Raw genomic sequence first — 72,089 nt, 5'->3', positions numbered from 1 at the left:
CGGACGAGTACACTCTAATTCCATCCAAAGATACATGACCTTGGGTAATTCACTTGGGGATTAGGACTCACTCTCCGAGAAGGTTCCAGTAGGGTCCTCGGTAATTCAAGTGGAAGCTGGTCAGCTTTGCTCTTGGAAAAAGTAGGCTTCTTGCAGCTTTTGTGGCCCTGTAGCTTAACAGGATGTCAGCCAACTGACCCTTAGTTCCACTTCTTGGTCATGGGTACACGTGGGAGCAGGTCCAGCCCTTGGGATTACTCTCCACAGGTTCAACAGAAAGTGCTGTTCTTCTTCTGTCTTCCACAGGTCCACAGGTGTTCTGAAGAAGGTATCTGGGGTGCCACATTTATGCCTGCCACTATCTTGGTGGGAGAGACTCCCTGACCAATAGAGAAAAAGTTTTCAAGGCCAACCCTACCCACTTTCACATAATTTCTTGGGGATTTGGCTCTAATAAATCACACAGTGCACTGTTCTGCCATGATCCAACAAGGCAGAGCTCTGGGCACACCGCTGAGGTGTCTATGTGTGTCTTGGCTAATGAGAACCTCCCCTTGCAAACCAGATCAGATATAGTAGTGGATGCTCACAACCCTAATTGATTGAAGGAAGGCATCCCAGTGAATAATTGAATACTGTGGAAACATGGGTGCATATAGGAATGTTGGACAGTAGACATAAATCTGTCTGATCCCTTACGAAGAAAAATATATTTTAAACAAACTGAAAAGCACAGATGATAGGTACACTTACCAGTATTTAACATCTGTCTGTTGTGGAGAGCCAATCTTGGTTTGGGTGCAAAACTAGGGGGCCTATTACGATGGCGGATTTCCCGCATCCACCGGGCCGGCGGAAACCACCGCCGGCCCGGTGGATGCGGGAAATCCGCTGCGGAGGCTTGAAAGACCCACCGCCAAATTAGGATGGCTGGTGGGTCTTACAATCTGTCCTCCGCTTTTCCGCCGCAGTCGCCTTCCGACCGCGGCGGAAAAGCATTAACATGGCTGGCGGTGTCTATCAGACACCGCCATCCATATTAGGATGGAGTACAAAGTATGCTTTTCCACGGCGGCTTTTCCGCCGTGGAAAAGCATACGGAGCTTCACTTCGGGGGCCCGTTGCGGGCCCCCTGGGTGAAGGGGGGTGCACATGGGGGATACCTATGGTACCCCCCTGCATTTGCGTGGACAAAGCGGCAGGCACCGCGCGGTGCCTGCTGCTTTGTGCACACATATGCCGTGCATGTATTTTTAACATTGCGGCGGGTGCAGCTTGAAGCTGCACCCGCCGCAATGTTAAAGATTGAGGATGTGACCGCCAGGGTGGCGGTCACATCCTAATTGCACAGGAGGGAACTCCGCAGGCAATGCGGAGGTTCCCTCCTACTCTATGGTGGCAGACGGACTCAGGTCCGTCCGCCATCATAATCGGCCCCTAAGAAGAGAAGTAGAGAGCGTGGTAGGTGATGAATGGGAAATATAGGCCCTTAAAAGTGGGTTAAAATGAAACATGGATGAGCATATTTGTGTTAGGAGACATAATAAGTGAGATAAAGACAGGATCCAGGTGCTCCTCCAGGAACAGCTGTTACCACCTGAATCCTGGAGAACTTCTCTTTCGCCTGCCTCCTTTCATCATACCATTCCTTCACAATGTCTCCCATAGTGTATGCCTCTTCCCCCAAAGCACTGACAGCATCTTTGACTTCCTGCACAAAGGCTGTCTTCTATGCTACACAGATGTTGTCTGGAGGCAGACCATGTAGTTGCTTGCAGTGTTCGACCTCAAGCTTAACGAAAAGGTGTCTCCTCATTGAAGCTCATTATCTTCTTGGGGGCTGTGGTCTGCATCCTGGATGCTGCATGTGAATCCTATTGACTGCAGTTCTACATTGTCCAAGGGGAAGGTGGCAGCGCCTCGGGTATTGGCTGCATTCATGTGATTTTATGGGTGCCATGGGTGTGTGATTTAGGTCATGTATATACTATTTGCCTATTCCATTTTATTTGGGGGTCTAGGGGATGGAGGTCTCCACTTATGTTGCAGAGGTCTCAACCGCCATGGCGGATGTGTCTGCCATGGTGGCCGACATATCGGTCAACCAGGCGGAATTTAAAATACAATTGTAAGGTTGTAGGAGTCTCTTTGGAAGGGGTGAAACTATGTACATCTGTAGCTTGAGTAAATCTCCACTTAGAAATGGTAAATAGCAAAAAACTACTGGATAGTTAAATCAAGATATAAGATTAGATCTGTATGTGAGTAGTTCTACGAAAGTAAATTTGAGTTTGTGATTTGGGCCTATTATATTCAACCCTTGAGTCGAACTTAGCTGTTGGAACAGCAAATGCCTCATGTAGAAACCTACTGAAAGAAGTTCATAATCAGACCTGAAAGGTAAATGCACCTCAACAAAAAGCTTGTTGAGATGCAAAACCTACTATGTTTACTTTACCCAATATTTTCAGTAAGACTTTTAGACATTTTGGAAGATGATTAAGAGTGGCTAGGACTGCAATGACCTATTATCAATGATGGAGAAATAGACACCCTGCCTGTCAATTGTCTTTTTTGACACGTTGCGATTGGTTGTGTTATCCACAGCAGAGGGTGGAAGAAGTTAATGGTCTGCTTCCTGAAGATTCCCAACTCTAGTAGAGTTAGCCAAACACCTAGGCCATTGGTAGACTGTCAGTCAAGGTCTTCATACAGGGGGAAATTCATAGCTTGCGGTGCTTTTTTTTTTTTAGACATCACTCATGTGACAGTTCCAGTCCTAAAGTCTCCTTAAGCTTCCTCACCATCTTTTTCAGTTTTCAGTTGTGCCTCTGCCCTGCCAGTGACCTCCAAGATTGAAATGTGAAACTAATAATTCAAGCCATTCAGAGAAGATTGTTCTGAAATAAATGTTCAGCAAATGGTATACAAGTGTAAGCTATTGAATACTCCTACTTGCCTAGGTTTTTGGAGAAGCAACATCTAAAGAATGTAAAATAAGCTTAGGCACTTGTCAAAATACTACACAAAGGAGTGCTTATTGCAGTACATTGAATAAATTGTGTGATTAGATTTTTTTCTATCCTCTTTAGTTGATGAAGGTCTGACTTTAGTGGCTCTGAATACTATTAACATATTTATAAGCTCTATCATGTTGAGGATGGAGTTGGTCTAGTCAATCATACCTCTGTGGTCATGTTAGATGTTCCTGCCTTCAAAAATAGGATACTTGCTTCCATGTCCCAGTCAGGGAATCACATCAATGCTTCCTTAATCCTCATGGCTGGAATAGCATTATACATTTTGTGTACTTCCATTTTATCTCAAGACATTTCCTTGTATGTTCACAAACGTTCAGGCTCTGAAAGTGGGACTTCCATATATGAAAGGTGCTCGATACTTAGGCTATTGATTGATACGTGCTCCATCATGCCTTATGGCTTTCAAACATACAAGGGTGGTACGTGAAGGTCTCTGGAGCTTTGAATGGGTGATTATCTTATAAAAGGCCCATATGGAGCATGCTCAATTACTCCATTCATAGAAGTAATCTTTGAGGAATTGTAATGCATTATTAGATAGGTTTTTGAGCTCCATTCTGAACTGAGTGCTCTTCTGTCTTCGGCACTCCCAATATGTCTGAGGCTACAGATGCAAGTGCCTCAATGACCCCCTCTTTTACAGTTTAATAGCAAACGTTTCACATGAGATGTCTGATTCTTCACTGATTTCTGGATTTTGGAATGTTCTAATTCTAAATTGAGTTGTCTACCTAAAGAACAGTCGCGGTCGGTAGTGAGAGTACCTGCTGTGAGGTGATGTGGGGAGGGGGAGGGGCAGGGTGGGAGGTAGTAATCTATGGATTACGGAGCTTTACAGGCAAGTAAACATTAGTACATAAAACAAATTTTGTTGCGCGCACTGCATCGCAATTGGGGATGCAGTGCACGCAACAATATTTGTTTTATTTATTTATATGTTTAATTACCTGTAAAGCTCTGTAATCCATAGATTACTACCCCCCACCCTGCCCCTCCCCTCCCCACATCACCGCCCGGCAGGCCCACTACCGACCGCGGCTGCTAAAGAAATAGATTGATGTCTGAAACTCTCATGTATGTTGAAGTCTAGAACCTTCCTGCTCTTCAGATTATGATTATTTCACGTACTAACAGGCCCAAAGCAGCACATTTCGCTCCAAATATGCTGTGTGATTAAGATCAGAGCAAAAGAGTCAGATCACCCTTCATGAAGTATGTATGTATGTAATGAAACTCGTAAACATAGCCATAAGGGAGTTGAGTGAGGTATAGGGTCAAAGATAAGCATAAAGTCAGTGATCAAGTGATAGGAGACGTAGCTGGTTTGTGGGCTGTTAATCCCTATGATGTAGTGTTTAACTTCAACTCTTTTAAGGTTGATTTGTAGAGCGCTGCTTGTCACCCTTGAGGGTATCCAGGCACTGAGTAGGTGAGAGTCGGAATGTGGCGGGACTGGACCTGTGTACATTCAGTCTTGATGGTCCCTCAAGAAGGCTAATTGAAAAGCCAGGCGTTCCGCTTCTTCAAAATTCAAGAAGTGAGGAGCAGGCCTTGATGTATTAGGGGAGGTCATTTCATGACTTGGCAGCTTGGTAGGAGAATGATCAACCTCCCATTCTGCTTTTATGGATGCTGTGTGTGTGTGTGTGCGAGTAAGAGTGATGCTGAATGAAGTTGACTGGTGGGTTGGTGAAATCAAAGCCAGTGATTGAGGCATGCAAGTCCCATGTTGTGTAGTGACCTGAATGCGTGTGTGAGAAGTTTGAACTAACAGCGCTTCTAGATGAGGACCCCGTGTTGCTCTCTAAGGAGTGGTGTGGTGTGAGTTCGGAGCAGGAGGTCGAGCAGGAGTCTTGGATCAGTGTTTGGATGGTTTGAAATCTGTGAAGAAGATATGTTGGTATGCCGGTGTAGAGTGTGTTGCCGTAGTCCAATCTGCTTGTGATTAGGACGTCTGGTGTCCAGTGGAAGCCACTTGACTATTTTATTTAACATGGAGGGTGTAAGAGCATGAGGAGGTGACACCATTGTCCTGGAACTTCATGGTGAGGATGGTATTCAGGATGAGGCCTAGGTTCCTAGCATGGTCAAGATTGGTTGTAATGGATCCAAGTTCTGTGGGCAACCAGGTAGAGTCCCAGGGTGAGCTCTTATCCCCAAAGATCACCACTTCAGTTTTGTTGCTGTTGAGCTTGAGGCAGTTTTGTTTCATCCAGTTGGCTACTCTGGTCATACAAAGTTTGATGTTTGTCTTGGGAGTGATGGTGTTGGCTGAGAGGGAAAGAATTATCTGGGTCTCATCAGCGTAGGAGATGATGTTGATTCTGTGGGATCTGATGATGTTATCTAGGGGAGTCATATACATGTTGAAAAGCGTGGAGCTGAGTGAATATCCCTGTGGGACTCCGCAGATGATGTCCTTGGGGGATCACTGAAAGAATATCGACTACCAAAATATCGACTACCCAAAATATCGAGGAAAAAATATCTACAGCAAAAATATCGAGTTTGTATGTACAAACAGGTAAGTACAAAAATATCGAGTACAAAATATCGTTTACAAAAATATAGTTGTAAAAAATATCGTATTTACTAAAAACAGTGTTAAATTAAATTAATATTAATAATTAATTACTAAAATATACTTAAAATTACTTAAATTAACTTATAATAATTAAATAATTAATGAAAGTTAAATAAATATTTTTTTATTTCATATTTATTAAACATATATATATAGTAATAAAATATAATAAAATAATACCCAATAACTGAAAACTGACCCTGAACCCTAAAAATACCCCTTTACCCAAAAACTGAAAACTGACCCTGAACCCTAAAAATACCCCTTTACCCAAAAACTGAAAACTGACCCTGAACCCTAAAAATACCCCTTTACCCAAAAACTGAAAACTGACCCTGAACCCTAAAACTACCCCTTTACCCAAAAACTGAAAACTGACCCTAAACCCTAAAAATACCCCTTTACCCAAAAACTGAAAACTGACCCTGAACCCTTAAAATACCCCTTTACCCAAAAACCCAAAACTGACCCTGAACCCTAAAAATACCCCTTTACCCAAAAACCCAAAACTGACCCTGAACCCTAAAAATAAAAACAATATTACTTCACTTACCTTAAAAACGATATTACTTCACTTACCTTAAAAACGATATTTTGGCTGTCGATATTCTGTCCTGTCGATATTTTCTCCAAACGATATTTTGGAGTCGATATTATGTCCAAACGATATTTTGGAGTCGATATTATGTCTGTGTACCGTCCTTGGGTTCTGAGGGGAAAGGCGTGAATTTTACTCGTTGTGTTCTTCCGAAGAGGAAGAAAGCTATCCATTTGAGTACTGGTCCCTGTATTCTTGCTATATGTAGTCTGGTGATGAGTGTGTGATGGTAGATAGTGCTGCAAGTGTCACAGAGGTCAAGGAGCATGAGGGCAGTGGTCTGTTTGAAGAAAATAAGTTTTTATTAGGTCCTATAAATTTCCTTACATTCCTCCATTTCTTGCCATGTCGTGACAAAACCCTGCCTATAGCCTCCATTTCGGCTGATGCTAAAAAAACTATCACATACCCAAGCACCCTATTCTTTGCAGTTAACCAATTCATCAACAGAAAGCCATGAGACACCTACGCCCTGTGTAAACAAGTTTGTTTTTCATCTTCTGCTCCCTGCTTTGTAAACATCCTTGACGCCGTGATCAGGTCATATGGACAATGGTCTGACTGACCGAGCCTTGATCAGGTCATCAACTACAAACACCGCCTTGATCAGGTCATCAACTACAAACATCGCCCTGATTGAACAATGGACTGAATGCCAAAAGAGTAGATAAAAAATGTATGTAAGGCTTGTTCGCTGTGGAGTAAAGCAGCAGCCTCCTGGGTTTTGTCTCTGACTAGCTTGGGACTCTGATCCATAGCCCAGGCTATTGTAATAAAGGTGGTTCTGTCTGCAGACTAAAGTTTCCGGGTCCCCTTTATTATATAAGGAGGGTAAGAGTAGATTCAGGTGATTCTCACACCGCCAAGCCCCCACTCCTCCTTGAGGTGGGCTTTTCTTGGTACAACATGTTCATGGTCGAGGATGGTACGATGTCATCTGTAGCAGCATCAATAGGGCTGTTTTGGTGCTGTGATTGTTTCAAAATAGTCGTCCAGGAGTTCGTGGCATCCCAGGTGGTCAGAGAGTTGTCTGTTGATGGCCTTCTCGATGACTTTGGCTGGGAAGGGAAGCCGTGAAATGGATCGTAGTTACTGAGTACTTTGGGTCGGCTGAAGAAAATTTGAAGAAGGCATGTTTACAGATATTTGGGAAGGAGGCTGTCCTGAAGGAGGTATTGATGATGGAAGTGAGTGCAGCGCTAATCGTGGCTCTTTCCAGGTTGTAGATATGGTGGGGGCAGGGGTCTGGGGGGCACCCCTGAGTGGACTGTCTTCATTATTGCTGCAGTATCCTCGATAAAAAGGGGGTTCCATGCTTTCAGTTGGTAGTCTTTGATGGATGCGATTGCGATTAGCAGGCTGGGAAGGTCGATGGGGTGGCTGAGGTTCGAAGTTGCTGTCAATAGTGTTGGTTGTGGCTGTTGGGTTGGTGAATTCCTTGACGATGGCAAAAAGTTCCTAGCAGTTCTTGGAGCTAGAATAGATTTTAAGGGTATTTTTTGGTCACTTTTACTTGATGGTGATTGTGTCTAAGTGGGTAAACATCGTTTACCACGAAGTTTTTACAACGCGGTACCTTTAGCACGCATCCCTTACAACGCAAGTCGTTACCACGACTTGCGCTGGAGGGCGCTAAAGGATTAAAAATAGTAAATTTACTATCCCAACACCTTCCCTAGGGTCCACGGGGACTGGTGTTAGAATAGTAAATTATACTATTCGAAATCTGCGCCCCCAACGCAAGTCGTGGTAACGACTTGCGTTGTAAGGGATGCGTGGTAAAGGTGTGCGTTGTGACGGTACGCGTTGTACCGTCATACATCCGTCTAAGTGTGGCCTTGTAGGTGTTTCTTGTGGTGGTTCCTCGGGAGGTTCTACGTTTCCTTTCAAGTTGTTTTTGAGGGGCACCAGTGTACTGGCAGAGAAGGTGATCCAGTTGAAGTTGTTTGTGCTGTTGATGAGGTCGTTGGTGGGGTCAGGGTTGCTGGAGATCATGGATGGCGTCCAGCGTGTATCTGGCGGTGTGGGTAGGGTCTTGTACGATTTAGGTGAGGCTAATGTTCTGGAGACTTTCGAGCAAGTCCATGGAGTTGGACTACGTGGTGTCGTCGAGCTGCAAGTTGAAATCATCTAGGAGTCTGAAGTCAGTATGAAGTCTTTGATGCCCACTGCAGGGGGTGCAGTGAGGTCAGTGAAGAGGATGCTGAAGTGGGAGTGAGGTCCTGGGGGTCTGGTAGGATTTTGTATCCAGCAGGAAGCTGCGGTGAAGTCTTGTGCTGATGTGGGGCTGAGCCAGGTTTAAGCGAGGAAGAGGAGACCCGTTGCGCTGAAGTTGATGAGGTCTCAAATCTCAATGGCTTGCTTGCTGAGTGAGGGTGTGTTGAGGAGCATGCATGCAAATGAGTGTTGTTGTGTGGGTTGGGTGTGTGATGCTGTGTGAGTTCAGGTCTTGAGTTCTGACTTGATGAGGGGTGTAGTGTGTGTGGGCAGTGGGAGTTGGTGTGTAGAGGCAGGTGGAGTTGCAATCATTTTAATCAATGCTTATGGAGGCACCTGCAAAAATCATCACTAAGGGGTCCAATAGGATGGCGGGCGGGATCGCCACTGCCCGTATGGTGGTGGTGATCCGCCCGCCATTTCCGTCCGCCCGCCTTAAATTCGCCCCACCATATTACGATGACGATGGGGACCCAGGCGGACGGAAAGACTGTCTGCCAGTTTTCCACCTGTAGGCAATCCGCTCGATTGCCTACCGGGTGGAGAAAGACCTGCAATATGGTGGCGGTGCACCGCCATCCATATTACGATGATGGCGGTCTCATGCCTTTCCATGGCGGAGACTGCGCCATGGAAAGGCAGGCAGTCTTTTCTTTAGGGGCCTGTTGCGGGCACCCAGGGTGTTGGAGGGTGGGTGGCTGCACTTGGGGGGTACCCATGGTACCCCAGACATTTGCATCCACAAGGTGGCAGGCACCATGTGATGCCTACCACGTTGTGCATGCAAATGCACAACATGCCCTTTTAACATTGTGGCGGGTGCTGAATACAGCTCCACCCACCACAATGTTAAATATACAGGATGCGGCCGCCATGGTGGCAGTCGCATCCTAATAGGCACAACGGGACCTCCACATCACTGGCGGCCGGTCCCAGCACCGCTAGGGTGGCGGGCGGACTAGAGTTCGCCCGCCATCCTAATAGACACCTAAGTGTAGAATATGCATCTAATACTTCTTTTGCATACCAAATTAAAAAAGTAATAGCACTAGCTTAAGTGCCAGTCACAGATGTTGCTGAACATTATAACATATTATTAGAAAGCCCCCTTTACCAGCAACATGAACAACAACTAAGTCCACTATTTGACTACTTTGAAGAAACCTTGGTTGGTAGATTACGTAGACCTGGCCACAGAAGACAGCCCAAATTTCAAATTCCCTGGTGGAGCGTATACACAAGCACATTAAATCAAGAAGCCAAAACTAATAACGCCGTGGAAGGATGCCATAACGCCTTCCAACAAACAACAGGTAGAGAAAGACCAACATTAGAAAAACTAATATCATCCCTTCAAAAAGAACAAAGTTATCAGGAATTCCGAATGGAACAATCTGTAACTCAACTAAAACCAAAAACATCCAAACAGACTAAACAAATTTACAAATACTTAGAACAGCAAGTAAAACTGTAACCTAGTACAAGAGGCCTGTAGTATCTAGGAATGATAGCAAAAACTCTACTTTATAAGATTCATACAAATGAAATCCAAAATACTCTCCTTTTAAACATAAAAACAACCAAAATGTATTTATTTTACCACAAATATAAATACTGTGTGTAACATATTTTTAACTTAAAAAAATATATGAACACACATTAATTATATATGTAAGAAAAAAAAGCACAACAACAATAATACAGAAAATTATTTCCCTCCCACAATTAAATTAAGTTAATAAACTTACCGAGTTTCTTCCCATAGCTGTAAAATCCATTTTCTTCTAATACAATCCGATTAAATAAGGATAAAATAATCAACAAAATTTCCCCCAAAAAATGGAAAAACACAACTGTAGCGAGAAATAAATCCTCCATCGAGAAAAGACCATCCGAAAACCATAAAACACTCGAAAATGTATTAAAAATAAGAAACGCTGCAGGAAACCCAAAAAATTAAAGAAATGTAAGAAATATGGGGGCACATTAGGATGGCGGGAGGATTGCCCTCGCCGGGGCTGCGGTGCTCACCGCCGGCCCGGCGGGGACAATCCGCCCGCCATCCCTGTTGGAAAGAACCCCGCCATATTATTATGGCTGGGGGGTCCGCGGCGGATGGAAAGACCGTCCGCCGCATTTCCACCCCGGTCGACTTGCGACCGGGTGGAAAAGGCTGCAATATGGTGGCGGTGTCTGTTTGACATCGTCAGCCATATTAAAATGTGGTTTGAGGAATGCCTTTCCGAGGCGGCATTGCCGCCATGGAAAGGCATACGGAGTCTGCTAGGGGGGCCCGTTGCGGGTCCACAGGGACTCCGGGGGTTGGGGGGTGCAGGTACCCCCCAGCAGTTCCATGCACAACATGGCAGGAACCGCGCGGTGCCTGCCATGTTGTGCATGGAAGTGCACAACATGCCTCCCTAACATTGTGGCGGGCGGTGCTGAGTGCACCGCCAGCCACAATGTTAGGGATGCAGGATGCCCCGCCACACTGGCGGGTGCATCCTAATAGCACCCACGGGACCCCCGCCCTTATGGCGGGCGGTCTATTTACCTGACTTTGTCTGCCGGCCATCCTAATGGGCCACATAGTAGTTAGTAAAATAAACATAGACTTCTTTAAAAAAAAACTGATTTATTCCGGCACTGGTAACTTCTGGAAATAAAAACCTACAAAATAAAAGCACATACACTCCCACCCACATAAAACAACCCATAAACACTTAGGGGCACATTAGGATGGAGGGCGGACAAACCGCCATCCCGTCATAAAAAGGGATCGCCCGCCATAAGGGTGGGGGTCCCGTGGGTGCCATTCTGCATTCCTAACATTGTGGCGGGCGGTGCATTCAGCAGCGTCCGCCACAATGCCAGTAAGGCATGTCATGCACTTCCATGCACAACATGGCAGGCACCGCGCAATGCCTGCTATGTTGTGCATGGAACTACAGGGGGTACAATAGGTACCCCCATGTTCACCCCCCAGACTCCCTGGGGGCCCGCAACAGGCCCCAAAAAGCAATTCCCGCACGCCTTTCTGTGGCGGCAATGCCGCCACAGAAAGGCATGCTTCAGCCCACATAGTAATATGGCTGGCAGTGTCTAACAGACACCATCACCATATAAACTGCTTTTCTGCCTGCTAGGCAATCGAGCGGATTGCCTACTGGCGGAAAACCGGTGGACGGTCTTCCCGCCCACCGGGGTCCCACTGCCATGGTAATGTGGAGGAGGGAAATAGGTAGCGGGCGGAGGTTTTTGGCAGGCGGATCGCCACCGCCATACAGGCGGTGGCGATCCACCCGTTATCCTAATGTGCCCCTATATAACATTACTAATAACTTTAAATTTAAAAAAACAACACATTAAACACCATGGGGGTCATTATGATGTCGGGCGGATTTCCTCCGCCAGGCTGGCGGTGTCTACCGCCAGCCTGGCGGAGGAAATCCGCCCGACATCACCAGCCCAATTCCCCCCCCCCCGCCAGATTTGGATGGCGGAAGGGAACGGCGGTGTGAAACACCGCACGCCTGTTTTCCACTCGGTCGCCTAGCAGCCGGGGCGGAAAACGTGTAACATGGTGCGGTGTCTTTTAGACACCGCCCGCCATATTACAATGGGCTTTGCACAATGCATTTTCGTGGCGGCACTGCCGCCACGGAAAGGCATGCAGAGACTCCCTGCGGGGGCCCGTTGCGGGCCCCCTGGGAGTCCGTGGCTTGAGGGGTGCACATGGGGGGTACCTATGGTAGCGCCCCGCATTTCAAGGTGCAACATGGCAGGCACCGCGCGCTGCCTGTCATGTTGCGCTTTGAAATGTAAAAGGTGCATTTTTACCATTGCGGTGGGCGGAGATTTCAGCTCCGCCCGCCGCAATGGTAAATATACAGAATGCGCCCGCCTGTGTGGCGGGTGCATCCTAATCGTCAATTCGGGACCCCCGCCCTTTAGGCGGCCGTTCCCGTTTACCACTAGGGTGGAGGGCGGGCAAAGCCCGCCCGCCATCCTAATGTGCCCCCATATTTCTAACTCTCTAAACAGGCCTCAATGACGTAAAAACTACCTAAAGAAACAATACGTAACTATAACATATAACAGTTCCTAATATCACTAACAAATGTCTAAACACACTAAACACTATCTAACTATGTTCAAAATACATTTAAAACTTATTTAAAAGGACAAAAACAAACCTTACCTTTAGCAATGTGAACCAGCTTCCAACCGCGAGCTTCTCTTCAACCAAATGACCCAAAACAACAGCGAGAGGTTACAAAATACAAGGCCCAACAAACAAAAAATAGCAAGTTTAAACATAGAGAATTTAGAACATTTAATTTAGTAAAATGTTATTTTAGATATTAAAATTGTACAAGTATTTAACTAAAATACTACAAATATCATGCAATTTATGAAAAATGATTACATTATTTTCAACCATTGTAAAATTACAATAATAAATATTATAACATATATATTATTTATTATGATAATTCCATTAAATAATAACTATGAAAAACAATGTACACAAAATAGTTATTATTTTTGGGTATTATAAAAATAAGCATTGGGCAAAAAATTGTATTAATTGAAATATATATATATATATATATATATATATATATATATATATATATATATATATATATATATATATATATATATATATATATATATATTTATATATATATATATAATATTAATATTAATATTTTTTATATTAATATCATTAATTACAACATATTATATGTTTGTTACAAAATATTAAAATGATTACGTTTATATTATATAAAAACTGTTTACACTTTTTTTGTATAAATATATCCAGCACATATTATTGTATAACATATGATTTGTAGCAAACAATTATAATATTTTGTAAATAATTATTCTGTATTAAAATATATACAAACTATTGTAAATGTACATGACCTGATTTCAAAAATGTATACACAAATATGTTTCTAATTATTTGTGATGTATCAATTATTTTACTGCATTGTGTTACCCAAATTATCCAATAAAAAATGAGCTATTACTTCCACAATAAAAAAACAACTGTGATACTGTTCTAATTATTTTTCTATTTCTTATGTTGTTTATTTTTTATATATACAAACTACACTTTATTCATAATAAATATGATAATAAATAAATATTTACAATTTATTGTCTACCATTTCCCATTTCTCAAATAGAAAACTATTTTATATTTTATTTTGTGTTAATAAATTAAACGGTATTAATAAACATTTCATAATTTATACTTAAACGTTATTTATGTCCTACACTACACCTAATTAATACATTATTACCACTCCAAACTAAAATAAATAGAGATAGGTGCTGGACACTAAACCTAATTAAATTACTATTCCAACTCTTGTTGAAAATAAATTGGGGAAGGTGCTGGACACTAAACCTAATTCATTTACTATTCCAACTCCAGTCTAAAATAAAGTGGAGTAGATGCTGGATACTAAACCTAATTAAATTACTACTCCCACTCAAGTCTAATATAATTTGGGGTAGTTGCTGGACACGAAACCTAAGTAAATTACTATTCCCAGTCCAGTCTTCAATAAATTGGAGTAGGTGCTGGACACTAAACATAATACATGTACTATTCCAACTCCAGTCTAAAATAATTTGGGGTAGGTACTGGATACTAAACCTAATTAATTTACTATTCCAACTCCAGTCTAAAATGAATTGGGATAGGTGCTGGACACTAAACATAATTAAATTACTATTCCAACTCCAGTCTAAAATAATTTGGGGTAGGTGCTGGACACTAAACCTAATTAAATTACTATTCCCACTCCAGTCTATAATATTTTGGAGTAGGTGCTGGGCACTAAACCTAATTAAATTACTATTCTCACTCCAGTCTAAAATAAATTATAGTAGGTGCTGGACACTAAACCTAATTAAATTACTATTCCAACTCCAGTCTTCAATAAATTGAGGTAGGTGCTGGACACTAAACCTAATCAATTTACTACTCCAAATCCAAATTTCAAATTCCAAATTTACATTTCTAAATTAAATATCTAAAATTTGAAATACATTTAAAATTTCTAGATTATTTTGTAAAACACTACCACCCTTATCCACTATAAACTTGACATTACACTCATAAAAATTAATTTCTAATTTCTAATTTAAATTTCAAGACTTAATATGTAAAATTTAAAATAAAATAATTCTAGATTTTTTTAAAACACTATTCGACATTATCCCCTATAAACCCAACATCACACTCATAAAAATACATTTCTAAATTCAAATGTAAAGTTCAAAATTAAATATGTTAAATTATGACAAAATTGCACTTTTGTACAGTATTTATTTAAACACTCCCCACCTTTATCCCCTTTTACACCTTTGTACAGTATTTATTTAAACACTCCCCACCCTTATCCCCCTATAAACACATCATCCCGCTCCTAAAAATAATATTCTAAAATAACATTTCCCTAAATAATTTTCAATTTACAATTTTGAATACATTTTAATTGTTTTTATATTTTTAAAACACTCCACACTCTTATCCCCTATCAACCCAACATCCTGCTCCTAAAAATCTATTTCTAAAATGAAATTTCTAAATAAAAAATTCTATGTACAATTTTAAATACATTTAAATTTTTTTGAATTTTTTTAAACACTCCCCACCCTTATCCCATATAATCCCAACCTCCCACATAAAACATTCTAAATTGAAATTCGAAATTTAACAAAAAATTCATATTTTTTTAATTTAAAACATAGATTTTAATACACTCCCCATTCTTATCCCCGATAAACCCATCATCCTGCTCCTAAAAATCTATTTCTAAAAAAAAAATTCTAAATAAAAATTTCTATGTACAATTCTAAATAAAATATACTTTTTTAGAATTTGTTTTTAAACACTCCCCACCCTTATCTCATATAATCCCAACCTCCGACATCTAAAATTACTAAATGGAAATCCGAAATGAAATTTTTTTAAACATTTTTTTAATTTAAAACTTATACACTTAACACTCCCCACCCTTATCCCCTATAAACCCAACATCCCGCTCCTAAAATTAAATATCAAAATAGAAAATATTTATTCATAATTAAATATATAAATAATAAAATGTAAGTAAATTCCACAACACATTTTTAAACACTAATATACTATAAAAACTACTAAACACTAATAAAAATGACAAAATACAATACATTTAGTCATAGCAAAACCAATATTAAAAATACAATATTATAACAATATTTTTACATAACGATATTTTGACATTCAATATTATTGACTTCGCTATTTTTGTACACACTTAAAATTCGATAGTTTAAACATCTATATACCAAACATCGATATTTTTTATCATCGATATATAAACTCGATGTTTTTGTATATCGAAATATAAAAATCAATATTTTGACTGCTCACCACTTCTACCCTAACACTTTTCCAAGGCCCTGATTTAACCTTGACCGTAGTGTGTGGCAGCTAGGATGAGGCGGAACCAATTGACTCAACTGCAAGACATGGTCATGAAGGGACACAGAGCAGTGAGCGCTTCAGGTGCAGACAGGGGATTTCAAATAGTTGTTTCTGTGCTTCCTTTCGCATAATAGCCTTGTACCATCTTTTCAATTACCATTTTTCCTCACTCAAGATTTGCAGCTCCAGTGCTTAGTTTGTAAAGAAAAAAATTCAAGGGTACATTTTTTTGCTTGGGAGCCACCAGCTACTGATGCCAAAAGCCACGGTTGCTGAATACCAAGGCTGCTTATTTTCGATTTCACCTCATGCCATTTTCTTCCACAGACCAACAGTTTCTATTTATGTAACTCCTGCATCATTATGTTTCATGCCTGCTTTCATCCTTTGTCACTGTTTTCTATCTTTCTCTTCCTCCCCCTTTCTCACTTTTCTCCCTACCTCCCTCTTTCTGTGGATCAAAGTATAATGCTTCAAAATAAGTTCTAGTCCTCAAAAGTGAGTTTTGCTGCAAACCACTTGCACATATGAATCATTACATTTTCTTCGTTTTCTCATTGGGTTAGTATCGGCATGACATCAGCCCTGGACACTAGTGGGTCTTACATTTTGAAATTGTGCAGAGTACAGTGCAATATTAGTTTATGTGCCACCTCGTGAGCAATAATAAATGTCAAGGGTCACAAATAACGTAGGTCAGTGAGTATGACCATTTAAAATCATTACATTTTGAAATTAAAAGTTCTATTAGGTTGGCGGGCGCTAGCGGTGCTGGGACCGTCCACCAGTGGTGCGGCAGTCCCGCTGTCCTATTAGGATGCGACCGCCACCATCGCGGTCATATCCTGTATATTTAACATTGTGGCAGGCGGTGCTGTATTCAGCACCCGCCACAATGTTTAAATGGCATTTTGTGCATTTGCATGTACAACGTGACAGGCACTGCGTGCTGCCTGCCACCTTGTGCATGCAAATGTCTGGGGGTACCATGGGTACCCCCAAGTGCATCCACCCACCCTTCTGGGGGCCCATAACAGGCCCCCAAAGGCATTCTCTGCATGCCTTTCCATGGCGGAGTCTCCGCCATGGAAAGGCATGAGACTGCCATCATCGTAATATGGATGGCACCATATTGCAGTTCTTTTCCACCCGGTAGGCAATCGGGCAGATTGCCTACTGGTGGAAAACTGCCGGACGGTCTTTCCGTCCGCCTGGGTCCTCACCGCTATCGTAATATGGCAGATGGAAATGTTGGGCGGGCTGTCCTATTAGGATGCGACCGCCACCATCGCGGTCGCATCCTGTATATTTAACATTGTGGCGGGTGGTGCTGTATTCAGCACCCGCCACAATGTTAAAAGGGCATGTCGTGCATTTGCATGCACAATGTGACCAGGCACCGCATGGTGCCTGCCACCTTGTGCATGCAAATGTTGGGGATACCATGGGTACCTCCAAGTGCATCCACCCACCCCAATGGGGGCCCGTAACAGGCCCCCAAAGGCATTCTCTGCATGCCTTTCCATGGCGAAGTCCCCACCATGGAAAGGCATGAGACTGCCATCATCGTAATATGGATGGCGGTGCCTGGAAGGCACCGCCACCATATTGCAGGTCTTTTCCGCCCGGTAGGCAATCGGGCTGATTGCCTACTGGTGGAAAACTGCCGGACGGTCTTTCCGTCCGCCTGGGTCCTCACTGCTATCGTAATATGGCAGATGGAAATGTTGGGCGGGCGGGCGGAAATGGCGGGCGGATCGCCACCACCATACAGGCCGTGGCGATCCACCCGCCATCCTAATAGACCCCTAAGTGTTTTTACCTTTATCTGTTCCTTCCAATACTTGCATTTGGTTCTAAACCTACCAAATGGATGGAAACATTCAAAAGACAAAAAACTGAATACAAACTTAATAGAAATGGCCTTAATCTATTGCACTACAAACAAGAAGAAGACAAGAACTGCACCTCTGCATGCAATGTCATCCTTGGTTAGTAAGTCTGTTTAGGTTAAATATTGACTTATTGTATTTATTTTTTTGTAAAGCACAATTGCAACTAGAAGGTTGCTTCAAAGTGCTCCAAGAGGAAAACGGTGGGAAGGATGTGGGGTGGAGGAGAGGAAAATGTAATTGTGAAGATTAGCCACCATTCCTGATCATACACTAGAAAGAAGGGATAAATCTCCCGTAGTCTGCCAACATTCAATGGAACAGGGCTGCGAGGTACAGAGGTTGTGTCAATGGAAGTATAACGTCCTTCCCCCATATTACTTGTATATAGATTGGTGCAGCACATTGGGGTAACAAAAATCGAGGCCCCATCTGCAAAGTACGTGGCGGGCTTCCCTTCCCTCGGACCCAGTCAGGAGCTCTCGGGTCCAGGGACCCGCCACCCATGCATAATGCTGGACGGGAGCCCCCTGGAGCTCGAGAGCCCCCCTGCACCGCGGGTGCTGCAGGAGCTAATGTTTCGCCACTGTTGCAGCAGTAAATGGCTGTGAGCTGGTGACCCTAGACTTCTGGTCAGGTGGTAGAGGAGCACCTACTATGTTTGGTGGCTAGGCACAGTACTATGCTAGGCCTTAAGGACAAAAAGAAGGATTTAGACATCAACCGTATGTTTGACAAGCAACCAATTGAGAAACATTAACCCTGGCAAGATGTGGTCAGCATTTCTAAACCAAAAGGTATGCCCAAATTTAAGCCAGGCTTCCGAATTTTGCACTTTATGAAGCATGTTTCACATATAGTGGAAAGAACAGCATAAGTGCCATTGCTATACTCAATCAATTTTTATACAGAGAATGAGAAAAAGGAAGAATACTGTTGCCTAGGCCAGACTGGGAACGCAAACAGGCCCTAGCAATTGATATGGCTGGCCGGGAGTCGAGGGGGGGGGTTGCATTTGAAAACACTGCATCTGCTTTTGTTACAGGGGAGCCGACTACTGGCACCCCTGTCAACCAGGGGCCCAAACCCGGCCCCCACCCTGGAGGCCCACCGGGAAAATACCCAGTGCCCGCTACGGCCAGTCCGGCCCTGACTATTGGGCTTGGGGTGGATTTATATACCTAAACGATATCCCTTATTATCGATTATGTACCTCATTCAGGGATGGCGGGCTGCCTGTCAGCTTGCCTTATTTTTACTGCTGTCTGGTGGGAATCTCTATGCCTTCAGTAGATATGCTGATGTAGGGGCTCAATTGAAGGCACTGAAGCTTTGCTGAGCAGGTGCCCGCTCTGCAGAAAGTTTGGTATTTTGAAAACTACCTACCAAAGCATGAGTTTTTGTTAAAAATACACAAAACGTCAATGGCCTAGTTGGGTGTTTTTCCTACTTAGGACTGCCATACTTTGCTTTGCAGTACAAGGTTGGGAAAACAAGTGACAGTCACCCTGATCAAAAGCCTTTCTGTGAATGTACTGTCACGCCAAAGTTTTAAGGCGGTAGAGCTAGGGGAGGCCCACTAGTGTAAATCAGGTGCTTCCACCAACTATAAACAGAGTTGGGGAACCACAAGTTTGGTGGTGTAAGCTTCATAAAACTTTAAATGACCCCCCTATACAATGCTTCCCTAAAAGCATACAGAATTCCTCCAGCACCAAATGCCTCCACAAATATACAAACACGGACATCACACCTTCCCAGGAACTCTGCGACAAGCTCAGCTCCTACTTCCATCTGAAGATTAAGGCCCTCTACAACAACTTCAGTGAACAGACGCTGGACACCACCACCCCCACCTCTACGCTGCCGACAAGCCTACCATCAGGACGTGGGATCCCACCACCGCAGAACACATTTCTAAAATCATGAAGAAAACCCACTCAGGAGTCCCAACAGACCCCTGTCCACTGCACATATTCCACATGGCAGCCACCGGCATCGCACCCGAACTACAATGAACCATCAACTCTTCCTTCAGAACCCGCAGCCTCCCAGACGTCTGGAAGCCGGCAGAGGTTAAACCCCTCCTCAAGAAGCCCACGGCCAACCTGACAGACCTGAAAAACTACCGGCCCATCTCTCTCCTCCCCTTCGCGGCCAAAGTCACAGAGAGACTCGCAAACGCCTAACTTACTCCCTTCATAGAAGAGAACCCCATCCTGGATGCCTCCAGTCTGGATTCCACAGCAACGACAGCACCGAGACCACCCTCCTCACCACCACCAAAGACATCCGCATGCTACTCGACCTGGCTAAACAAAAACAGTGGTTCTGTCGGGAATCACAAATACTTGGTTTCACTGTACCTAATACATGTCATGAATCACGTTCCAAACATCCCATTAAGGGCACAAAGAGACACACACACTAAATTTAGTTTCAAAAGTAAGTCATTAGTATATTACTTATCCGAATAGATCAATAGGTACCTGGCTGTCCAAAACAGAGAAATACATAGACTGTGAAACACTTAGGGCCCCATTAGGATAACGGGCGGAAAAGTCCGCCCGCCACCCTAACGGTAAATGGGACAGCCCGCCATAAGGGCGGGGGTCCCGTGGGGGCAATTAGGATGCGTCCGCCACAGTGCATTCCTGTCATTGTGGCGGGCGGTGCACTCAGCACCGCCCAGAGTCCCTGGGGGCCCGCAACGGGCCACCAATGTCTATGACCACATGCCTTTCCGTTGCGGCGTTGCTGCCACTACTTGCGATTGAAAGCGCCACATTCCACTTTTTGTAACTTGACCTCTGGGCACAGCCTTACACCTTGAGCCACGTTTCCCAGATGGAAGCGTTAATTTAACTAATTCTCTGAATTACATAACCATAGGGAAATGCTGGCCTGGATTTAACAGGCTCCTCATACCGCACTCGTGCCAGTTCTTTAATTTAAGATAGCACGCCTCAGTGTTTTACTACGCAGCCCCAGATTTAATGTTTGGGAGAGCTTTGCACCTCCCTCACGTAGTGACCAGTAGATGACCCGGTTTCATAATTAATCACTACCTACCCTGCATGATATGGCAACACCACCATAAACGTGTAAATTTTCAGCAGGTAACTATTACATTAGGCTCATTAGTGGCACCCTTTACTTTTTACAGTCTCTGGTGATCGCTACAGCGGCCCCCATCCTAAATCATTCCACCGGCTGGTGAAGAAGATCCCCATTAATCAGGCAAGGTATGTGCAACAGTAGTACCTTCACATTTCTGTATTATAATACTCAATACAGGTGTCAGAGGCCTGAATTGTGCCCTGCTTATTTTACAGATTTGACCACGTCAAGAATACTTTACGAGGGTGTTGGCACCCTGCAAATAGGACCCACGGAAGTCATTTAACACACTTCCATTGTGTTTTCAGGTGAGCTATCCCTGGGCACTTTGGTTCTCCTTTAAGCAGATCATCCCTTACACTCACACACAGGTCTGATCCCTTTCTTACATTCACAAGCTGTCCAAAAACCCCCCAGTCCTGATGAAGACTCGACACAGATACATATGAGTCTGCACTATTACATAGGGTCGAAATGTCGACGTTGTTTATATCAACCCGTCCACGCAAGGTCTCAACACAAATAAGGAAATACTTCATCCTGTTGTGGCTATTGTTCTCAAGAGTAGACACTCAATAATTTTTTTTTGTCTAGATGTATGAATATATGTCACTTGATTTATTTTTGCACAGCACCATGTCACCAATCACAACCAGTCACTAAGGGGTCCATTAGGAAGGCGGGCGGACTTTGCCCGCCTGCCATCCCCGTGCAAAAGTGGACCGCCCGCCATAGGAGCGGCGATCCCGCCTTGGCCATTAGGATGCGTCTGCCACACTGGCGGGCGCATCCTGTATTTTTACCATTGGGGCGGGCGGTGCTGAAAGCGCCGCCCTGCGCAATGGTAAAAATTGACGTTGTGCATTTCAAAGCACATTATGACAGGCACCGCGCGGTGCCTGCCATGTTGCACTTTGAAATGCGGGGGGGGTACCATAGGTACCCCCCATGTGCAACCCCTAGAGTCCCAGGGGGCCCGCAACAGGCCCCTGCAGGGAGTCTCTGCATGCCTTTAATGCCGCCACGGAAAGGTATGTCTGCAAGCCCATCATGATATGGCTGGCGGTGTCTAATAGACACCACCACCATATTAAACATTTTCCGCCCGGCCGCAAGGCTACCGGGGCGGAAATGCGGCGGACGGTGTTTACGTCCGCCGCGGTCCCCCCCCGTCATAGTAATATGGCGGGGAAAATGGGTGGCGGGCTGGGCATGAATGTCGGGAGGATCGCCACTGCCACCATGGTATTGGCAATCTGCCCGACATCGTAATGGGCCCCTAAGTGTTTCACAGTCAATGTATTTCTCTGTTTCGGACAGCCAGGTATCTATTGATCTATTCGAAAAAGGTACATACTAAAGACTTACCTTTGGAACTAAATTTAGTGTTGTGTGTCTCTTTGTGTCCTTAATTGGATGTTTGAAAGGTGATTCATGATATGTATTAAGTACAGTGAGACCAAGTATTTGTGATTCCTGACAGAACAACTGTTTTTGTTTAGCTTCAATACTCAGGTTCTGAGGGTTACTGGGTTACCCCATTATAAATTATTGCTACTCGACCTGGGACACACCATGGCCCTCATCCTTCTTCACCTCTCCGCAGCCTTCGACACCATTTCACATTGCACACTCGCAGCCAGTCTCCACGACGCAGGAATACAAGGAGCCGCCCATGACTGGATCCAATCCTTTCTCTCCGGCTGAACCCAGAGGATCAGGGTCCATCCCTTCCTCTCCGAACCTGCCGACATCAACTGCGGAGTACCCCAAGGATCATCGCTCAGCCCCACGCTCTTCAACAACTACATAGCTCCCCTCGCTGCCATCGTCAGACAGCTCAGCATCGTATCCTGCGCCGACGACACCCAGCTCAGCCTCTCACTCATGAAAAATCCAGAAGACACCAGACTCAGCTTCCAGGAAGGAATGAAGAACGTGGCAGCCTGGATGAAAGACAGCTGCTTGAAGCTCAACTCAGAAAAGACCAAGGTCCTCATCCTAGGACCCTGCACCTCCGCCTGGGTCAACACCTGGTGGCCCACCGCCCTCGGGAATCCACCCACACCTACAGACCACTCACAAAACATTGGTATCATCATCGACTCCTCCCACTCAATGACCTGCCAGATCAATGCCGTCACCTCCACCAGTTTCAACTGCCTGCGCATCCTCCATAAGACCTTCAAATGGATCCTCCCCTGACTGCAGAAAGACACACTCATAACCAGAAGACTGGACTACGGCAATGCCCTATACACCGGAATCAACAGAACCCTTCTGCACAAACTCCAAACAATCCAGAATGCCGCAGCCAAACTCATCCTCGGGACACCGCGCCACAAACACATGACCCAACACCTACAAGACCTCAAATCTCCTCCCTCAAGAAGTTGAGGAAAGAGAAGGTGGCAAGCATGTGCATAGGAAAGAGTGTGATAAGAAATGGTAGCGGATCGCAAGTCCGTGATCTACTTGACTTGCAATAGGCCTCTGGTGTAAAAACTTACCAAAATAAGCAGAAGCAACAGCAAGTGCACGGACTACCAGAGCTGCAATGTGGACGTGGGAGGAGTGCATGAGAAGTGCATTGAGAGTGGATGTGCTAGAGATCTCAAGGAGAAGCAAGAAGAGCTGAGATCTGACTTGTCAGCAAGGCATGGCCATGCGGGTAGACAGGCTTTCATTTATGTCCTGATGATAAATTGTGTCGAAGATCGCAAAGCCTCCAAGGAGAATACAAGACTTCAGTCTTTTTATGTCATCAGTAGCATGGTAAACTATGTCCTTATCACCATTACTACAGCAGAATCCTTCCCCGCATCAATGCACGCCCATTGCCTTATCCATTGACATACTCATATTTACCTATGTGCTTTGTCCATGCCACCCGTGTGGTTTGGGGGAAATACGAGGCGTAAAGTTTTTGTTGGACAACAGTGGTCATGGCACGTGCAAGGACCATCGAATTTTGATGGGCTGCTGCACCTTGGAGAATTGGAGAAGTGTGGCTCAATGGTTAGAGCGGCAGACCCTGATGCAGAGGTCTGGCCCGGGACCAGGGTTCATTTCCCACCTCGGCGGGTCTTGGGCTCAATATCCTCGGACCTGATAATTCTCGCCTCGGTGCCTATTCCAATCATGGAGTCCCACTCGGCAACTCTGGGCAATAGCTTGCTTAATCTCCACAACGGCCCCCACAACGCTAAGGATGCCTGGCCTCCACCTTGGAGGTGCCCAGGAGTGGACACCTCACAGGGAAAGCCAGGATGGGTTCCACAGCGGTATTCGTACAAGCGCCTTGAGACCCTTGCGGGTGAGTAGTGCGCTATTCAAGTATCAATTTAAATGTTTACATTTACACCTGATAGTATTTTGAATGAAATGATGAAGGGGGACCATGCTTTCTCTTGAACTCCTTCTTGTCAAAATACGTGGGAGAATATTTACTATTGTTTTGTGTGGGTGCTCACATGGTGCAGAGTGACACAAAGCCAGTAGCGGCTGGCATAGGTAAACTGTGAGGCGAGACCAGGGTGGTGTGTGTCGTGGTTGGGGAGTATAAGTCAACAGACGATGGGATAAGTAATATCACATAATAAAATAAAATAAAACCGCTTACTTTGTTCTCGCCCCATCACTGCGTCGGCGAGCGCAAAGTACATTTTTTAAAATGTATTTAATATTACTTATCCCGTTGTCTGTCGACTTCCACCCCCCCACCCTGCCCTGCCCCACCCTGCCCCACCACCTCGCCCTGCCTCGCCACCCCACGGCTCTTACCTGTGCGAGCCACCACTGCACAGAGCATTGCTTCAGTTTACTCTTACTATTAAAAAGGCCTGCAGGGGCAGTGCATAATGTTGCTGCACCACATGAACGCTCGCCCAAGCCCTTGTACATCCATCCATGCTCTAGTTGCAAAGAGAATTATTGCTCCTAACGGGTTCACTGAGTAGAAAGGAGTGACCAGACACCGAAGACATCATTTAGAGGTCACTAGCAGGGAAAAAGTCACCATCCAATCCTATATTTTCTTTAGGCCACTTAAGAGGGCAATGTGCCTTTAAATACCCTAATTGCATCGGCGCTATTTCCTAACAGGCTTCCACCAAGCTGAGTGAGGGAATTGATGTCCTGCAACCGTTAATCACAGCTGTTTAATTTAGCTTTTCAGATGAAGTGAGGACTTAATTGATTATTTGATTTAAGGTTTTGAATGTCCGATGGTTTTCAAATTATGGTGGAATAATTTGTTTCTGTGGCTCAAGACAAATGAACTTTTTTCCAGACGATGAAATTAAATTTAGTTCACGGGCTCCTAATGGGTCGAGGCTAGCCTCTGCTCACTGCCCATCTCATGCACTGGCGCAAGAGCCTTATTGACAAAGCTGTCATTGCCAACAATTACATTATACAAATATTTTCTGTTTGTTCGAACGCCGTAACGGATAGCCGGAGCCGATCAATGCGGCAAGACCGTGCATTAATTCTTCATCCCCGCCTTTGTTCATCCTGTTTTAGTAAGAATTGAATAACGGATTTCTATCCGGGATTTCTCTGTTGTAGATGCCAGTTTTCAAATAGTTAAATCTTTTTTTTTCTTTCTAAAATTGATTTTTTTTTCTAAAATGGAAATAACCCCTTCTGATCTAAGCTCTATCAAACAGGCAAAAAAAATCCTGCTAATTGACATCTTCTAAACAAATTGTTTGCTTAAAGGAGACCTGATTCGCAAATATATTTTTGGATGCAAATGTAGGTTTGTAGGCAAAGATATCTCTATTTATGCCTCCAGGAATTCACAAAAGGATACACGGCAGACGTAAATGGTTTTCCTTCTGCGGATTTCTCAGAGTGTGGTGACCTTTGCAGTAGTAAATCCCATGCAAGGGGTGTGAAAAAGACCTTACAATGTGTGGGACTTGTAAGTTTGTGTACGGTCACAAACATGTAAATTTGTAACCTCCTGTAAGCAAAATAAATGAATGCCCCCATAAATAAATTGAAATCTCACACCAGGGTAATAGACAGCATTAAAAAGGTCACACGCCAGGAGTAATGGCATACCTGGAAAACTGCGCCTGGCACGACTTTCCAGGTATAATATTACAACTGTTGTATGACTCGTTAAAAAAGTGAATTTAGGCAGAGTCCTAGAACTCTGACGTATATTTACACTTTTCTTGTTGAGTTTGACCCCAAGACTTCGATCCACAGATCTATCTATAATGCATCAGGTATTGTTAAGTTTAGTGAACTATGCATAATTTTCAACCCCATCATGCATTGCTAATGACCATGTGAATTACATTTCTCATGACATGTTAAATGAAATAATTGATGAGACCACTGATGATATTTAAATATTATTTTTGAAACTACTACTAAAATATACACATGGTTTTGATGGTGTGCTGCAGGCTTTGTGAATAAGGAGTAATACAGCAACCTAAACCCAGCTTGGACTCTGATAAGCGTGTCCCTAAGCTTTTGAAACATGCCAAAGAATTTGGATATTTTGGAAGGGAAGCACTTTTGATGGATCTCACTGTCGATGAGTACAAAGGGGGTAGGCCACTTACGGAGAACTGACCACTGAACATCATTGAAGAAGGGAGCCTTTGGGCAACCCCGCCACGCCGGCAAAGCTGTCACAGCTGGGAAAAAATAAAATGATAATAACCTCGAGTTATCATCATTTAATTTTTCCTTTATTTCACTGCTACGAAGCAGTGGGGCGACGCTCCTCCACCTAAGTGGAGGAGCCACCACTGCTTATGGGCTTGGCCACCTACAGAGGGCTTGGTGCACTGGCCATAGGGTACGTTCATTGTCCAACATCTATTGTATGTTGGATGCATGGTCTGGTGTGACAACAGGCCATGCTGACAACCTCCACTGTTTATGCCCAATGTCTGTGGTGACGTTGACCACTTGCACAGTGGTGGGTGCAGACCCTGGCACCATGATAAGCACTATTTCAAACTTGTCCTACATATAGATGAAGATCATGTGCCTGTGAAGTTTGCTGCTTGTGGAGGGTTGGGTGAGAGTCTTGCCGAAATATATACAGAGAGTCCAAGTCCTGAATCAGTTTGGATGCAGAGTCTGGCCAACGGCTTTGACTGAAATGTCATGAGCAATACCTATTCTTTTTCCCTTTGTGTAGGCTGTGCCCTGCTCTGCTGTTGCTTATTTGCTGTTAGCGCTGGGACGCCTCTTGGCTGGGGCAGCTGTCGCGCTCTATAAATGTTTAAAATAGAAATAAAATAGAAATAGAAGCTATTTAACATTTCATGAGCTATGTAATATGTGAGATCATAAGTGTAGGAAGCTGGCTCTTTATATTGTATACCAAAAAGAGTTATACTGTGCAAAGAGTCCAGGTATGTCTTATAAGTGGACAGAGGCTTGCTCTGGCAATCCCAAGTGCTCCTCTAGGGGATAGTGCAGTAGAGCAATCTTAGGCTTATCAGAGAGGAATGTTAGACATCTGCAATACACACACAGTCAATAAATGATCCATACAACTGCATCAAGAGATCCACACCAATTTATAAAAAGAACACATATCTTCATGTAACTTTGGGCACCAAGATCATCAAAATCAGGTAAGGACGTTTTGAGTTATGAATTTTTACAGTTTTTAAAACTGGACACAATACAATTTTTGAAGCAGTACTGTTATCCAATGGAGGAAAGGCATACACTGCATACAGGTACTTCACAGTGAATTACGGGACCAATCTCCTTGACTTTAGGTAAATATCGGGCAAGGTCCAAGCCAGCACCAACAGGTCACTCCAGATGGCACTGGGGCAGCAGAGGTGATTTTCAGGTTTGAGTGTCCAATGTTATCCTATGGGGGAAAACAATGTACTCCAATCGGGCACTTCACAGCGACTTACGGGATCAATCTCCTGCACTTCGGGTGAGTATATGCAAAGTCCAAGGCCACACCAACAGGTCACCTCAAGAGGTTTTGGGGTGTTCGAGTCTCCAGGTGTGTCTCAGCATTGGGTGACCATTGTTATCCTATTGGGGAAAAACATGATATGCATTTCGGCATTTCACAGAGACTTATGGAACCAATCTCCTGGACCAAAGGCGAGTATGGGGCATGGCCCAAGGTCACCAACAGGTCTACTCAGGAGGCAATGGGGCATCTGGGTGCAGGAGGACACAACTGAACGTTGTCCATATTCTATGTGTGTTACGTAAAGCTATTCTTAAGTTATCTGGGGAAAATGTTATTGGGAAATTGTTTTATTTGTTCTACAGCGTCTTCGCACAATGTTTTGAACATTTTTAAACTGACCTGCACAACTTTCCAGACTGCTCCTTTTAATCACCACAACTTGCTAGCTCACCAAGCTGCTGTTTCCTTGCTGCTCTATCTAGTCTGCCGCAGCACTTGTGCTGATTGCGTGGAGGGAGAGCCTGGCCCTCTGGTACCCTCATTCCTGGTTGCCATTAGTGGGCGCCATTTTGGGGAGAAAGATGGTCTAGTCTATCGGCAGAGCACCTCCCTGCTGATATTTAAATCTGGGATGGTGCCTACGCGCAGTGGACGCACTCAGTGGGCGCACTACTGGTGTGCCAGAGGCACCCCAAATGCAAGCCCCTCTGCGCCTGTCCGAGCCTGGACGTCGCCAAATGCCAGGACCCCTGGTTCTGAGTGTCCCACAGGCAAAGGTACACAAGAGAAGTATTGTTTGCTTTACAATCTTCTACCACCTGTGGGGAACAATCCTGGAATCCTGATTCTCCCGCCCCCCCAGTGCAACATCTGCGTTTTTTTGGGCAGGTACCTGCTCCTGTTTGCCGTCTATGACCCCCTGGGTTGAAAGGCTTTGCCATCGGTAGCCTTAACTGTAGATCCCTTGTAAAACACCATGCAGAGGTATCAGATCTCATACAAGTAACAGCCCTGGACATCTTATTCCTTATGGAAACTTGGCTCACTACTGGCTCGGTGGCCATCCCGGCCCTGGCCGCACCTGCAGGCTATTCGATGTACACCCAGAATAGAGCAGTCAGAAGGGGAGGGGGCTTGCTATCATACTCAAGTCAGGCTACCCCTGTAGCCTCATTCCTCAAAATATCCCCGACTGTGAAAGCACTTTTTTTAAGATAGCACTGACACATCATTTCACACTATCTGTGTTGCTTATATATAGCCCACCGGGCACCTCCAAAGCATTCTAGGAAGCCTTAGCAAATACCGTTGCCACGCTAACATTAGAGACCACCAATTTTAGCATTTTCAGAGAACTTAATCTACATTTAGACTGCAAAGAGTCGCAGGAGATCATCAGCTTCTTGGGAAATATGGCGGCATGCCAGCTGAGGCAGCTAATCGATGGACCAACCCATGTAACTGGCCACCTTCTTGACCCCGTATTTATGAACCTAGAGTCTATGGAGGCCAATCCTCTCCTTCCGATGCTCTGGACGGATCATTCTTTCATCCCATTGTGTCTTCGTGTGGAAGGTTCCCCACTACAACTCTCCCGCCCGCCTTCTATGAAGCGCCCATGGCATGAACTAAACCCCAGGATTTTCACAGCCAGTCTAAATTCGCACCGTCGAGCCTGGCCTACAGATATAGAGACGTCATTAGAGGATGGGTCAATAATGCACTAGATTGATATATTCCGAAAAAAATGACTCAGGCAAAGTGCACTCAATCCCATGCATGGTACGACAAGTCTCTGACGCTAGAAAAGAAAAAATTTAAAATTCTAGAAAGAGCATGGATAAGTTCTTATGATCCCACAGCCAAAACTACATACAGGAATGCAGTTAAACTGTATCATAAATTAGTGTGGAATACCAAAGCTAAGTTCTATGCTAATGTAATCTCCACCAGCAGCAACCCAACCAAATCAATTTTCTTCATTATGAAGGAACTGGCATAACCCCAACATACTGCCGATAATGCTATATCTTCCAACCTACAATGTGAGACACTTTGGAATTTTTTTATCAGCAAGGTTGATCGCATTTATAGTACCTTTTGTGCAGGGAAGGCTTTTTCCACTAATCAGAGGAATACCCTCCCGGCAGCTATGCTCTACACCCTCCAGGACCTTCTGCCCATGTCCTTTAAAGATATGGAGACCTTATCAGTTAAGGTAAAATCAGGTTCCCCTGAGGATCCAATAAAACCTGACCTTTGTAGGAAGTTTCATGATTGCCTCCTCCCGGAAGGCCGAGAGCTGATCAGCAGGTCATTATTGGTCACAGGGATCCCTAAGTCTTGGAAGCATGCCAAAGTCATCCCCCTGCTACAAAAATCTACATTGGATGCGTCTCTGCCTGAAAATTACGGCCTGTTATCTCTGCTCCCACACCTTGCCAAAATCATGGAGTCTCATGTCAATCGCATCCTAATAAAATACTTAGAAGCGAATCAGATCCTTGAACAATCACAAAACATCTTTCACTCGAAACATAGCATGGAATCGGCGCTACTGGCAGTCACAGAGCAGCTAGGGTCTGCTATCGATGAGGTAGAACCTCTGCACTGATGCTGCTGGCCCTCAGTGCAGCCTTCGAAGCAGTCTCCCACAAGATCTTGCTATACCGGCTTCTGGAGATTGGGGTCACTTGGAAGGCCTCGGCCTGGTTTGCATCCTTCCTGACCGATCAGTGCTTCCAGGTCTCTGCTACCCCTTACACTTCCAACATCCATCCTCTAGGCTGTGGTGTCCCTCAGGGGTCTGCCTTAAGCCCCACTCTATTCAACATTTATGTCTGCCCTCTAGCCATGTTGGCCATAGCCTGGAAAATGGCTATGGTATCATTTGCAGATGATACCAAAATGGTATTTACCTTCTCTAGCAATACTAAACTAGACCAGGTGAAATTCCAAGGCGACCTTACAGCCATTTCTGAATTAATGACCAATAACTGCTTAAAATAGATCTCCACAAAATCAGAAGTGCTTTTGGTTGGTCGGGATACTCACCTAAGGGTCACTGAACGGTGGCCTAAAGCCCTAGGCACTCCTCCCCAGTCAAAAAGTACGGTTAAGAATCTGGGAGTGTTGATGGACAGCGCCCTCTCATTTGAACCACAAGCTAAGGCTTTGGCAGGTACTTCTTAAGGTCTCCTACGAGACCTAAAACCCATCCTGAGGCTATTTGATGCACCCAGGCGAAAGACAATCGTTCAATCCACCGTGCTGTCACGTTTGGACTATTGCAATAAACTACTACTGGGCGCTAACAAAGCCTTGACAAGAAGACTTCAAAGGGCACAGATTGCGGCTACCTGCACGCTCTTCACACTACCTAAACACAGGCATGCTGCTGACCTCCTCCGACAGCTCCACTGGTTACCTATAGAACAGAGAGTTCACTTCAAGTCTTTATGTACCACGCATAAGCTCCTGCATGGCCTGGGACTGCAAATTCTAACCGATCTTTGCTTGGTGTATATCCCAGCTCGGGCCCTGCGCTCATCTGACCTACACCTGGCCTATCTCCCATGGGTGCGCAGGTCCAGAGTCAGGGGCACTCATTCAGGGCACTGGCCCTCGCCCTCTGGAACACCATCCCTCTTGCTGCCTTTGGTATGCAGGACCACTGGGCGTTCGCGAAGCTGATCAAGTCATGACTTTTTGCCAATCTCCAGTCTACTCCCTCTCTGCCCTCCTCTACTCAGGCACAGTGCTGGGACGCCCCGATGTGGGGCCAGCCATGCGTTTTACAAACACTGATGGACCAATTTTCTAAGAATTCTGTACTTAATACTGACGCTTGTAGTGTCCAGAAAAAATTAGTTATTATATAAACATCTGTCACATTCCTCCCTTTCTCCCTTCCTTTTCCTCACCATTACTGGAAACTATCATTGTATATATTGTATATTGTACTTGCACCAATTACACTGAGCACCAATTGTCACGAATTTCAGAACTTGCCCACCATTGTACAGTATTTACAGCCTTTTTACTTCGTGTACGTTTACAAATGAATGAATTATAAATGAGCATAATTTATAAAATATTGTGTAAAATCGCAGATGGTTTGGATTCTCATCTCTCCTTTTCATCAATAATTTCGCTCTGATTTTTTCAGTTCACAATGAATAATTAATATTGTGTGCAAATATGAGATAAGTAAAGAAATATAGTTCACCCGAATGAACCAACTGTTTATAATAACTGTATCACTGCCCAGGTTCATAGGGATACTGGGTTACCCCATTTGTTACTTAACACTATTCCCGATATGGTGGCAGGTGGACATAAGCTCGCATGCCCATCCTAATCGGGCCACAAGTTGTGAAACATATTTAAAAAAAAAAAATTTGAGATATGCCTTAATTGCCAGCAGCGTTAATCAATTTACTTTATAAATATATTTGAGTTTTACAGTTATTTCTATTTTGCACCCAATGTAATTCTACTTGTGCAAGCCCACTGCTTTGTTTTCATTTTTGTACATGTCCTTGAGAGTTAGCGGTTTGCGCTTCATAAATTAAATATTAAAAAAACAGAAGTACTCTAGTGTGTTAAGTTCTGCAGTGTATTAACTTTCATTACATGTCTGTGTGGGACATGTTATGACCTGGGACCAATGGATACTATTTAAAGACTTGAAGACAATAGAAGGGTAATACTGTAGATTCAGTGATACAAAAGCTTTGCCTACTTGTTTAGCTACGAAAGACCTTCGTACATTGCATACGTGAGGTGGGAACTAAGGATGACAATGGCCACATAAATATGCCTGAAGAGGCAATAGGAAAGTTATATTACCATTTCATCTATCATCCAAGTATGACCTTTAAGGTAAAATTCACAGAATGGAGGTTGGCAAGATTCAGTTAAAGAATATTTTTTCCATTGCACATTGACAAATGTTCAGTTTTGGAACTTCTCATGATCGGTTTGGTTTCAATATGATCATCATAGAAAGAATTAGTGCTATGACTCAGTCTCATTTCCAACTTGAATGAGGTTCACAAGTGGCCCTTTTTCACTGTTTCCCAATCTTTCTCTTACTTCTTTTTCCCATTTCTGCTTTTCTTTCTTCTGGTCTGGTCAAAGTCTAATGTATAATAAAGAAAAATAAGCGTGAGTCTCCAAAAATGAGTGCCCAAGCACAACCCTTGTAGGAGTGAACCCATCTCCACACTCACTCCTGAGCAGTAGCCATGCTCCTTCAACACCCTTGACCTACCTTGTCTTCCTGTTTGCTGACTGTTCCATTAATGTCTTTGCAGCAGGAGCCAGTTACAGCCAGGTACCATACATTTTCCCAAGCTACCTTGCGAGAGATCACGCATTCTCAAGCTTAATTACTTTGATATTCTATGCAGTTTTCATCAATTTTACAGGCGGGAACTGCTGTCAGAAATTCTTTTGCATACATTGCCCAAAAAATTCCCAGTGTTATGTCATATTGTGCTTTAAAATACATCATGTCCTACTAATTTCCACAAATATTTGTAATGATAGAATAATGCCCACATTTAAAAGGTATTCTGCAAATTAAGTTGCTGCTGTAAAATTCCACCACATTGAGCCATTTGTTAAAAAATGTTGTGGGTACCTCAGCCTTGCGCAACCTGGCGACCTGTCCATGCTATAGTTGTTCATTGGCTGTGGGTAAACTGTACACCGCTGTACATCAACTCAAAGTTTCTTGACAAAGGTGACAGAATATAGTAATCAAGATACTGTCTGACAGAAATATTGGGGTTCTACCATTGAAAAATGCCCCGTTGAATTTATTATTAGGAAATAGAGCTAAAGTGCTGGGGTGATTCGAATCATGTTGGACAGCCCTTCTTGTTTTTCTCGCTTGATTTGTGGTATTCCCTCAGTGGCAATGTCTCATGATAATTACAATTTTGGATTATCTGCCAGAAGTTCCTGTGCACTTTATCTGCAAAAATCTTGTGTTCGAATAAAAGCTGATTTTACTCTATTATGGGAGTAGTAGTTTGTTAGAATACATTACCACTTTGCACCTTTTGGACGCACCCATGCTATTAAGATTTTACATGTAAACCTTTTGTAATTTATTTATGATACAGTGTGTGATCTTACAAGTTGTTGCTATGGTCCCATTTGCCTCCCTAAGGTTTGTGAGATAAAAAAAGTATTATATTCTATTGCTAACTCGCTGGGAGTTTATATTTTGATTTTATCTAGATGCATGGCAGAAGTCTATCAAATTGTGATATTTTTGAATAATGTTTTGAATCTGATTGAACATTTTATCCCATTGTTAATAAAGTGCACTGCCGTGTTTGTCTTGTATACTTTTACGGTCTTTGCAACCAAATTAAACTTTTATGCTCTTTGCACCGATTAAAGCATATTTCATTGATTGATTGACTGTAGGAAGCCTACACCCAAAAGAGCAATTTTTTTGTGAATGATATTAAGAACTTGGGGCCAGATGTACGACTAGTCCGTTTTGCGAGTCACAAATTGCGACGTTTTGCGACTCGCATAATGGAATGTACAACAGTGTCTCAGACACTGCTTGCAATTCCTAATGAGGTCGTAAATGACATGCCTTATCAATATCATGAGCGAGGAGCAATGTGCGACCCATTGGGAATGGCCAGCACTCGCTGGGATGGTGGCCTACTGGGGTCAGGAGACCACCATATCTCTGACTGCTTTTTCAATAAATCAGGTTTTTTTCATTTTTAAACCCAGCCTGTTTTCCTTAAAGGAAAACAGGATGCATTTAAAAAAGAAAAATGAAACGTTTCTGTTTCATTTTTTAAGAGTAGGCAGTGGTCCATGGGACCACTGCTTGATTATAAAAAATATTTTCTCATTCATTCACAAAGGGGAAGGGGACCCCTTCCCGTTTGTGAGTGGCTTACCACCTTCTTGAAGTAGACGGTGAACTTCGAGTGTTTTGTGACTGCAAATGTGGCTGTAAAACAATAGTAAATACCATTCTGATTCGCTATTAGGAAGGGACGCCTTTGGCACGCGCCTTCCTAATAGCGGCAAATACTATTTTCGAGTTGCTGACTCGCAAAATAGCATTCATACATACTACCACCCTTTTTTTGAGGTCGCAAATGCGCCAATTTCCCGTTTGGGATCGCAAAAAACGGTCGTTCATCTGGCCCATTATATTTCTGTTAAACAATACTTTTGCTAACAAAATTCAGGCACACAACTGTTTCCATAGGTTGGGTTTAGGGCAAGGGGAGGGTTAAAGGTCAATCAACCAACCTGGGCGTGAATATGTGTGTTTTCTTTTTCTTGAAGGAGAGCAATTTTTCCAACGTGGTGCTTTATCCTATGGGGTGTGGGGCGGGGGGATTGTGACCTCTGCCTGAACTCATGAACTCATTTCAGAGGTAAGTAAGGTTTGTGTTATTTACTTGGTAGTGGCTTATTGGCTCCTCCAAAATTGTCGGGTTTGTGAATGCCTGTTCATTTTTTCATTTTGGGGGGCCTCTTTATAAATGTTGTGACAGTTGCTCTTTGCCTTATGTATAAATGCTTGATGTGGATCAATGTGTAAAATGGGGATTAGATGGTGGGTCATGATTTAATGTGGCTGGCAGGCATTTTGTCAAATTTTAAACATGTCTATTGATCTTTTGCAAAACTTGGTGGAAAAATTGTTTCTGCTACTCATTATTGCAAATCTCCTCCAAATAGCAAAAGGATGCTGGAGACAATTCTATAAGTCAGCAAGGGCTATGCAGTGATCTGATTCTTCAAAATGTTTGTAAAATTCAAGAGAGGAAATAATAATCTCTGAAGCTTTACCATGATGTTTATCAGGAACCTCAGTGTTAGGAATTGCAGGGCTACACAGTGCTTTTTTATAATAATACTTTTAAGAGGCATTGACAAAGTCATACGATCTGTTGAGGCCGTGGTTCTATAATTTTTTTTTGCAAGCATTAACTGTAGTGTAGTTCCTATATTCCCAATAGGCTCTGCGCATTAGAATAATATCTCCTATAGATGTCACATAGGACTTATGTCGACTAGGTCTCTATCGAATATACTAGACTTAATTTGTGAGTGCCAGCTAGCTCGAAGGTCACTAGAAACGTTCTCGAATAAACAAGAAGGGATTAGTTTTTGACAACCGCATAAACATGACAACTTTGTTTCCCCCAGAATAAACTGATCTTCAGAGTCGTGGAAACAATAGATAGATTTTTTACTCAGTCAATCGTGTATGCTTCGTTTTACCAGAGGAGCCGAGAAAATAGATAGACTGGCGTTTTCAATAAAAAGATTTATTGAACAGTCTTCTTTCTCAAGCATAAGAAATTAACTGCTACAATCATAAAACTGGTTGCAAAATATAATGCATACAGTAGAAAGAGTAGAATAAAATAATACTATAAGAGCATTGTATGGTTCTTAAACCATAAATAAATACATACATAAATAAAAGAGGCTAAAAGTACTCAACTGGTGCTTCTAAAATACGCCTAGTCCGATGTACCTAACCTAAGCTTAGTACGAGGGAAGAAGTAAGTGAGGTGTAGCATACATTTAGTATTCTTTGCCAAGAATCTGTCCAAGATTTCTCTTAGGGTCTAATCAGCTCCGTACCTCCATTTGGAATGAAGAAGGTCAGGCTCAGGACTCGATTTCCCAACACCCCGCAAGGGAACTTGGAAACACTGGAGCTGGATTTCTCGGCAGGAGAAAAGACAACGTCTCTCTCAGTGCGTCTGCTGGAGGGTCGGCTTCCTTCGGCACTTGCTGTAGCAGGATGCTTTGGGCAAGTAGATAGTCGAACTGCTCCAAACCATCGTGTGTTTGCTAAGGCAAGTGTGGGCATATTTATACCTTGAAGTTGCCCAGTTTGACCTAAAGGTGGACTTAAGCACGTCATAAAGAGTCTCAGTTCTTTGAAAACTCCATGAGTTCTTGGACAAGTCAGTTCTCGAGCAAGGGGAAGTCCCAGGCGGCTGAAGCCGAGTATTTCAAGAAATCGTTTTAGATTTTCGGAACTAGTGGAAGTATCCCTGCTGTATTTGGACTGCATGAGCTAAGGCCAAATATGGTTATGATTTCTATGCCTATATAAGGATATGGTGTTTTATACCTATATAAGGGCATGAATCGCAAAAATTACAATAGGGTCCTAAAATGGTACACAACATAACCATAATAAAAATAAAGGAAGAGACAAGAATGAATAAAGTCCTTCCCACACACTCAAAATGTAGACAACTAAAGTGTTACATTATCACTTAAACACGTTATGATAGCAACTTTAACAAGGAAAAAAGGATCACCTGGAGACCATGAACATGAAGTGCAGACAAAATAAATATCAGTTATTTAAAGAATATTAATAATAATTTTATTCAGCAGTAATCACAGCCAAAAAAGAGACCAAGATTAAAATTAACAGCAAGTTTATTTGAAACAATATATCACAAAACTTGCATAAATCGTAAACGTCCTTATATCCATCAGTCACCTCTAGAATTTCTTGATCTTACTGCAGCTCTAAAGAAGTTTGTTACAATAAAAAGTGTGAGAAACATTAGGCAGAAGTTGCAAATACGATAGTGCTATACGAACATGCCTAAATCTCAATTCTTTTAAAAGCAGTTTAAGAAACAATCGCCTAGATTGGGTGAAATATTTGCATAGGAACACAAAATGCAGGGTATCCTGTGAAGACCTATTGTCACAGCCAGAGGGACCTTTGTCCTCTACATTAGAAAACAAAACTAACCAGGGATGCCAGTACCTAAAGCAGCAAATGTAATCTAAAACGGCTAATTAAAAATCTTTCAAAGGCAATTGTTAAAATAGAGATACATGTCTATGCCCTAGACAGACTTAACTAAAACATGCACTCTTAACATGGGTTTCCTAAGCTGCTTGCCCTCATGGGCAGCCATAGCATATTTAAAGAACAATAATTTAACTTTCTTGTCCTGAGACTTCACTATATCAGGTCTCAGGAAAATGTCTGCTCTTCCTACGGCCGTGAGGGACTCCTTAACAAACCTTAACCATGGGATTTTGAGTGCATGGTCAAGTGAGAGGCAATCCAACATTACTGACCGATTAAAACCGGCCTCATCACTTGACCCGATCTTCACCGAGCACACCAAAGGCTTAGCAGCCACCAGATCAGTTATGTACTTAATACCTAGATCTTCATGTACAGAGTACAAGGGGGTGCCCTGGGAGACTTTCAGAATCTGTCTTAAATATTTATTTTGTGCGGTCTGTAATTCATTGACCCCCATGTACCCCCTTACCTTGCTTCCATATAAAGCCTTAGAAATGCAAAAGGACTAGTGTGACCATGTGCCTAATCTGTGGGCATAATGTGCAATAGCGCCCATTGATTTTTACATAACCAATAGCTTCCCCTCCTGCATGTGTTTCCAGTTTAGTTTTGCATCAAATAAAATTCCTAGTTAAGAAAAAGGTGGAACCTTCGCTAAACTATGCCTTCCTGCCTTATAGATCTTATGTCTAGTCACCCGATTACAAAAGTCCATGATGTACGATTTTGTAAAATTCGGTGACAGGTCCAGCCCATTCGTAAAAGAAATAAACCTGTCTATTAGGACCTGCAGGCCCATTGATGTATGCGCTAGCAGTACCGCGTCATCTGCATACAGCAAGACAGGCACTAGTCTCCTACCCATCCTGGGAGTGTCAGCCTGTAAAGATATCAGGGATGATTCTAGTCCGTTAATGTATAACATAAATTTAAAAGTAGCTAGAATACATCCTTAGCGAACGCCTCTAGAGCATTTTAAATGATCAGTAAGTTCCCCTTCTTGAGTATATCTAACTACAACAGTAGTACTGGCGTGGAGATTCATTAGAACATTGATGATCTCCCCATGGTCACCGAGTAAAATCCACAATTAGTTATGGTTCACCCGGTCAAATGCCGAGGTGAGGTCCATAAAACCCAAGAAGCGAGCTCCTGATTTGGTGATCGTATATTTAGAGATTAAAAGATAAAGATTTAGGCACTTTTCTAATGTTGACTTTCTTGTGCGAAATCCATTTTGCAGCTCCGAGATGATTTGATTTGTGTCAGCCCAAACGGAGAGCCTATTTAATAAAACCCAGCCCAGAACTTTGACTGTAAAGTCATTAAGGGATATAGGACGATAACAATGAGGGTTGTCCCTATTCCCCTTCTTGAAGATCAGAACAATGTTGGTGGTAGACCACAAGGGTGGCATCACTGTCATTACTGCAGCGTTTAGTACCCTGGTTAAACCTGGTGCCCAAACATCGATATTGTCCCAGAAAAGGTCCGGAGGGATCCCATCGGGTCTAGGGGCCTTATTATGAGACAATCCTTTGATGGCCAGCCTAACCTCATCGAGAAGAAAGGTAACAGGAGCATCGCTGGAAAAGGGATTTAAATCATTAATAGATCCCTCGCTAGGTCCATAATTATAAACTCTCTCAAAATGAACCTTCCATTGTTCCAAAGTGATGTGGTGACCAGGCCCAGTTTCCCCGGCTCTGAGAAAAAGGGGCGATTAATAACCCACCAAAAGAGAGTATAATCCCTTTGTTCGCTTGCTTCTGTTAACTCCTTCCATGCTTGTTTTGTAACAAGAGCCTCCGATCTTTAGGGCCCCCTTACACTTACTGCGACAACTTGCGACCCAAGTTCTATCCCGTGGAGTCTGTTTCAGGGCCATCGTAAGTTGCAGGAGAGCCCAGGAGCACTCACTATAGAACCATATTGAATGATCAGAGCAAGGAGTAACTACCGGGACTGTTAACAAACTGGCGACTGACTGAGCAATGACACTAAATGCATATATGGTTTCCTCACCAGGAGCTGACTGATCTAGACACATTAAAATTTCATGTTGTCTCGTTTTAAAATGAGAATAATTAAAAGCATTGGTATCCAGCTGTGACCACTGTAAACGCCTCCCTTGATCGATTGAGGATAATGTGCCAACATTTATCCTGCATGCTGTCTGGTTACCCGGCACTTCGAGCACTAAAGTCAGAGGATTTTGGTCACTGCAGGATCTGTGTCGAATGTTAAAAGAAGATATGAGCCGACCCACGGAACGCAAAACAAATATAAAAACAAAAGTTGTTGCGCATCTCCTGCCTTTGTAGGTTGGGGGCAAATAAGAATCAGTGGAATTAGGTATCATATCAAGGGTGAATTTTAGAACATAGTCGTTTAGGAGAGCGTTCAGTTCACTGCCTTTTGGGGAATGCTCCATATGCAATCTCTCCCTGATCAAACAGGTGGGCCAATCTTGCGAGTTCTGTGCGGAGTCTGGGCATAAATGGCAATTAAAATCTCCTAATAAAATAATATTCTCCTGTGGTAGTCCTTCCCCTGTGATAATTCAAGGAGGCGGCTTAGCTCCGCAAGACATGAGGGCCCCTGCTTTCTTCAATTTAGCATTGTAAAAATTAATTAGTGTCATCCGGAGTGATATCCCGACAACAAATTTGAGGCCTTGGGTATATGGTCAAAATATCGATTCCAAAATATAGACTAACACAAATATCGATTCCAAAATATAGAATGGACAAAATATCGAATGGACAGAATATAGACATCAAAAATATAGTTTTTAAGGTAAGTAATGTAATATCGATTTTAAAAATATAGAAAGTCGAAATATCGAAGTACATAATATAGGATGTTAAAAATATCGAATTTTTAATAATATCGATTTTTTTTAAGTGTTTTGTATGTTAGTATATGTGTGAAAAGTGTATATTTTTTGTAATTCATTTGAAGTAATTAATTTTATGTTATTTAATTTTTGCGTAATTTAATTCTGTAGCGGGCTGTGGGTTTATAGGGGGATAGGGTGGGAAGTCATTTGATTATAATTAATTAAATATGTTAATTCATTTATTGGTATTTATTTTGAATAAATTGTTAATTAATTTTTAATTGGTAATTCATTAATTCTTAATTGATAATTAATTTTTATTAATTGATAATTATGTGAATAATATTAATTTATTTTCTGTAGCGGGTTGTCGGTTTATAGGGGAATAGGGTGGGAAGTAATTTAATTATAATTAATTAAATATGTAAATTTATTTATTGGTATTTATTTTGAATACATTGTTAATTAATTTCTAATTGTTAATTAATTAATACTTAATTGATAATTAATTTTTAATAATTGATAATTATGTGAATAATATTAATTTATTTTCTGTAGCGGGTTGTGGGTTTATAGGGGAATAGGGTGGGAAGTAATTTAATTATAATAATTAAATATGTAAATGTATTTATTGGTATTTATTTTGAATACATTGTATATTAATTTTAAATTGGTAATTAATTCATTCTTAATTGATAGTAAATTTTTATTAATTGATTAATTTATAATTATGTGAATTATATTAATTTATTTTCAGTAGAGTGGGAATAGTAAAATTTACCCCTAGGCTATCCAACGCTTTCCCTACTGTTGCACTCACTGAAGTGGGAATAGTAATTTTTACCCCTACGCTATCCAACGCTTTCCCTACTGTTGCACTCTCTGGAGTGGGAATAGTAATTTTTACCCCTACGCTATCCAACGCTTTCCCTACTGTTGCACTTCCAGGAGTTGGAATAGTGATTTTTACACTCCCGCTATCCTACGGTAATAATATTGTGTATTTTTTATTAATATTATGTTAATATATATATATGTTTTAACATATATGATTGTATGTTTTTTTATAAGTTAAATTAATTTTTTTATAATTTTAAGGTAATTTAAGTATATTTAAGTATATTTCAACTATTTATATTATTTTTAAGAAATTCGATATTTTTACAAAGTATATATTTTTAAACGATATTTTGGGTTCGATGTTTTGGTACTTACCTGTTTGTAGATAGGAATTCGATATTTTGTCTGTCGATATTTTGGCATCTATATTTTGGGTAGTCTATATTTTGTCCCTCGATATTTAGTCAGTGATCCGTGGCCTTGTACTTCTTTAGAATCCTAGTTCAGTTGCTTCACAGACCCACAGAATCCAAGTGCTATAAAGATGACTAAAGCTCCCCTCGCTCTTCCCATTCTTAAACCCTCTGCCGGAAGGAAGAGCGTCTTATTACCCTTGATAAAAAAAGTATTTTCAACCTCCCAGGTCTCCTGAAGGCAAATGATATTAAAAGATCCAATAAACTGTAGCCACCTATCATCAGCAAATTTTGCAGCTAAGCCTGCCACGTTCTAAGAAATAAAACTTAAATTTCCCCCAATATCATGCTTCTAATTTAAAAGGAGAACTGTGGAGCCCATCATTGGGCTTGTAGGCCCAATAGTGCTAAAGTGACTATGGTAATCTTTTGCATTTGCACAAGGCGAAAACTCACTACTCGTCGGTCTCTGTATCAGTGATTCCACAAGCATGACACTGACTATGCTTTTTCCAATGCACTCTCGTAGTCAATCTTGATCATTGAGATCAATCAAAGAAGCATAAGTGTTCAAATTTGTCTGTAATCCCCCGAAGCACAAGGGCCCACATCATGGATTAAAAGATGGCTGCTTTTTGGGGTGTCATAGGTAGGCCTATAATAGAAACCCCATGGTAGTGACTTAATACCTGAATCATAAACGAGGGACTGGAAAGTATTTTTCAAGATGTTTTGTGGCAGTTCTGGAAGTCTAAAATTGGCCATCATGCTATCTCTCGCAAATGGTTTTTTGGACCGTCCTGTCCATGAAACCCTCCTAGCCATCATTAAATCTAGTGTGCCAGCCTTGCCAGTGGGCCACTTTATTAATCAATTGGTCAATGGTTTCCTCCCTTTGAGAACCAAGACCTGGTAACCCTATCAAGACCACAGTGTAGGGGCAGTTGGCTGGAGGGAGGTCAATTACTGGTAAGCCAGGACTGTTAGTAGTTAGCTATCTGCTGCTACTTCACGGGACTGTGACGGGGGACGCTGATAGTCCAAGTCCATACGGCCTTGTCAGGGGTTAAGAGATGAGGGGGAACATTGAGAAAATCAGATTCATCGTTCGTGGCTCCTGTTTCCCTAAAGTTAATAATAAGGGGCTAGCTCCTACTTGGGTTGTCTGGGTGGGGCATTCCAGTTTGTGCTGCCTGTAACTGTAAATTAACGGTCAGGGATGCTTTGTTGATAGTAGACAGCACACTTTCGACTCTGGCTAGTGTATCTCTAGAGTCTGACATTACTTTAGTGAATTTATCACAGAACTGAGTCAGTAGATCAGTCAATATTTCTGTAATTGTTGCTTTAAGGGGGCCCCGAGCTCTTCTACGTCCATCAGGTTAATATTTACGTCTCCCTTCACTCTATTGTAGTGTTTCATTCCTCTTATTAGCGCTCTGTGTCCTCTTAGGTGCTGGGGAACCACCCAGATCCGCTCCTTGGCTGGAAGCTGAGATCGCCCTGTTGTTGTTGAAGTTGGGAGGGGGAATTCTAGGGCTAGACGCTTCTGAAACTAGCAGTACAACCCCCGACCGAGGCAGGTTCCAGAAATGTTGGATTGGCCTTGTCTGTAATTTCTCCAGGCAGTGGGAGAGAGGAGCCTTCATGACCTAAAGAGAGCCTCCTCTCTGCCCTGTCTATTTCCTTTGAAATGGTCCCCGCTGCTTTCGCAAGAAAGGAATTAATAGTCACATGCCTAATGCCAGCGGGCTTACCAACAGTGGCTGCCTTCCTCTTGCCCATTGTGTCCAAATTCAAAGGGTCCTCCAGGAACAAACAAGCATTTGCAATGCAATAGGTCTCGCATTAGGAAAGTTTGAGCCATTGGTATTGTGAATTACATTTTTTTTATTTATGTGTTGGTTGTGATAATAGCTATAGTAATAGCTAAAGTAATAGCTTTGTCATTTACAATGCCAATAGTTTTAACTTTCCCAAATGTGACACCTATAGCATTTGTAATGCAATATGTGTTGTATTTTCACGAAAATCCAAGAACAGAAGTGAAATATTAACATTTTTTTGTGACATTTATAAGACAGACGTCATTGTTGTTCAAGTACTTTACGCTGGTGTTTGGATTCCTGTAAATCCCCAGTGTTGCAGGGTGCTTAAGAATTTTGTGATCACAGTGGTACTGTATTCCGGGCTGGGGGGAGGGGAGGAGAGAGAGAGAGAGAGGGAAGGGAGGGGAGGAGAGAGAGAGAGAGAGGGGAGAGAGGGAAGGGAGGGGAGGAGAGAGAGAGAGAGAGAGAGAGAGAGAGAGACAAGGGAGGAGAGAGAGAGAGGGGAGGAGAGAGAGAGAGAGAGAGAGAGAGAGAGGGGAGAAGAGAGAGAGAGAGAGAGAGAGAGAAAAGGTGGGGAAGAGAGAGAGAGAGAGAGAGAGAGAGAGAGAGGGTGGAGAGAGAGAGAGAGAGAGAGAGAGAGAGAGAGAGAAAAGGTGGGGAAGAGAGAGAGAGAGAGAGAGAGAGAGAGAGAGAGAGAGAGAGAGAGCTTGGGCTATAGTATGCGGCAGCGTTGGGTATAAAAAATAAAAATAAAAAAAAGAGGCCAAATTATGCGGTAACAAATGTATAAAAATCACAAAGTTGTATAAAACAATTATCAGTTATTGTATGGAAAGGCAAGGTGGTATGGCGCGACTTGAAAGCAGTAAACCTATTGGAAACCAATAAAACCGGCCAGACATCCAGGAACACATACCAACCGGCAGCATCGAAAGAAAAGCTGAACCCTCGTCAGAGGTTACAGCTGCCAGTCAACACTGCAGGGCACGGGAGCTCTCCCGAGATACCGGGAACTTCCTGAGACAAGCATTGTGCACCCCGAGGTGTGTACATTTCCATGCATAACCTGTTCTTCAAAAGGGACCTCAAAGTTCTCCTCCTCCAGAGACACCTCCAAAAGTAATTCACGTCCTCTTGCTATTGTGAGGAAGACTTCCCACTACTGATAATTTCTACTTTCCATGACCATGGAAGTGCCTTCCCAGTGTATGCCTGTGATTGGAGGGTCTGCCTTTTTGCAGTATTTTCCATGTACTGGTGTTCGGTGCCCTTTTGTAACATGCACACACCACTCTGCCCTTGCAACACACGGCTGCTACCTCTCACATGTCTTTACCTTTGATACTTGCACAAGTGCCACCTTGCCCATGTAACGCTTGTTCCTGAGCCTGAGTGTCTAGCACTTATTGCAGGACTATACCTCTAATCACACTCTGTTTTCTCTTATAACTGCACACTTGTCACTTTCATTTCCTCTTGTGCACTTTTGACTACCTCATGTATTTTGGTTGCTCACAATTGTCACTATTACCTTATGTAAGTAACGTATGTTTTTGCAACCTGTTCTTTTGTAATGTTTCTCATGTTTCATTTCTGTTCCTGTTGTGAAGCCTTCGACGCCTTCGGGTAAAGTCCGCGCTATATAAAAATGCATAAATATATGAATAAATAAATACCGCCTTCGGGTAAAGTCCGCGCTATATAAAAATGCATAAATACATGAATAAATAAATACCGCCTTTGGGTAAAGTCCGCGCTATATAAAAATGCATAAATAACTAAATAAATAAATACCGGGAATCACCGCCGTCACTCTGCCGGCCTGCGACCAGGAAGTCAGGCAGGCCGGCGCGACAACAGGAAACAGGAAGTAGGAGGGCGGGAGCCTACCCCGCCTCCCACGGAAGAGCTGCGTTGGGAGCACCGGAGCAGGCAGGAGCCTACCCTGCGCCCCGGTGCCGAAGCAGGGAAGAAGAGTCCTGCTGCCGGGCCTTGCAGCTGAGGAGAGGAAGCCGGTGAGTGCGTTGCTGAGCTGCGGGCGGGCGGGCGGGCGGGGGGGGGGAAGCATGTGTGTGCGCGCGCGCGTGCGGGGGGCGGCCTATGTATGTGTGTGTGTGCGTGCGTGCGTGTGTGTGTATGTGTCTTGGAGTGCGTGTGTGTGACTGTGGGGGAGGGGGTGTGTGTGTGTGAGCGAGTGTCTGTCTGCGATGTGTACGGCGCGGGACTCGACGTGCGCGTTCGCGCACTCGAATCCAGCTAGAAAAGCTTGTGCACCCTCTTGTCCGTCCTTCCCCCCAGAGTGATCGCTATTGGTCTCCAGCTGGACTAATGCATCCTTACGGATGCATTGCCAGCGAGACCCAAAAAGGATAGCAAGAACCAAGCCGCACGCAGTAAACAGAGTACTCACTATAGTGGATTCTGTCAATACCTGCGGCTCGAATGGCATCCAGTAATGACGTCTAGGTGCTTCAACACTTATAAAGTGACGTGAGGCCAGCAGCGCCGGGCCTACAGCGCCGACCAAGCCTGTAGGCCCGGCCCAGCCTCATTCGGCCGCAGACGGGCACAGATGGGCCTGCCCATGGCCCGGCCGGCACGCGCATACTACGAGAGTGCAGTGACACCTTTGTGGCACTGGGCGAGCTGGCTCCGCCTCCCGCACCAAGATGAGAATGCTAAGGGACCGAGTCCCACCCTAGCCAACTGCCTCACAGGAGCCCCATATATAGCCCTTCCATTTCGTTGATCATAATAAATAAAAAACACATTTTGTCAGTTAAGATAAAGATCCAATTTGTAGGCACATGTGAACCATGTGCACATACATGCTTTGTTCAGTCACTGGGAAAATGTCCCTTCCCATTGCCCCATGCTGTAGCCAGTGGTGAGCAGAAATAAAATGTCAATGACAATTTAAACAACCAATAAATGAAGCACGTTTACCTAAACACTATCAATGGATGTTTATTATGTATTTTATTTATTTATTATTATTTGGTGAGGCATCAAAGCAGTCTCAAAAGTCAGATTTTAAAAAGAACGCCCCCTACAGACGTTCAAAACATTTAATTTACTAGCTGGTGGTGAATACCAGTCGGTTAAATAATAAAACCAATTATTTAATACATTGTTATGAACGAAAGTCTTCTTATTTCTTGGTCAAAAATAGAAAATATATAATCTGGGAATAAAAAAGCGTTTTGTAGTCATGCAATGAACATGCTATGTAAAAAAGGAAAAAAAGGAAATGATTTAGTTGGAAAAATACAGTGCTTAGATTTTCCTCATGTTTCCAGTTGTAAAAAATTTGAGAGACTTTAGGAAACCTCTGTTTGACCTATTTCTAATATGCCGAAATGCCCACTTGGTGAAAAGACTTTTTGCGCTTTTTCTGACTCATGTTCAACTTAATAAATCACAAATTTAATTATGAAATTAGAGCAATGGAAATTTACAGTTATAACAGGTGGGACTAGACTTCGAATTCGCCGAAAAACAAACAGGAAAGGAAGGTAAAACTAATGCTTCCAATTTTAAAGTAACTTGAATAAGGAATGGGACCCACAAACAAATGTACAATGCCTGCATGAGATGGTCTGTCTCTCTGTCCTGTATGCTGTGGAAGAGCAGAAGAAAATCCAATTGACAACGCAAGTCTCCCAGGCCAATTGCCTAAACAAATGGGGACCATTGGCGACCTCTTGGTGGACCAATACATGTGACGGGGAATACCCACCCTCCGAATCACTCTTTTGAATCCAGTTAATCGAAATAAATTTGTTTTGGATCACACAATTGAAAGTAAAAATAGATCATAGACCTCAAATGTATTTGTGTATCAAGCAGAAATTAAAGGATGTTGTTTAACACGTTGCACATAGGATGCATAACACTTTCACTTTTACATCCTTGAAAGCAGTGTAATCAATCCACTGTGAAACCAGTCAATTCTAAACTTTTGATGAAATACTTTGAACTGTAACTGTGCAGCGTGTTGATTACGTTATGATTGATATGCTGTAAGGCATGACCTGGAATCCAATGGTAATGATCGGCCTACTCCCCCAGCCTCCTCTGAAATTGATCTGTCAGAAAGTGAAATCCTTTACGCCTTAAGTATAATTGGCATGCATATGTTTACTTTTTTTTTTTTTTAAAGTTTTCAAAAACCTTTATTGATTCAGAAAGCATGGTACATCAATGAAATGACTTCGAATAATGACGTTGAGCACTAGAAAGCAAATTTAAACCATCTTCCCATGCTGTGCCGTGTTATTCAATAAACCGAAATTGAAAGGCTATTCAACAGTTACCCGAACCCTTCCCTCCCCCCCCCTTACATAACATGGATTGATTCGTAGGAAGCAAATGTCAATAGTAGTCCGGAAGCAGTCTATATGCATAGCAAATGTACACAGATCGATGTAAGGATGTTGTCCATTTCCCGTAACCCATCCTCCCAGGTGCTAGGAAGGCGACGTAATCATTAGGCCCTGACCTCGGCACAGAAAAATTAAGTAGGCCCAGTTCCGTATGCAGGCATGGCAAACAACAAATCCATACATAACCCTAATAGCAGGTGAGCGGTCTTGGAGTGTGTGCGGATGAGGATTCACTCAGATGTTGTAGTGTGTGGCATTGCAGTGGGTAGAGCCTCCCCAGCTTGATTATCTTCTTCGTCTGCACTCAACCTGAGAAGATAAGCCGTGAGTGGCGCCCATATGTCTTTCGGCTGTGAGGTGAGGGGGAGGAGCTCAGCATAGTCATGTAACCTCTCTTGCCATGTGGACAGGGAGTGAATCCAGCATTTAAATTTGGGGGCGCGCCCTCTGCCCCAGCGGCAAGCAACTAAGCGCTTAGCAAGCAGCAGGCCCATGGCTAGAATTTTTTTATGGACGGTGACTACAGATTGCGTTAGTCCCAATAGTGCCATTAGTGGGCAGGGGGTGATTATCACACCGAGCATGCTCGTGAGTCCCTCAAATACCTGATCCCAGTACCTAGCGATTTGGGGGCAAAACCACGCTAAATGCATGAAATCGGCTCCAGCGGCGCCGCATCGAAGACAGCAGTCATTATCTCTTAAATGAAACCTGTGCAATTTGGCAGGTGTGTGATAGAGCCGGTGAAGAAATTTATGATGAAGTAGTCGTAGTCTATTGTTGCTGGTAATCGCCTGTGTTTGAGTGCAACTAGTTTCCCATTGTTCGTCCGTGAGGGGTAAGTCTAGGTCTCCATCCCATTCCAATCTAGCTCTAGCAGGGGCAGCACTGGGCACATTCAACGTGTGTTTGTAAAGCATGGATATGACGTGTCGAGGGGGTTCAGATTGGACCAAAGCATGAAGTGGAGCAAGCGTATCAGGTTCAGCGGGGAAAGAGGGAGTCAAAGCTCGCACATTTTGCCTCAGTCTGGTGAATAGAAAGGTATCCATAGTGGAAGGGGCCACCTCCCCGAAGAACTGTTCCGCCGTGCGGAATGTGCCCTGTACATAAAGGTCCCCCCAGCAGCTTATTTTAAATTTACGGAGCATGACGTATCACATGTGACTCGTAGCCTTGGGTCATTAAGCAAGGTAAGGCTGGGCGAGTAGGCAAGTGGATTGCCGAGTACAGTGAGAAGGCGGTCCCAGGCCTGTACCGTGCAGTCCACAGTGGAAGGATCCCGACTCTTCTGACTGACATGAGTATGAATATATCCAGTGGGGACAACAGGGCTCATATATCCCTCCTCTACGGCCAGGTGAGCCATATATGGTGGGGGGTGATACCAATAAACTGCGAAGTGAGCTTGCGCGCAGTCGTAATACCTCTCAAAATTGGGTACTTCAAATCCACCTAGGTGGAAGGGAGCATGAGAGTGGCAAGGCTGAGTCTGGCTTGTTTCCCTCCCCAAATGAGACACGAAAGCTGGGAATTGAGGGTGCGGAAAAAAAAGGCGCCAGGGTTGTACGGGATGTTTACGAACAGGTATAGCAGCTTGGGTAATATGTTCATTTTGATTAGCGCAATGCGGCCCGTCATGGAAAGAGGAAGATGTAGCAATTTCGAGATGTTATCTGTGATCTTGTCCATTGTGGTGCCATAGTTGGCACGCATCATTGCTTCCCTGTCCCTATGTATATGCACCCCCAGGTACTTCACCTCATCCTGTTCCCACATTAATGGGTAGTCGAGTTGGAAAGTGTGCATATTATCTGTGAGTGGGACGATAGCAGATTTGGCCCAATTAATCTGGATTCCAGTAACACCTTCAAATTTAGTAATTTCGCGAGTATCGGGTTTAAATTCTCGCTGGGTTTTTCGATGTACAGCGTGATGTCGTCAGCATAGAGTGACACCAGGAGAGGCCTGGAGCTATAAATGAGAGAGCGGTGGTTGTGTCTCTGCCTAAGCATTGCAGCCAAGGGCTCAATTGCCAAGGCAAAGAGGATGGGGGATAGTGGGCAGCCTTGTCGGGTCCCACGTTGGACATGAAATGGAACAGCCCTGGACCCATTGAGGAGTACCATAGCTGTGGGCTGGTGATAGAGTAGTTTCACCCAGTCCAGGAAACTGAACGGCAGCCCCATATATTGTAATGTACCCAGCAAGTAGTCCCACTCTAGGGAATCAAATGCCTTGGTGGCATCTAGAAAGACCGCCACGGCATCACATTTGGGGTTAAGATCTTGGATCACGGCATGAAGTGTGCGGAGATTGTGGGAAGTAGCCCGATTGGGCACAAACCCAGCTTGGTCAGGAAGAACTAGGCATTCCATGAGGAGATTAAGTCTTGTGGCTAATACTTTGGCTAGTATTTTAGTATCATTGTTTATGAGGGAAAGGGGTCGGTAGGAGTCGCAGTGTGAAGGGGATTTGCCGGGTTTGAGTAGGGAAGTAATAAGCACCTCCCTCATGGTACGGGGCAGGCTGCCCTCCTCCAGGGCGGCGTAGTATACCTGTTTCAGGACGGGGGCCAAGATGGGGGCGCAGAGTTTATAAAAATCAATGGGAAGGCCATCGGAGCCCGGGGCTTTGCCAGAGCGCATACTCATGATGGCGTCCGTTATCTCCTCAAGCTCTAATGGAGCATGTAAAAACTTCTGCTGTCCCTCCCCTAGCCACGCCAGCGCGACGTCTTCAAAATATGTGGGGAGGTCAATAGGTTCCCCTCTGTGTGATGTGTATAGTGTACGGTAGTGATCTCGGAAAATACGGATGATATCTGGGAGGTTCCTGTGTATGTCACCACTTTCATCTTGTATTTCTGTGACGTAATTCGTAAACCGGGGGGGTTTAACAGCATTCGCCAGAGCCCTCCCAGGTCTGTCCCCCTCTCCGTATATACGAGCCATGTGTGGACGCCCTAAGAACTTTTACTCCCTCTCCGCCACCAACTTGTATTCAGAAATTTTGCTACACAAACGTAGGAGGATGTCAGGGTCAACTGGGTTACGAGTTCTGGCCCTCTCAAGTTCCTTAAGCTCAACCTCCAGTTTATGCAGTTCAGTGCGCAGAGACTTCAACACTCCGCCTCCCTTCGCGATGCACCATCCCCTGACGGTAACCTTAAAGGCTTCCCAGACAGTGGTCACGCTATCTACAGAGGAGATGTTGCGCTCAAAAAAGTCGCGAATGTCTTGTTCGAGTTCGGTCTTAAAGGCTGCATCTCGAAGGTGAGCTGGATTGAGGCGCCATGACAGGTAGGGGGAAACATCAAGGGGTATTTGGAGCTCTACAAGGACCGGAGAGTGGTCCGAGAAGGTGTGAGCTAGATGTTCCGCTCGGGCCAGCCAGGGAGCCAGTCCAGCAGAAATAAACACATAGTCTAGCCGCGCCCAAGTAGAGTGCAGGGAAGAGTAATGTGTGCCTTCTCGTAATGCAGGGTGGAGGTGTCGCCACGCATCTATTAGGTTGTTATCCGCCGTGACCCTACACAAGGCGCGCTGCATGTTAGTAAAGTGTGCGGGGAGCGGGCGGGACCGATCGAGAGAGGGCTGCATTGCAGTGTTAAAATCCCCGCCCAGAATGATGTGTGTGATGCCCAATGTGTGTATTTTACTCCATAACGCCATCAGGGTGGATGGTTGCTCTACGTTGGGGCGATAGAAGTTAGCTAACAGTACATCGTGCGAGCATAGGCGTCCCCATACTAGACAGAATCTGCCCTCGTTATCAGTGTCGCATCCCGCAGGTACAAAGGCCACCCCTTTTTTAACCAAAATTGTAACTCCCTTAGCGTAGTTGGAATACCGTGAGAAGGTGCGACTGGAGGCCCACCTAGTTGCGAAGGTAGGGGCAGGACCAGGGGAAAGGTGCGTTTCCTGCAAAAGGGCAACATTGACTCCCTGTCTATCAAGGTATCCTAGTATCTGTCTACGCTTTCTGGGATCATTTAGGCCTCTTATGTTCCAGGATATTAACCTAATAATCTGTACTTGATCAGTGCGGGTCATGGTGGTCGGGAAAAGGGTGTGGTATGAATTGGCGGCGCAGGCAGCGGGAAAGTGTACATAAGTGGAACAACTGCAGTATTAGCAATACATAACATGTGCAATTGAAGGAACAGTGGTACTCCGGACTTAGGACAAACGTGCCCCCTCCTCTCCCACACTGGCTACCCCAACTCGCCAGGAAAAAAACATCCCTCCCCCCTCAAACCATCCACTGAGAAGCTGCTCCCAGCAGTGACAGTCCCAACAAAAGAATGTCATTGAGTCTCAACGGGGAATGCCCTTAGAAAGAGGGCCGCTAGAGGCTCCCGCCCTTAAAACTCCATCTCCCTATTTCACCCATCTACCACCACCTGGGTCACAGGGGCGGAAACAACGGGGTGGAGAGGAGCAGTCCGGGGCCAATAAAAATTCTTTGATCTACGATATTGTAATACATCACCAATCAGCAGGAGTTCGTCGTGGCTCCAGGAGAGGGAATCACGGCGCTGGAGAAGTCCATCTTGTAGGTGACTCCTCAAGAGGGTTCCGACATGGGCGAATGAGAGCGGGATCGGTGTCTGGCAGCTGCCTCACGCGACACCGATCTCATGTCATGTTTCAGGTATTCCTCAGCTGGTGAGGCGTTTGGAAGATGTGCTGGCGGCCGCGATGGTGGATCCGCAATCGTGCAGGATAAAGCATTGTATATTGGATGCTGCGGGACTGGAGCTGCTTCTTCACTGCAAGGAATTTGCGCCGAGCTTCCTGCACCGCTTGCGTGAAATCCGGGTAGAAGGATAGTGTGGTGTTCTCAAAGCAAACTTCCCCCTTCTCTCGTGCGAGGCGTAGCAAAGTATCCCGGTCTCGGTAGTTAAGAAATGTCATGATAATCGGGCGTGGTGTTGCTCCTGGAGGAGGTTTGGGCGCTAGTGACCGATGTGCACGTTCAATAACTAAGTGCGCAGAAAAAGAATCACGGCCAAAGAGGTCACTCAGCAGATGTTCCATGTACTCTTCCAGGCGGCCAGTGTTTGTGGATTCTGCTAGGCCAAGCATGCGCACGTTGTTCCGCCTGGAGCGCGCTTCCAACTCCTCATTTTTGTCCGCAATTACCTTCAAAAGTTTGTCCATCTGCGTCACTTGTTGCCGAGTAGTGGTTGCGCCATCCTCCAGGCCTGAAATTCTATGTTCGGCTTCTTTGAGGCGTTCTTCGTGCCCATCTAACTTGGCCACCACATTGTCCAGCCTGAGATTCATGGAGTCAATTTTGGTGTCTATCGAAGTCAGGCTTTGTTGCATGGTGACCAGCAGGGTTTTCCAGCTGTCGTCCTGTGTCTCTGGGGGGTATGTCTCAACAGGAGTCTTGGAGCTGGCACCCGGTGTCCTGCGGCCCTCGAAAGGCAGCTTCGATTGCCTGGGTTCAGACTTCCCCATCCTTGCAGCCCGGGCCGAGCGAAGGCGGTGTGGGTCAGGGTTCCTGAAGGTCAACTCACTGTCTCCCACTCGATTACGCACATCCAGCGTTAGTGTGCCCTGGGCGAGGTAATGGCTAGCGTGTCGTCCGGGTTAACAGCTCCACTGGGCGTGAGCACCTCGTGGGACTGATTCTAGAGTCCCTGATGTTCCGTGCGTGTGCGGTCCAAACAGGCAAGCGGACTCACCATCCACAGGACCGGAGGGCATTAAATGGCGGAGCGCGTGGAAGGACCTACGGCCACAGCAGCCACAGGGAGCAGAGGCAATGTGGGCAGCAGTTCGTCTTACCTCTTTCCGTCAGGCCCTGGGTAGGCGAATGGGGTCTTCAGATGTGGGCGTGGGTCGAAGTACTTCGGGATGGCTGCTAGTCCAGCAATAGGGCCAGGCGTGCAGTTGTCGCCTCGCCAGGTGCCGTAAAATGGCAGTCGGCGTGCGGAAGGCAAAGGGGAAATAGGGACCAGCAGGTTGTTTTCCACCGGGGCAGTGCAGTCAGGTCGGTTCAAATGTGCGACGTCATAGATGTTGTGGGGCGTGGCCCAGCAGACACTAGGACAGTGCAGCCTCCGGTCAAGGTTCCAGGAGCCCCCGTGCCAGGACCCTCAGAGGTCTCCAAAATGGTGGACGCAGGCCCCAAGCTCACAGCATGCGCGCCATTAGCGGTACGGGTGTCTAACTGCCCTCTGTCATCGCCTCTTCCTTTGCCCCACTCAGGAGCTGCCCACGCGGTGAAATCTGGAAGGCGGGGGGGCCCCTCCGGTCCTCGCATATACCCGGGTCAGCAGTTGGGAGTAGTGCAGCCAATGGCGGCAGGAAGAGGGGTAGGGGGCCCCCGGCGGCACCTCAGCACTGTCCACAGGTCACCAGGGCCCTAGGAAAGCGGCAGCAGACACAGCGGTCAGAGCCAGGTGATGCAGGAGGGGACCGGGCCCGTTACCTGGAGCGGCCCGGTAGGCCCCGCAGCACCGGCCTCTAGTAGTGGTCAGTAGCCGCCAAGGATTGTAGACCTCTCCGTAGCCCAGTCCCGCGGCAGCTTCAAGCATGTATATCTGGCTCACCGTCAGTGGTACAGCCCCGGGATTTTCACCGAGTGCAGAGCAGGTCCTCTGGAAGGGAGCAAGGGTATTATGAGCCGTTTACGAGTAGTCAGGATGGGGGTTATGTGGAAAGTTGTCCCCAGTCGGCCAGGAGCTCTACATCAGAGCGGCCATTACGCTCTAGCGCCACCTAGCGCCCCATGCATATGTTTACTTATGCATTTTCAGATGCCTTTATTCCCAGTGCTTAATTTGCAAAACTATAAGGATCCATAACTTTGTTCACAAGCCCATGTCTGACATTATCAAACATATGGGTGCTGAATGCAGGGTCTGATTATGAGTTTGGCTGTCCAAAGGACCCATGGTGGAGAGGCGGTGGTGGTCGGAGACCGCCGTACCAGTGGTCCGACCTCCATGGCACTTTTGCAACTGCCGCAACTGGCAGCGAACCGCGTTCCCTGGCGGAGCTGCGGTGGTGTGAGGCCGCGATATGCTTGGCAGGGCAGCTGCGGCCCGCCACCCATATTACGAGTTTCCTCACTGCCATCAGTCTCATGGTGGTGTTCACGCCACAAACTGCTAGCGGTCAGGAAGCTAAGGGGGCCTACAGGGCCCCCTGGTGACTCAGGCCATGGGGATGCATGCAGGGGGACAAATGATGGGCCCCCCTATCTGCATGCACACCGAGTTCTTGCATGGTATGGACTTAACGGTCCATGACATGCAGGAACTTGCTTTGGCATTCCCATTGCGGTGCCTTTTTGCAAAGGCACCACCGTGGAAACGTCACAGGAATGCCGGCCAGACCAGGAGAAAACTCCTAATCAGGAGGCAGCTGGCGGTCAACTTTGGCAGTGCGGGAGCGGGCGGTGGAGTGCCAACCTGCTCCCACACCACCAAAGTCATAATCAGCCTCATAGTCTTGATTTCACCTTATTGTTAGTTAATCCCCTACCACACACTAACTGCCCCTTGCTCTCGTTCTTGCAGGTTCCTCCATTCTCCCGTTTTCAATTTTATTCGGTCATTCTCTTTCTCTTTTTTTCCCCTTGTATGTTTTTCTCTCTCTTGCACTGGGTCTAGGTCTGATGAGGAAAAATAAGTGCCAGTGCCCAAAAATGAGTGTTGGTGGGCTCCACCATAACCACTGGCACACATTCAACACTTCTAATCCTGCATTCTTCCCATTGGATTCAGAAACTATCCAAGTATTTTGTACAACTCGCCAAAATATTTTATAATGCATCTGACCATGTTATGAAATTTTCTCTGATCCATTGGCTCAGGGCATTTCAAAGTGACCAATTAATAATGAAAGTAGTAAATCTGCACCCAAAAAAGTATACCAAGGAACAGTGCAGATTTATTACTTTTTGAAATTCACAAACATTGGCAGTAGCACACCTGGAAAGCTGCATAAGTTAGAGGGGCATATTTACAATAAGTGGCGCATCCCTGCATATCAGCAGGGATGCGCCACTTATTGTGCGGCATGCCTCCGCCACAATGGATGCGCCGCATTTACAATGCGGCGCACCATGAGGCAAAAACGGCACAGATGCGTCATGCATCTGTGCCGTAAAAGTGGCGCATTGCTGGAGTTGCGTCGCAAGTGCGACACAGCTTCAGCAAGGCTCTAGGGTTCTCTATCCTTCAAATGCTGCGTCAATCCTTACGCCTGCTTCAAGCATGCGCAGGGTTTTGGCGCAGCATTGGCCTAAAAGCGACTCAGTGAAATCTTGTAGATTTCACTCAGCCACTTTTAGGAGGCGTTCCTGCGCAGGAACGCCCCCCCCCCCTGCGCAGGAATACCTCCTTATGGCGCAGTGCTTTACAACGTGATGCATCTCCTAGATGCATCACGTTGTTAATACCCCCCACCATGGTGCATCTTTTGCGCCGCCGCTGCGTCACACAAGTGACGCAACGGCGGCGCAAAAGAGGCGCAAGGGGCTTGTAAATCTGCCCCACTGTTTTCTAAGCACAGTACTGGCAGTGTGAAAAAACAATTTTATTTTTTACCCAATTCACAATTCAACTCAAAGTACAAATACGTGTTGTGGCAATGCTGCGTCACTACGCAATTACACATTTAAGTAATTTTGGGTTCTTTTTCAAAGAGAAATCATTTTCCCATAGAGAAGCCTCTACCCCCACAACCGTATGAAGTATGAGGATGTTCTGTTCTCCCTCTCACCCTGGAAGGGAACTTCCTAAAGCCCTTTGCCGGAGATATCCTGACCAAATCTGACCATATCCAGGGTGCAGAAGCATTGCAGTCAAGTTAGTGATTACCCACAAACAAACGTTTACTGGAATTTGCAAACTCTCAAGGCAAACCACGACTAATCCATCTAATAACCGCCCCCTTCTGTGTCGTTTCCGAATGTGTAATTGTACACAGTCATAGCACACACTTACACAGCTGTAAATGCATTTATGCCTGCCAGGTCTTCTTTTGTGGGTAGCTGACAGGTATAAATCGAGCTACTTTGTCTGTAAATGTAGATTTACATATGAAAATGACTTTGTCATTTGGACCCAAAGAGTTTACAGAAGTAGTGTACTAGGCTATTAAGACATGAAATACAAACAGATTTCTATTTATTGTGAGACGAGGGTGAGGGATTGCAGTTGAACTCCTACACAGTAGAATATTACATAAAGCTGTTCATAGAAAATACATACATTTTTTTGTCTCCAGTTTCTTTAACGTAAAATGTAATGCAGGCCAGAATGGAGGGGAGAAAAATGGATTGCTTCTAGTTCACAGTAGTTAGTCACTTTTTTTGCCAGCCTTCTCATGGCGGGTTAACCGCCATAAAACGCGGGTGGAAGGCTGGTAAAAACTGACATTATAATGCCTACGGAGGTGCGTGAGCCGGCAACCCACCACTGTAGGCATTACAGACCGTCAGACAATCTCTGAGCCCAAGGAGCCCATCGGAATAGTGTTGGATGGTCTTTCCGTCCCCTGACCATCCACCGCCATCCTAATGTGGCAGGCGGTAAACACTATTATGATGGCAGTGGGACTGCCACTGACGGGCTGTAGGTGCCAGTCCCACTGTCATCGTAATCAGGCACTAATTCATTTCTAAAAATCGACAGGCTGTTAAAACTATAGTGGGATTAATATGTATTATACCTAATATATTTTTAAAACACAACTCAATATTTAATAAATGTATTTTGTAGAGAAACAAATATCGCTAAGGAGTAAATTGTAGGAGACACATAATTACACTAGGTCTATTAATTTGAAGATTTATTAAAACATAGTAAAAAAAATAGAAAAAGTATTTTAAAAATAAGTTATAAACATAATTAATTTTTTTGAAATAAAAAAATATTTTCTTACAATGAATAACAAATTCAAAAACTTTTCCTTAAGTAGTTTTCCATGCTTTTCCATCGCTTTCAATGTCGAAAATTGTCCTTTTTTCCTTTTTTACTTTTAGGCCTTACATATGCAAACCCACATTGGGAAGGTTACAGTTTTTTTAAAGTAGGTTTAAAATGTTTTAAAAAAAATGGTTATCAGTTTTTAAACCTATTTTGAACAAAGGTAACATTTTATTGGATTCTTTGCAAGGCATTTTTTCCATTGTATGCTGATTTCTCAGGACAAAGACAATGTGGAATTTTGTACAATTCCTACAACTAGATACTTTTGGGGTAATTCGTAGGGTATATTTTGGTTATGTATAACCAAACTGACTTTTCCATCCAGATTTTTACTTTTGAGATTGCACAGTTTCTCTTGCAGAGAACACAACTGGGATTTTTCAATACATTTCATTTTGGAGAATGGATTCTTTTATAGCAATATTTTTTTCTAACTGTTGTGCTTTTTGGGACTTTACTTTTGGGAGTTGCATTTTTTAGCAAACAAACATTGTGGTTTAATACAATTGGCTTATCGGAGCTGGTTTAACTTACAAATCATGTTTTTCCAGACTTGGATTTTTTATTGGATGTGCTTTCCCTGTATGGAATATTAGAGTAAAGGAGACTCTTGGTGACGGGTGGTTTAAAAAAGTCACCACAGATTGTAAAAATAATACAGCTACAGGTAAGAACCCCAAAAATCCTATATATTTTTTTTTTTTTACAAAATGCAATTGAATTGTATTTTGTTTTCAAAACTGAGAAGTAATTTAGGCAGTTATTAGTAAGGGTTAGAAATGTAATATGTATGTAAGACAGTCCAGGTAGTCTGAAGCCACCATCAATGAAAACTGTTTGAAACAAGTGGGTTTAGATTACTGGACATCAATTACACAATATGCATTTCTTAGAAACTTTGGCCCTCATTACGATGGCGGTCAGACAAGCATCGTCCCACCATCTCCGCGGGCAGGTGTCCGTCCGACAACGAGTCGGCAGTCTCACATGCACTATTATGATCGGACTGCCATGCAGGTGTTTGGAAAGTGCCTTCTCCTTCTGCAGTTTGTGCTGCTGCCCAGGAAAAGTGCTGCAGCACAAGCCGCAGTAGTAAAAGACACTTTGTGCACATTCATGCACAGTGTGTCAGGCACCATGTGGTGGCTGGCACACTGTGCATGGATATGTGGGTGCACTACTTGTGCCCCCTGAGTCACTTAGCAATGGCCCATGGGGGTAGGGGCTCTGCTTGAGGTCTCCAAATTCCCATTCCATCTGTCTTTTCATGGCTAGGCAGTCAGAAATGGACAACCTAATTATTACAGAGGTGCCTGTGAAAGCAACCCCTTCAATGTAAGGATAGGAGTCCGACTGCCACCATGACGGGATCCTAGACCCTGTCAGATGTGGTGGTCTTCCCCCAACAGCAAATGGTTAGACCACCGGTATCATTATCTGGTGCTTGGCCAAAGGGTTGTCAGCCGGTTGGCCCCCCACTGTTGGTGGCGAGCCGGCCAGCATCCAAATGAGGCCCTTTGTTCCTTCTTCAAAATTTTCAAAACATGATAGAGGAATTATTGAAAGAACTGTGCCATCCTTCAATGGCAGTGTTAGTCTTACCATCACATTTTAAGCAGATCATGTAACATTTCCATCAATTAGAAACCTTGGCTTCCTTCTGTGACGCTACCTGCACAGATGGCCAATCCATATATCTTCAAAATGAATTAGTAGGGGGGCCAATTTGTCTTCAGTTTAGGAAAAAAATCTTTGATTCTGTAATTAAAGTGGGTGTATTTGTAAAGTGCACTGCGACTCCATAGAGTATCCTGGCGCTGAAGACCGCTGGGGAACCCGTCCTGGTTTTCCCTGTGAGATGGTCCCTTTCTGGGTATCTCCAAGGTGAAACCAGGCATCCCTGGCGTCTGTGGGGGGCTGTTGTAGAGATGAGGCAAGCTTAATGCCCAGAGTTGCCGAGTGTGTTCCCTGGTTAGTGTAGGCACCGAGGCGAGAATTATCGAGTCTGTTTTGACCCTGGTCCACGACCCTGCCGCGTCGGGAATTGAACCCTGGTCCTGGGCCGTTCTCTGCATACGGGTCTGCCGCCTCTAACCAGTGAGTGGTACAAAGCATAATGCAGTTAGTTTTCTCTACTCGTACTGTAGTTCACTGCTTGACATGTAATACTCAACTAAGGATGTTTTTAAAATTTTCACCAACATGCCTGTGAAAAGTGAAACTAACATCCTTGTATTTGGGTTTCAGAGTACATTTTGGTGATTATATTGATCATTGCCAATTCCAAATCAATCATCACTATTCTAGGATGTTTATTTATTGTTTGGGATGTTATCACTGTTAACAATTCTGTATAGGTTGAGGATTTCCTGTCAGGGAGTACTCTATATACTAATGCAGAGCTCTTCAATCTGTGGGGCGTGACCACCGGGGGGGCGTGGAGTCCTGAGAAGGGAGTTGTGCATTCCCCAGCTTCACTTGTGTTTTTGTTTTGGAAAAAGTCAGCCGTCCTTGGGCAGCTAGTTTCGATCCTGATCATTTAAGTTTCATCTTTTAAATCAGATGTACTGTGAAAAGCTTTCATGCCAGGATGCCTGCTTGCCTGAATGAAATGCAAATGTGCATTATTAGTTAATCTGCAAGTGTAAAGGGTGCTTGGAAGCCGGGTCTGGCTTTAATTCATCGATAATCATTCCAAGGTTTGTGATAAAAAAGTTTGGTTTTTTGAGTGGTTGTGCAAAGAGTTAACAACTGGGCTGTTAAGTGTTTGCTTTTAATTGTAACTGTATTTACACAGCCCTTACTACCCCTATGGACGTGTTGAAGGGACAGATATTTAAAAAAAAAATTGCATTATACATACGCTCTTGTATTACTAAAATCTACATTTTATTGTAAAAGTATTTTCACGTTTTGTTTCAGTCTATCTTATACTATGTGTAATGCAAGTATACAAAATGACTTACATATTGACAGTGCTTTCTGTCACAGGCTGTGACTTCGTAGCACAAAAAATACACAAGTCACTATTCTCCACTGCACCAATCTAGATTTAATTCTGTGACTCTCTGGCTACACACAGACCTCCGCAGTGCATTAACTAATAGAGGTTTCATAACGTACTACAGTGCATTTCCCACTAACAACTTTTAAATTTATTTTTCATTTATGCTGCCCATTATTTTATATGTAGATATCTGATGGTGAAAGATCTAAAAAATTTACAGGATATTTTGGGCCTTATTTATGAGAGGCTTGCACCCCCAGAACATTACTTTATTTATTGACACTCTGGCGGGCCAAGCTGTGCACCGTCAACCTGCCTGGCCTCATAGATATGGAGGAAGTCTAAGCAGCGCAAGTCACTGCATTGCCTTACTTGGCGTCAAGGAAGTGTTCCATGGGCGATGCGTTGGGTTCAGGAGTGGCCTGTGCAGGTAAGAGCTGTGGGGCAGGAGGGCTGGAAGGGGGGAATCGGCAGACAATGACAAGGGAAAATAACAAAAAGAAAACCACTTACCTTGCGCTGGCTGCAGTGCCAAAAACGTACGCCTACCCAAGGCGTAACAAGGAGAAATGTTTTCATTTCTACTCGTTTTTTCCTCTTTCCATGTGTGCTACATTCTGCATCTCACCTAGAAAGAGGAAAACACCTCAGGATAATTTTTGTGAAGGAAGGTGCCCCTTCCTGCCCAAAAATAATCCTGCCTATGTTGGTGCTAGGCAGCAATTTGTGTGCCAATGCAAGGGGAAAGGCCAGGAATGCTCCGTATTTCATAAATACGATGCATTCCTGCCCTCTCACATTGACATAGGGCAGCTCAGCAAGAAGACTTGTGGCGCTACCCTACGCCAATTCCTCATAAATTAGGCCCTTTGTTTTTAGCGACACCTTTGACTACACACCCAGGGCCTTTTTGCAAAACACTGTTTAATTTTATTTCCTTACCGTAAAAATAAGTTGCTGTGGGAATTGGGGGCATTTATGGTTGTCAATAGTTATCGATGATGAGTACCAGGTTCTAATAAAGTTGTAAGGAGTGGGTCTTTATGCCTAACATTTTTTTACAAAGGGGCCTCAGCATCAAAATTTTGAAGACGTCTGTACTAATGGGACCGTTGTGTTATTTATGTTAGCATGAATAGTTACATTTGGCTGAATGGACGGGGTGTGGATTTAAAAGTCTCATATATCATCTAAATTTCACTATTCTCAAGGGTTACCAGTTGATGGGTTTTGCTAAATATTAGTACTCTTTTCTGAGGGTTTTCATTTTTATGCAATAGGAACTGTTCAGTAAGTAACAGTTAGTTCAGGGGGATGCTAATGTCTCCATAGGTTTGGTGGGGTTACACGCTTTGGATGACTTGCCAGTTTTTGTCTCTGGACCATTCTGCTGAGCTTGGGCTTTGGTGGGCTTTCTACTAGCTATGTGCATGGGAATATTTTGGCCTACATCCCTCAGAACTGAGCCACAGGGTTCATTGGAGGTGCATGCAATTAGTTTAATTTGTTGTACATTTTAATGTACTTCAATTTCCATTGCAGAGGCAGAGTGGTTATGCTCTGTTGTCCTAACAATGGGGTTTACCAGAGTAACTGCTACGCCTGTGCAATGGGATGAATAATACTCCACATACCTCCAATGACTCCTGGGCTCAGTCAAACTCTCCTTACGATAGAGATAGCCATCATACTTTAATAGTCTGTTGCCTCTTCTTAACTTAAAAAAGTAGCCTGGCGAGTAGAAACCATTACTGTTAGATCTGTTAAAAAACAGGTATAGAGAAATGCGCCAGTACATGTTTTTATGTTTTTTATGCATTTTTTACTTTTGTTGTTTTGCCTGGTAAGAGAAAGAAAAAATGCATTGTTAATTGCTGTGCTCTGTAGAGCGAGAAAAACGTTTAAATGCCCTGTTGAATTTAGAAATGTTATTGGTTATTATCTCTTTTGGTTGGAAAAAAATATTGGGTTAGGTAAATAGATATTTAATGTGTAGTTTTTTTACCTGAGGATTTCTGTCTTGTGGCTTGCGAAGGAAGGAGTGGTACTTTTTTGACTTGATGGTGGTATTTTTAGAGATAAGGGTAATTTCAAGTACTGTTAATTTCTGATTAACATGAAATAAGTGCAATTTTCAAGATATTTATACGTTTAAAACCTTATGGCGACTTTCGTTTTATTCTCTCTTTTTTTCTGTACTTACATAAAAATGTGCAATGCATTTTTCTGTAAAATCTGTTCTTCTATGGGAAGATTTTCATGTGATTTTTTTATTGGTATATCTGTTTGAATGATAAAAAATAACGTTTATATTGTGTTTTATTTTAGTATTTATTTTACAACCGCAGCCACTGTCCTGCACCTGCCCTGAGGTAAGTACTTCCCCCAGTCACTATCCAGCACCTGGCCTGTTGTAAGCACCCGGCGGAATTAGAATAGTCATTTTGCCCTCTGTCACTGTCCAGCATCTGCTCTAAGGTAAGCACCAGGTGGAGTTAGAATAGTAATTTTTCACCCAGTCACTGTCCAGCACCCGGTGGGAGGTAAGTACCTGGCAGAGTTTGAATGACAATTTTGCCCCTGTCAATGTCCAGCACCTGCTCTGAATTAAGTACCTGGCAGGGTTAAAATAGCAATTTTTCCCACCTGTCACTGTCCAGCACCTGCCCTGAGGTAAGTTCCAAGTAAAATTAGAATAATAGTTCTGGCCTCAGTCACTGTCGAGCACCTGCCCTAAGGTAAGTACCAGGTCGAGTTAGAAGAGTCATTTTTCACTCAGTCACTGTCCAGCAGCTGCCCGGAGGTAAGCACCCGGCAGAGTTAGATTAGTAATTTTGCCTCCTAACACTATACAGCACCTGCCCTGAGCTAACCACCTGGAGGAGTTAAAATAGTAATTTTGACCTCAGCCACTGTCCAGCAGTAAGCAACCAGGGGAGTTAGAAAAGTAATTTCGCCCCCAGTCACTGTCTTGCATCTGCCCTGAGGTAAGTACCGGGTAGAGTTAGAATAGTAATTTTGCCCCACAGTCACTGTCCAGCACCTGCCCTAAGGTAAGTACCCAGTGAAGTTGGAATCGAAATGTTGCTCCCAGTGACTGTCCAGCACCTGCTCTGAAGTAAGTACCTGTCAGAGTTACCATAATACGTTTTCCTCAGTCACTGTCCAGCACCTGCCCTGAGGTAAGCACTTGGCAGAGTTAGAATGGTCATTTTGCCCCCAGTCACTGTCCTGCACCTGCCCTGAAGTAAGTACCCCGCGGAGTTAGAATAGCAATGTTACCCCCAGTTATTGTGGAGCTCTAAATTATCATTGTATAACAGTAGTTAATTTTTGGAACTGCATTTGAAAGGTGCAGGAATACTTATTAATTTTAATGTAATTTTTATTTTATTGACGTAACTACTTGGGCCCCAATTAAGATTTGCACTGTACTGGGCTGATTTACAGCATTGGTAAATTTGAATTTTCTGTTATAGTACTGTGCAATTAAGATCTAAATCGTATGGAATGGGGAAATACCATGTGGGGTCGGGTTTCCGAGCCGTTAAACCACATGAAATTCACCATTCCATGGGATTTTTTCTCCAAACATTTTCCACCTGCTTTGAGCTGGTATTAAATGTATGCAGGGGCATGGTATGGGTAAGGGGGTGGAGAAGGAAGATTCAGAACACAAGAGGGAATGGGAAGTTTGTTCTAGCTGGAAAATCATTGCATTCTTCCCACTGATGGACAAAAACAAAAATAATACTAGACTGATGCTGCTTCTACAACCCAAGTCTCATGCAATGCTTCCAGCTGGTTCTACCAGCTAAAGAAATGTATTCAGGCTGTATGGAAAAACCTAACAACTAATAATCAGGCGAAATAAAATGAACTAATTAAAGTATGCTTTTATTTCATTCTGCCTGAAACATAACAAGGCTTTTAGGGGAAGATTGCTGATAAGAAAACAATTTTCAGATATATTCATGTATTTGATCTTATGTTTTAATAACAAGAACCTCAACGCTTTTCAAAGTTGTTTTTTTGTTTTTGTCAAAATCTATTTATTGAGTTTCCACAAAAATACAAACTTTATAGCTTAACTGAGCTCCATTATTCCCCCAGATGCATAGCATGGCTAAAAATAAAATACAGCTTTTTCACAAGTTCCCCGCTTGCCTGAGAGTTTTGGTCGAGAGTAGGAAGCCTTGTTTCTGCAATATCTCTGTACATCGCTCTACATGTCACACATTATTTCTGCTTCCTGTTGTAGGAGCCAACAAAATTAGCCTAACTTGGACCCCCTATTCAATTAAGGGAGAAACAAAAAGAAAAAGAAAGAAAAAACAAACTTTTCCAGGGTGTCAGGAGTTCTCAGTTACAATATGAAGGGGTGGGGAGCGGAGAGTTTGTCTCCCACGACCAGCGGGAGAGGGTCCGGGGGAGACCCAGGACCTTGCATCTCATGGGGGACTCCGTCAGTTATATCATGAAAAGATGAATGGTTTCACAGCCTAGACCCACAAGCAAGCGATGGTAGCCACTCTGACAAATAACCCACCAAGAGGCTCCAAATTTAGTGAAAACTTTTTGGGGAGTCTTCAATGACATTCGTCATCCATTCAAGGGTGAAGGCGTGCAATAGACGGGCATGCCAATGTGTTAGCGAGGGGCCTCCAAGTTTTTTCCAGGCACCTGCCAAGGCCATCTTGGCTGCCCCCACGCCAAGCCAAATAATGGAGAGGTCTCCTTGGGTTTGATGTTTGAGGCCGGGGTCCCGGACACCCAAGAGTGTGTTTTACAGGGAGTCAGGGATCGGGTAGCCCAGGATTTGTTTGATTTGGGAGATGATTTCCTTCCAGAAAGGTTGGATGGAGGGACAGTCCCACCATATATGATGGAAGTCACCCAAAAGCCCACATCCCCGCCAGCATCTATCCAATGTGTTCGGTAAGATAGTGTATAATTTCTGGGGGTGGAAACACCATTCATACATAACTTTATAGTGTGCCTCCCACGGGGACATAGAGTGGTTGTACTTGCTAATATCTTGATAAAGAGACTCCCATTGCTTCTCCAGTCTGGAGACTGTAAAATGCCATCCAAAAATCTTCTGTGCAGCGCATCTGATCTGGGCTGCGAGCGAGCAAGAGGGGGTACAAAAACGAAATGCAGCACTTAGTTGTGATACCCAACTGGAGAAATCTTTCCACCGGGAGCAGTTCTCTGGTCGCCGCCTGTTGCAGCTGCGGCTGCTGTATTCAATGTTTTAACTATAGATAATGGTACTCTTACGTGGCTGGGAGCTTAAATTGTTTTACACAATCACGAACGTCTGCACCTCTCCCAAATGGAAGAGGTCCGATATCGTGAGACATTCTCCCTCTCTACATTTGTCTAAGGGCCCTTCCTCAGATGCAGGGGGAAGGTCTGGTTAAAATGAAAAGGGGCATAAGGGGATGGGAAGGAGATCAATGGGAGGGTTTTAGTTAATGTGTCCCATACTTTCAGGGTGGTCGCTGTAGGTATACTCAGGTAAGTGTTAGTCAGTCTCTCCCTCTTCCACTTCCAGGGCGAATCCCAAATGGTTCTGCGTGCCACCTGCCTATCCATGTGGAGCCACTATTATTTCTCTGAGGTCTTCAGGGACCACTCTCCCAGGACCAAAAGCTGTGCAGTCCTGTAGTACAGAAGATAATCTGGGAGGGCAAGACCCACCTCCGATCGTGGTCTTGTTAACAGATGTTGAGGCAATCGTGCCCTCTGGCCTTGCCAGATGAATTTGGTGGTCATAGTTGTAGTTCCTTAAATAGGTCTGTTTCTAGAGTAATAGGGAGGCCCTGAAAGAGATAAAGAAGGCGGGGCAGGACGTTCATTTTGATGACATTGATGAGTCCTATTCACGTTGCCTGGGGAGCCTTCCCCCCTTTGGGATTACCGTGATCAGGGCTTCCCCCATGGAAGAGGACACAGCCTGGTTCCCTGCAATGTCGTTGAACATTCGATAGAACTGAGCAGTAAGCCCGTCAGGTCCCGGGGCCTTGTGAAGGTTACGCCCGTCTATGGATGTATGTCATTACATCACATACCAATACCACACGTGCCATTACAACGCGGGTATTACTAGGCGATGTAAAAGCGAATGCGATGTAATGGTATGCGTGGTTTTTAACACGCGTTGTAACATCGAATGCGTTGTAATGCATGAGATGTAATAGCAACGCGTGGTAAAAACTGTGTTGTAATCGCTGTTCCCCCGTCTATTGCACCCTCGACCTCTTTTTGCATTATAGGATGTCCCAGCTCCTCATTAATAGCTTTTGTGAGATGAGGGAGTGCTGTCGAGTCCAGACAGTGGGTCTGGTCTTGTTCCCAAGGGGGATCAACCTTATATAGGGTTCGATAGAAGGCACCAAACACCCCTGCTTTACCTGTCTCGCTGATTTGTATGGCCCCTTTGCCATCAGCAATCTGCCTGACATATTCCCTTTCCTGCTTTACCCTGAGCTGTCATGCTAACAGTGAACCAATTTTGTCCTTACTCTCATACCCTCGTGCCTGGAGCCTCAAAATTGTTTTCTCTGCCCTATTTGTATAAATGTCTCGGAGCTTCCCCATGAGAGCTGTAACTGCAAAGAGGGGGCAGACAGAGAATCTTTGTGTGCCTGTTCTGCCTCGTATAATTCTGTCTCCAGTTCCGACCTTTCTTTAGTCTGGAGTCTTTCAGAGAGGTGGTGAGCGCGATGCATTTTCTTCGTATAAAGGACTTGAAGGCGTCTCAATTGTTTGCGTGGTATGTCTCAGCAGGGATATTGGTGAGGAAATAATCTTTAATCGCTTTTCTTAAGTCATCCCGGTGAAGCCTGTCTCGGCATAAAACATTGGGGAAATACCATCTAGCCAGTTTAAATCGTGCGCTGGCCAATTTTGTAAGCAGGTTAATGCGGCGTGGTCCGACAGGCTTATGGGGAGGAGTGGGCCCCGTGAATGTCTGTAAGAGCGACTGACTGACAAAGACTTGATCAATCCTGGAGTATGATCTGTGGGAGTGGGAGAAGAAGGAGTAATCTTGTGTTGCGGGATTAAGGGCCCTCCAGACATCTAGCAGCCCTATTAGCTGCAAGGCTGTTTTCAGTGCTTTACTGAAGGCTCCCCCCATGAACCTCTGTGGATGGGTGGTGTCAACCTTGAGATCCCAGATCAAATTAAAGTCCCCATTAAGATGATGTCCCCTGAAGCGAATCCCTCCAGTGCTGCGAGAAATATAAGAAGAAATTCCACCTTTCTGGAGCCCATTCTGTTCAGCAACTGTACAAGGAGGCAATCCCTTAATTAACGTTGCACTGACCTGCCCCCCTTTCTGTGTGTCTCCCAGGGCCCGGGCGTCCCCTGCTCCGAAGATCGCTCTGTTCTCCTGCTTCCTGCTGGTGCCTCTTGCTGTGGAGCCGATTTCCTGAGGCAGAGGAGGGTCGCTGCCCCCCTCCGCCTCCATGAAATGGTGCTGTTTGTTGTTGAGGGAGAAGGCTATCCCGAAGGGGTAAGTCAAGCAATATTTTATCTATCGCTCCCTCAGGGCTGCTGTAATCAGACGGAATTGCTGGCGACGAGCAAAGGGTGGCTTGGCCATGTCTTGGAAGAGTGCATATGATGCTCCCTGGAATTCCATCGAGTCTCTATGTCTAGCTTTCCGAAGGATCAGTTCCTTGACTTTAAATTAGCTGAATTTGGCTAGGATATCTCTCGGGCGTCTGTTCTCACCTTGTGGTGTCAGGCCTACCTTATGGACTCACTCCAATCTCACTTCCGCAGTGTCCTCCCCCAGCATGCTAGAGAAGAGGCCTACCATAAAGGAGTCTAAGTCTGCACTCTCTTTCCCTTCTTCCAGGCATCGCACTCTGATATTGTCTCTTCTGGAGCGATTTTCCAAGACTTCGCACTTTAGTAGGGTGGAATTCAGCTGGGCGGCAAGGGATTGTGCACTTTCCTCAAGAGGCTGAAGTCGGCCCTCCACCTCCTGACATTTTGCTTCGACGTCCAGGGTGCGCGTCCCTATTGAATCCGCATCCACCTGGAGCGCCACCATTTTTGTCCCCACCTCTGCCTTGAAGGAGTCGAAGGAGGTGCCTATATCCACTTTAATATCTTCTTGCAGTTCCCTTTTGAACTCTCTCAAGGTTGCCAGTATATCGTCTTGGGTTAGCGCATCTTCTCTGCGATTGGGTTTCCTTCTTTTTCACCTCCAACTGGCTTAGAGGAGCCAGAGTAGCTGAATACCTTGTTGGGGTGGGATTTTTTCTGTGGCATAGAGGCTGTTCTTACGGTCTATGCCGCACTACCCACTAACCATCTACTGCCTCAACTAGGTAGATGCCCACCTATGTATGAAGTCTTGCGAGGGGGTCCGCTCTCACCGCTCTACCGCATCTCACCAGGAGCGTGAACCTGTCTCCCCACTACCGATTCACACACCTCTCTCCTTTGGGGTTGGATCGGGGGCAAACTGTCAGGCAGAGATCCTCTCTTCAGAGCGACCTCCACCTCTGGACAGATTCGCCGGGGTCACTTGATCCAAGTTCTAGCAGCCAAAAGGGTTCTCTTATGTTCCCACACACAGAACCGAAACAGGTCCTAGGGATGCTTGTTTCCACTCCAGGTAAGACCTGGCTACGCAATTCGGGCTGGACTGTTCCCATGAGGCAAAGGGTCAAGCCTGATTTGCATATTGCCAGGTCTAAACTGGGGTGGCATGGTGAGCAAAAGAATGATGGATTTAACCCAGATCGCTTTAGTGGGGTGAATGTTTTGATTTGTTCTGCATTCTGTTCATCAATTGTGTGTCTTTGACAGGCGGCTATTTGGCCTTTTTTTCTGTGCATTAAAAATGCACTATAAGTGCATGACAGTCACGGGGATTAGAGAAGAGACAGGAGTATGCAGAGAGGTGGCATGACTGTGTTGCGGAATGCATCTGAGGGAGTACGAGATGCTGGGTCCAGAAGAGTGCAAACTCTGCATTGTCCTGTCAATTGATGGAGCAAGTACTTGTGAAAAAGAGACTTGCTTGAATGCAATCTTCTCCTGTAACCACTAACCCTGTATTAAACTTGTATTGTGAAATAACATACATTACACAACATTTAAGAATAAGATTGAAGCTTGCCTATGTGTCTTACTAACCAGTAACTCAAGTGTATTCTAAAAATGGCCGCTAACCAAAATTCGTTAGTGCGCTTCCATCTACTGCATCTACGTAGTATGACGTATCTTTGCTTGGAGGGAAACTTTCTGTACTTGCGCAGTAGCTAATAAACCCAGCTATTCTACTAATGCTAATGTGGGAATAATAATAATAAGTAAATGGGATTAGAGTAGAGATAGGTGGTATACAGTGAAACCATTTATTTTTTATTTTAACATTTGTTTATTTGACTCTTTTAATAGAGCTTGTTATGGGCCTAAAGTCCCGAACCACTGTCTATTCCCTCTCGTTCTACCGCACATGCACAGTGAGTCCAAGCTGGAAGATGAGATGTCAACTTGAACATCGGCCAAAGCTGCAAATGGTTACTTTCATGGGTACCGGAACGACGGTCCACTGAAATGCATGAGAACTACTGTTTTTTTCCCTCTAATATGTGACAATTACCTTGTTAATACGGGTGGGAATAAACACTGATGTATAAAACGTAAGGGGTGGGATTTTAAAACAAGTAACTGAAAGAAAATAATGGGAAATATGCATGGTGTGATGATCACCTCCCCTTGTCTGTCCAATCAGAGTTAGGAGTTTCTTAAATTTGAAAAATTAATGGGTGTTACAAGCATACAGAAAGGAATGATTGAGGTAGCATTAGTTAGTTATTTAGATTAGAGGAGATGAGAGACCGGGATGCTGTCCGAGAACACAAAGAAGTCCCAGACTGAGATACTGAGAAGAATCGAATTGCTGAACCAATTATCTTAAGCAAATTAATTTAGAAGAAGATCGCAGAAGAATCTCAATGAGGAAGAGAGTGTCAGAGGAGAGTGCTAAGCAAGCGTCGATAATAGAGAGGTCGTCTGTCCCGTCGTGAATCCTGTCCTAATTTCCTGTCCTGAAGCCTTTGTTCACCAGACCTTTCCTGGGGGACCTGGGAGTTGGCTTTCACAAATTTCTAGGTAATTATATCTACATCTGTGTATGTGCCTATGTGCTTTTCTCTCTGTCCTCTCCCTTTCATGCAGTGTCATTGAAAAGTATAAATGAATGTATCTTGATTGATTATTTGAATCTTCCTTCCTGTGAGAGACGGAGTTTGTTCTGTACTGTGTAAGTGGCTCACATGAATTTAATCTAAGATAAAAATTTAAAAGACATCCCGACTCTGTGATCATTTCCAATGTGTAAGTATACTGAAACCTTATGTCATTTCACCATCAACTAGTTCTAACTAATGGTCCATTGACCAGAAGAAAGAACTTTTGATCAGTGAAAGATTAGTTAGGGACTAAAAGATAACTAATCTAGAGAATTACAAAAACATGACCCCGGGGATTATTGTCAGTATGTTGTGAATTAATTTATGGGCCCAGGTGAGTATGTGGTGTTAGATTACCTGTTGCTGGTAACCCACTGGATCAGTTTTCTGGTAGCAGATCTATGGTTATTATTGACTAGTTTGGTGATAAGTATTGATTTTTGAGAATTTGTTTGTGTTATGTTTTGTTTTATGTTGTCCAAAATTCCAGGGGAAAATTGAATAGCGGATGGCGATAGAAACCACACTGCAGTGAGGTTACTCGTCTGTTGGAATAACACTGAGAAGCTAGATAGGGCTGGCATTGTTGAACTAGGGACTATTTTGTGTAAAAGTGAGAGTGATTCAGAGCAAAGAGTTCACTGGTGAAACTTTTGTGTTATATCACCTTGTAAGGGTAACCCCGAAGGAGTAGCAGGTTCTTCTGAGCTTGATTGAAGGGCAAACGGAAAGTTTTACTCGCAGTGTACGAAAAGTAAATGGAAAGTCTTACTCAAAGAAGAGTGAGCGGAAGGTTTTACTTGCAGTGAGAAGAAGTCAACTATCCTTTGATTTAGTGGAACAGACAGAGCAGCGAATGTT

The sequence above is a fragment of the Lissotriton helveticus genome, chromosome 1_1 (assembly GCF_964261635.1).
Source record: "Lissotriton helveticus chromosome 1_1, aLisHel1.1, whole genome shotgun sequence".
Classification (NCBI taxonomy): Eukaryota; Metazoa; Chordata; class Amphibia; order Caudata; family Salamandridae; genus Lissotriton; species Lissotriton helveticus.
This window is presented reverse-complemented; position numbering follows the sequence as displayed.